This window comes from Hevea brasiliensis, chromosome 16, assembly GCF_030052815.1.
Source record: "Hevea brasiliensis isolate MT/VB/25A 57/8 chromosome 16, ASM3005281v1, whole genome shotgun sequence".
NCBI lineage: Eukaryota > Viridiplantae > Streptophyta > Magnoliopsida > Malpighiales > Euphorbiaceae > Hevea > Hevea brasiliensis.
Genome location: NC_079508.1, coordinates 9478718 through 9550806, shown reverse-complemented (window position 1 = coordinate 9550806; position 72089 = coordinate 9478718). Strand labels below are relative to the sequence as shown.

Here is a 72089-nt window from a genome sequence, read left to right as displayed (position 1 = left end):
TCCACATTTTTAAGGTTCATTCATGCATCACACTTGTATTTCACTTACTCTTACATGTTCAATCACTCATCTCATGCTATGGGCAGCTCATAAACACTTTACTTCAAGTAAATTCATCAAACCCTAACCATCCCTAGGCTTCCCAAATTGTAGGGATGAATATGCATAAGTTTTATTTTATTTTTCTTACACTTTTCCACTTATCTCATGCCAATAAACATGAATTAAGTAAAAGAGATAGGAGATTGGACACTAACCTCTTTGAGCAGAATTTCTAGGTAACAAAACTTCAATCCTTTCTCTTCTTTTTGCTACAAATAGCTTCTCCAAGATGTGACAATGATTTTTAGTGAAGTGAGTTAAGGGTTTTGTGGAGAGGAAGCGTAGGAAAATCAAGCTTTAAAAGAGAAAATGGAGAGAAAGCTTCTTGGCTATGGTGGACGGGAAATGAGGAAGAAGAGTGCAGTTTTTTCATTTCAATTTTCTGCCCATTTGACTCATTTTAAGTGGTTTATGGACATGTGTCACAATGTGATTGGGTGAGAGTGCTTAGTGACATAAGCATGAGGTCAAAATTGTAATTTTAATTCATTTTCTTTTCTTTTCTTTGCTACTCATTTTCAATTCAATTTTTAACAATATTTATTCATATTTTAGGTCATAATAATTATTTACTTAACTGGACAAGTTGGTAAAAAATCATCTCTAAAGACGAAATGACCAAAATGCCCTCCGTTTGGCTTATTGAGCCAAAATTATTTGTACCGATTGAAAAATTTTTCTAAGCCTTTTCTTGGCATTCTAATGCCATAGAAATCTCAATGACCCTTTTTTAGAGTCCCAAAATTATTTTATGAATTTTCCCCTGGGTCTAGGGCTCCTAGTTGTGAGAACCGCAACTTCCCACTGGGTTACCCATCGCTAGGGAAACGGCTCATTTAACTTAGTTGTATTTTATTTCTAAAATTTTTCCTAAATTTTTCTTATTAATATTTTAGTTAATTATGGTTCCTCACTTTAGTTTAAATATTTTTCCGGATGTTCTAGCTGTCCGGACCGACGCTGGTCACTGGAACAATAGAATGTACGGAGTTGCTACAGGGAGGGTGTTACAACTCTTCCCTTCTAATTTAAATTTCATCCTTGAAATTTACCTGATGCAATCAGTTGAGGGAACTGTTGCCTCATCATCTCTTCACTTTCCCAAGTGGCCTCCTCGGTGTTGTGGTGCCTCCAAAGCACTTTCACCAGTGGAATCTGCTTATTCCTCAACTCTTTCACTTCCCAAGCCAAGATCCATATGGGTTCTTCTTCATATGTCAAATCCAGTTGTACTTCAATTTCTTCTATGGAGATGACATGTGAAGGATTTGAACAGTATCTTCTTAGCATAGATACGTGGAACACATTGTGAATCTTGTCCAGCATTGGTGGTAAATGTCACACTCTACTCCTCGTAAGATGTAACATGCTACTATAGTACACCTAATGAATTACCGTACTTTACCTACCGGTAACTCATTAAATATACTACAAGAGATTTTAAAACAATTTTCGTTCATTTTTAAATTGGTGGGTAAATTTTTTTCAGATATTAAAAACCTTTATTTAAAGTCCAATCATAAATCAAATTTTCAGATATTTAAAATCTCTGCAATTTTTACAAAAATTTCGGCAGAGTGTCGTCTGTATTTTGAGAAAGCAGTTCTTCAAAACTTGAAAATAAAGACACTCCCAATATATTTCTCAATCCTAACTCCATTATTCAATCTCATTTCACAAATCCGCATAAGTAACTCAATACACAGTTGTCACACCTCACCCCTCTGTAAGGCATGACATGATCCCGTAGAATACCTAATGAACTACTGAACTTCACCTACCGATAATTCATAAGTACACTACAAGGGATTTTAAAACAATTTTCTTATATTTTGGAAGTGGTGAGCATTTTGGGAGGAATTAAAAACCATTTATTCAAAGTTTAAATACTAGTAAAAATTTTGTTCATTTTAAATTTTGCCGCAAATTTTATAAAAATTTTAACAGAGTGCCTCAATTTAATAGCAGCTCACTCTGCTGCTTTCTCCTTGCTTTTATCTGCGACAGCAAAATAAGCTATCGCTGAGTATAAAAATACTCAGTGGTGCACAATAAAAAATTAAAATACGATACATAAATTATTCATTGCCAAAACATAATTTAAATATTCCTCAATCACATTTCACAATTATCAAAACTCAGAATAATACAATTTAGTCAAATAATTTAATAAACACAGTGTTGCCAAAATCATACACAACTTAAGCCATGACACAAAATTTCCAATCAATGCCGTGTTGTACACCACGACAAAGCAATCTACAACCTCACTAATCGAAATCAATGAGGGAGGTGGCTAGCTAGCTAATGAGTACTCATCCGATCTCAACCTCAACTGGTAAGCCAGAGAGGGAGGAAAATAAACGATCTCAACCCCATAAATGGATGAGGAATAATGTGATACTGTCGTGCTAAGTGTGAACACAAAATCAATTCAAAACAATTTATTTAAATAATTTATGAGAAATCTGATCAATTTCCAAAGTCATATTTACGATTATAAAATGGCAACATAGTACATAATTAATCACAGAAGTCAAATTTTTGAGAATAAAATATTTAAACAAGAATTATTGTGCACAGACCTGACGTGAGTCGCCTCTAGGCCTTGACTCAGTCTCTCCGAGTTTCCAAGTCTTTTTCAGCTGAAACACACAGTTTCATAGTGTTTCAGTACCATAACTTAGCATAAATCCAAAAATAAATTTTACTTCACTTTTACCTAGCTTTAACGTGCTAAATTCGACGTTCTCGAAGTTTTTGTGTTTCGGATTACTATTCACTATACTATTCAAGTCAAATTGTTGACTTTCTAAGGCTTAATAGGTATGGGAACTCCAACTTCACCCACATATCACATTTTGGTCATTAAATTTGTTGGTTTTGGTCATTTTCTCAAAGCTTAAGTCCTTTAGGCAAAATTGTCAAATTTTCAGTTTTAGTGTCCCTAGTTGCACTGTTCCATTGGTAAATTTACTATTGGAATTTGGCAAAACTTCCTTCATAGAAAATGTTCCTTATTATCTTAAGTTTATTCTCATTTTTGAATCACCCCAATTGGAGTTTTGTAGCTCAATTTATGGCCATTTGAACTATGGCTGCCGGATTGGAAACAACCCAGATTTTCTGGGCAATTTTGGTGCTGGCAGTTTTGGGTCACCAACTTGGGGTGGCCAAATGACTTGGTTGCTGGCAGAATTTGGGTTTGTGTTCTTCATGAAAGTTTTAGGTATATATCTCATCTAACCACTGGTAAAATTTCAGATCATTTTGACTTGCCTAGCTCGAGTTATGATAAATGAACAAACACTGTTCATTTGGTCAGTTTGTACAGGGCAGCCTGCAATTTTTCAACTTTGGTCAATTTATTCACTAGGTTTTGGTCACTTTTTGGGCATGCTTCCTAAATGAAAATTGTGTCATTTAGTGTCTATTTTCATCCCCAATTGGTCCCATACTAATTGGACTTCTAAAATTTCATTTTTGGTCCTTCAAAGTTGACTTGGTCATGCTGCCAGCAGCATGACCACACTCCCTACACTTTCTGCCATAAAGTGCTTCGTATGGAGGCATCCCAATGCTTGACTGATAATTGTTATTGTAGGCAAATTCAATTAAAGGCAAGTGTGTGTCCCAACTCCCTTCAAACTCAATCACACAAACCCGAAGCATATCCTCCAAAATCTGAATGATCCTTTCAGATTGGCCGTCTATCTGTGGATGGAATTCTGTACTAAAGTTCAATCTAGTTTCTAGGGCTTTTTGGAGACTACCCCAGAATCTAGAAGTGAACCTTGGGTCTCTGTCCAACACAATAGACACTGGCACTCCATGTAACCTCACAACATCATCAATGTACAGTTTCTTTCCAGGCTGTAATCCATTCTCACTGGCAAAAAGTGTGCAGACTTGGTGAATCTATCAACAATAACCCAAACTGCATCATGATTCTTTTGTGTACGTGGAAGTCCTGTCACGAAATCCATAGTGATTCTTTCCCATTTTCACTCGGGAATTAGCAATGGCTGTAGCAACCCTGCAGGCACTTGGTGTTCTGCTTTTACTTGCTGACAAGTTAGGCATTTGGCAACATATTCTGCAATGTCTTTCTTCATTCCTCTCCACCAATAGTGCTCTTTCACACTTCTATACATTTTGGTTCCACCATGGTGCATTGCAAAAGGTGAATCATGTGCTTCCTTTAAAATGGTTTGCCTCAGTTCAACATTCTCAAGAATGCACATTCTGCCCTTATATAACAACAAGCCCTCATCATTTACTGATAATTCTATTTTTTTGCCATCCTGAGCCTGTTCCATCAACTTCACATACTTATCATCCTTCTGTGCAACTGCTTTAATTTGTTCTGTCAGCATTGGCTTCACTTGCCAAGTAGCTACCATCTGCCCATCTTCATTAATCTCCAAATTAGCATGCAATGCCCTTAATTCATGCACCATGGACAAAGGAGAAACCCTCAAACCAGCCATAGTCTTGCGACTTAAAGTATCAACTACAACATTTGCCGTTCTAGACTGATAGTCTATCAAGCAATCATAATCTTTTATCAGCTCTAACCATCTCTTTTGCCTCAAATTTAACTCCTTCTGTATGCCCAAGTATTTTAAACTTTTATGATCTGTGTATATATAACATCTCTCTCCATACAAGTAATGTCTCCAGATCTTCAATGCAAAGACAATGGCTGCTAGCTCCAAGTCATGTGTAGGATAATTTCTCTCATGTGGTTTAAGCTAGCATGAAGCATAAGTAATGACATTCTTATCTTGCATCAACACACAGCCTAGTCTGTTATGAGAAGCATCACTGTATATGGTATACTCCTTACCCAAAGTGGGCAAGGTTAAGACTAGAGCTTCAGTTAAACGCCTCTTTAACTCATTAAAACTTTCCTGGCACTGATCAGTCCACTAAAATTTTACATCCTTTCTAATTAGCTTGATCAGTGGAGATGCTAGCATGGAGAATCCCTTCACAAACCTTTGGTAATACCCGGCTAAACCAAGGAAACTCTGAACTTCCGTGACATTTCCAGGTGGCTTTCAATTAAGAATGGCTTCTACTTTGCTAGGATCCACCTGGATACCCTCTGCAGATACAATATGCCCCAAAAATGTAATCTCCTTTAGTCAAAACTCACATTTCAATAATTTGGCATACAACTGCTTCTCCCTCAAAGTCTCTGCAATACTATCCTCAAGTGCTTGTCGTGTTCCTCTGCATTCTTTGAGTACACCAAAATATCATCAATGAACACCACAACAAATTGGTCCAAATATGGCCTGAAGATAGTGTTCATCATGCCCATAAAAGCAGCTGGAGCATTAGTCAACCCGAATGGCATTACCAAGAACTCATAGTGGCCATACCGAGTCCTAAAGGCAGTTTTAGGAATACTTTGCTCCTGCACCCTCAACTGGTAGTAGCCTGATCTCAAGTCAATTTTGGAGAATACAGTTGCATCCTTCAACTAATCAAACAAATCATCGATCCGTGGCAGAGGATATCTATTCTTTATGGTCACTTTATTTAACTGTCTGTAGTCTATGCATAGACGGAGAGTACCATCCTTCTTCTTCACAAATAATACTGGTGCTCCCCAAGGTGACACGCTAGGGCGGATGAAACCCTTATCTAACAATTCCTACAATTGCACCTTTAACTCTTTCAACTCAGCAGGTGCCATCCTATAAGGAGTGATGGAGATTGGCTCCGCACCAGGCATAGTCTCAATTTCAAACTGCACCTCTCTTTCTGGAGGCAATCCCAGTAATTTTTCCGGAAAGACATCCAAAAAATCCCATACCGTAGGAATATCTTTAAGATCTAGAGTCCCCACCTGGGTGTCTATCACATGAGCTAGATAAGCTTCACATCCCTTTCTAATCATCTTTCTAGCAAGTGTAGCTAAAATGATGTTGGATGGCAATAACTACCTCTCCCTGTGTATCACTATGTCTGCATATTCGGGAAGACCAAAAGTGACTGTCTTCAGTCTACAGTCGATCATTGTATGATGTCTGGCTAACCAATCCTTGCCCAAGATGATATCATAATCTCGGAAGGACATGTTAATTAAGTCTGACAAGAATGTATGTCCTTGGATCACCAGAGGACAATCCTTATACAATTTGTTCACCCTAACCTCTTGTCCTAAAGGACTAGTCACTAGCACATCATAATCCAACTTCACACAAGGAATCGCAACAGAGCATGCAATACTGGTACTAGCATAAGAATGTGTAGAACCAGGGTCAAACAGCACATATACATCTCTATCAAAAATGGAGAAAGTACCAGCCACAACATCTGATGTCTCAGCTTCATCCCTCTGGCGCATGGTGTACACCCTGACTGGTGCACCACTGCCCTCTGGTTGGCTCACAGGCCCTCCGCCCGCTGTGTTACCTCTACCCCTGCCTCTACCTCTACTAATTGTCTGTTGTCCTCTGGAAGCAAAACCTTGAACAGATCCCTCAGTGGTAGTAGGCGGCCCAGATCTGCGAGCACTAGTGCAATCTCTAGCAAAATGCCCACTTCCACCACAGTTGTAACAGGCTCCTATGGCCTTATAACATACTCCTCCATGAGTCCTGCCGCAAATCTCACAAGCACGGGTAGGAAAGGAACCCCTAGATGTCTGCTGTCCGGATCTAGGTGGTCTCTGCCCTGAGAATCTTCCCTTACTAGATCCTCTGTTACTTAGTCCCCCAAAGCTCTTCCTCTTACCCGAATTTTTACTTGGACTCTAACCTGTAAGCTTACTGCTCTTCTCTTTTTCTGTGATTACCTTCTCAGATGCCCCTTCCAGTTCTATCCTTTCCAATTTAAGGGCCTGTGATATCAACCCAGAGAAGTTGTCATGTCGAAACCCAACCACTTGCAATCTCAAACTAGGCCTCAAACCATTTGCATCTGTCTCTACTGGTAGTGAGTAGGCTTCCAGCATAGTGGCTGAGGCAAGAAAAGTCTCTCTCATACTCGACTACAGTCTTGTTCCCCTGCTTCAAACTGAGAAACTCCTGTAGCTTCATATCCACATAGGTAAAAGGAACATACTTTTGTCTAAACTCCCTTAGAAAGTCATCCCATGTCAGCACTAGCGGCTCATCCAAACTGTGGGGAATGGTCTTCCACCACTCATATGCATCTCCATGCAGTAAGGAAATTGAATATTCAAACTTTAACTCATTTGTGCAGTGCAATTTCTTGAAGACCCTCTCCATCCGTTCTAACCATTGCTCAACTTCTAATGGGTCCACTGTACCCTTGAACTCTGTTGCCCCATACTTTATTAACTTGTCATATTGTCTGGCTGAGGATGGTGGTTGCACTGGAGGTGCTTGCACAGGAGCTTGGACTGGTATATTGCCAGCCATTTGCTAAAATAGTGCAGCCATCCGCTTAACCGAGCAGAAATCGCATGGGTGGGATGGGTGCAATGATCCATCGCATTCGAGGAGTGGGTTTCCCCACTCACCTCAGCTGCTACTTATTACTCTACTGTGTGATCCCCCTCTTCCATATTGAATCACAAGGAATTCTACTCCCTGAATAACCAACACAAGGAGATTTCCCTCCATTAGTCCATATTTATGATGTAATGCACTATATGTATCAATAATGACAATTGAGCAGTTGTATTTATCAAAAATTTTCAAACATGCAATTTCAAAACTTGTATAAAAACCAAAGCTTTGATACCACTAAAACATGTCACACCTTATCCCTTGTAAGGCATGACATGTTCTCGTAGCATACTTAATGAATCACCGAACTCCACCTACCGATAACCCATTAGTTATGCTATAAAGGATTTTAAAACAAACCATAGTTTTTTATCTTATCAATTCTTTTACGGAAAACTGTATGAGAATAGTTAAAATTTCATGTAAACATTCATTGGAAATAATGATAGACTAAATATTGCAAAAGTTACATTTTCATAAGTCTCAAAGTAAAATACAAAATAGTTACAAACTCAAAATTTGATAGCAATGCAATGCTTTTAAATACAAACTACTCAATGTCCGTACATCCATGCATATAGGTGCAAAATACATCAAAAGGAAATTACAGGGGTATAACTACAATATATACCCACAAATAATACCAAAATGCTGCTTCCAAGTCTCTCACTCGTGACCTTCTCCTTTCCTTACTGCGGCGACATAAAGAAGCTATCGCTGAGTATATCACTCAGTGGTGCACAACTAATAACTTTAAAACTTAAGGTAAAACACAATTTGTCAAAGCATAATAAATCACATTTTTCTTAAGCATGAAAACTTCACAATAGTTCTAAGTTCATAAGAGCCATTTATTGGAATAACATTTCAAATGAGAAATCATACTTTATAAATCACAATTCACAAAGCATTAGTGTTGCCAGCATCAACACACAGTTCAGGCCATGAAACAAAATTTCACGATCAGTGCCGTGTTATACACCACGACAAAGCAATCTCAACCTCATTAACTGTTGTTAATGAGGGAAGGGCTAGTTAGCTAATGAGTACTTATGTAGTCTTACCCCACTAACCATTATTAATGGGAGACATAATCAATATCAATTATAAAACCCCAAGTAGCCGTTACTACGGGGGAGTTCCGAAGGGATTATCATGCTAACTGTGGTTTCAAAATAACTTTCAAGAGTTTCTAAATCAATAATCACGTTTGCAAAACAATAACATATTCAAATCATCATAAAACCCATAAAAGGGGTGGCAACACACAAATTCCTCAAATACAAGAGAAAAATATACCTCATTCAAAATAAACTCATTTCAAATCACACTCATTCAAATCAATTTACGAAGCTAACAATATTATTATTATTAACAATATTATTAAAACATTTAACAATATTATTATTAAAATAACACTAAAAGTAAAATATTTTATACAAAAAAAAATAGGTTGTTACACTATCTAGGAAAATAAAGAATTCAATTAGAATTAAGAATCAATGTGAAAATAGGAAAGTTTGGTATAGATTTGTGCACTATGTCATATGAACTCTCTTGGGTTATATATAATAGAATTGTGTTAAATAATTTATGGGAAATTGTAGAAAAGTACCATATGGTTTCACCTATTCTTCAATTCAAGGCCTGTTTCACTTTGTGATAAAGTGGTACCCTGAGATTTTACACTATTAGCAAACGATAACTGTTCATCTTCTTTCTATCAAAAGGTACTGACATGGATCTAGTAGTCGAATTGGTCGAAATCTAGCTAGAAAGTGGCGAAAACCCACTTTTCTCTCTTCTTGCCAACACCGAAAATGAACACTAAATCCGGCATGGTTACTCCCATCTGAAAAGTACTTTTCACCAGGAGTCCATAGCAATTGGAATCACTTCGATCAGACGTTGAGATCGTCGGATATTAGTATTCAATGTTTCAAACCCATTTTTCTTCCTCTTTGCAAAATACTTTTCACCAGGAGTCCATAGTAACTGGAATCACTTCGATTAGACGTCGGGATCGCCAGATATTAGTATTCAAAGTTTCAAAACCACTTTCTTCCTCTTTGCAAAACCACCACAATAGTTGCCTAAGGCTACTGTTTCTTGGATGCTGGAGGTCGTCGAAAGTTGTTGGGTTTAGTTGAAGTTTCGTCAATCGGTTCTTGTCTTACCGGAATGGTGAAAGGAGGAGGAGGGCAGAGTAGAAATGGAGAAAAGATGGAGGAAACATTTAGTGAAAATGCCATAAGGGTGTTCAATATGGACGTTTCTTCATGATCGTGATGTGATTTTTTATTTTTTTTTTAAATATAATAATATTTTATTACAAATATCCCAACTACCCACCAATGAAATAACCCTAAAAATTTAAAATAAATATTATAATAATTTTACTAATATAATATAAATCTTTATGAATATTTTATTATAAAACTGATAATTAAATTAAACTATAACTATACTTTAAAATAATACAATTATTATCTTTATTAAAAAAACTCATAAAATAGCTTAATAACATAAATATTTTTTATTTTTTAAAAAAAGTTTACATTTTAATGAAAATAAAGTTAAACCCAATCAATTAATAATGACACAATTTAAATAATATTCCCCAACCTAACACATTTAAAAAAAAAAAACTACATTTAAGTAAATCCTTTAAAATGTTTGTAAATAAATCAATAACATTTAACAATATTATTATTAAAATAACACTAAAAGTAAAATATTTTATACAAAAAAAAAATTAGGTTGTTACACTATCTAAGAAAATAAAGAATCCAATTAGAATTAAGAATCCATGTGAAAATAGGAAAGTTTGGTATAGATTTGTGCACTATGTCATATGAACTCTCTTGGGTTCTATATAATAGAATTGTGTTAAATAATTTATGGGAAATTGTAGAAAAGTACCATATGGTTTCACCTATTCTTCACTTCAGGGCCTGTTTCACTTTATGATAAAGTGGTATCCTGAGATTTTACACTATTAGCACATGATAACTTTTCATCTTCTTTCTATCAAAAGGTACTAATATGGAAGAGAAAGCTACCGTCATGGAATATAAAAAATGGAGAAATTACAAAAAAATATCTTGTGGTTTCACCAATTTTCATTTTAGGGCTTTAGATTTACTTTGGGATAAAGTGGCACCCTGTGGTAATGCTTTGATAGAAAACCACAACATTTTGCTTGACGTTGTCAAATTTTACTTATATGGCATTAAAATAATATTTTTAATTATTTTTAATAAAAAAAATGAAAAAGAAAATAATTCACACACTGCCAAGATATTTCATATAAGAAAGAGACTTTATTCACTTTGGACATTGTGATTCAAAAAGTGAAGGTATGCTAATGTGAAGTTTTACATAAAGAACCTGACTTTCGTAATCACTATAAAAAGATTTCTAAACCTGAAGTTTACACCTTCACTTTCGGAATCACTATCAAGAATCATTGATGTGGCATAAACTCTTAAGTGAGTTACTAGAATAGTAATACTGAGAATTTGGATAGGAGTAACAATTTTGCTGTTAGAGTGGTTAGATTGAACCTGTGCTTTTGGTTGGCTAGTCACGTGTTCATCCCTTCTATAAGGTAGTTGATACCTTTCTTCACTTTGGGCATGACTTCTGTCAACACTACCTTGAGAAGTTTATGACTGAAGTTATCCCCCAAACTCCCTGGCACTTTTGGATACCGTGTCAGATTCTTCTAGTCTAGAGACTTGGTCATCAGAAAATACTAGAACTGGCAAATTAAGTTCTTCAAAGAGAACATATATAAACTTTTCCATAGTATTCCGAAAGTGTAGAATCTTATATTCTGGTTGTTTTTTATAGTTAAATAATTTACTGAGTTTGCTAATGGTGCAAAACCTTAGGGTACTACTTTGTCACAAATGAACCGTAGATCCTGAAGTGAAAATGAACGAAATCACATGATACTTTTTTTTTTATTTCCACTTTTTTTATTACACCTCAGCAAATTTCTATTCCATGTTAGCACCTTTGATGGAGATAAGACAAAAAGTCATCGTTTTATTAATGGTGCAAAATCTCAAGGTACCACTTTGTCACAAAGTGAATTACAGATTTTAAAGTGAAAATGAGTGGAACTATAGGATATTTTTTTCTTAATTTCCCCAATAAATTATGTATAATATATTTTATATATTACTTGTAATATGTAATAATGGACAGGCTTTGCCGAGTCTAATTCATAGGCCCTTTTTTTTTCATAGGCTTGTTACGAGCATTGGGTTATGTTAATTCAAGTCTTACACAATCTAATAACAGTTCGGAGGATGACTAGTTAAAAAAAAAAGGTTGGGAGATGAGTGGATGGCATATATATTAAAATTAAAATTAAAATATAATATTGAAAAATAAAAAAAATGAAAATTTTGTTAAATATAAAGTTAAACTATAGTTATTATATAATATAAATTAAATTAAAAAATATTAATAAATCGTGCATTGCATTTTGCATAGCAATTTGCTAATCAATTAATAAAAGGATAAATTAATATTTAGTCTTTTGATTATATTAAAATTAATAATTTTTTTTATATTTTAAAAAATACATTATTTAGTCTCTCAAATTTGATCTTGTTGTCATTCTATTGACTTCATCTATTTTTATCAATTTAACTATCATTAAGATATTAAAAAGGTAATTAATGGTAAACGTATTAATAATGATAAAAACTAAACAAAAAAAAAATTTATAATAGTTAAAATTCATAGACAAAAATGTATATAATCAATTGTAAAAGTTAAGAAAAATAGATACAAAGATAAAAGTGTATAATAGAATTATCACTTAGGAATCAATTAATGTGTTTTTTAAAAGGAAAAATTATAAAAAAGTACCTTGTGGTTTCATCTATTTTTTACTTCAAGGTTCATGGTTCATTTTGTGACATAGTGGTACCTTGAAGTTTCGCTCTGTTAATAAACCACGACTATCCATCTTTCTCCATCAAAACTTGCTAATGTGGCATTAAAGATTTAATTAAAAATGATTTTTCATTATAATTATGGGTCTCACTTTTTCCTATCTTTCTACTTGTTTTCCCTCCTCCTCCTCTTTCTTCTTTTTCTTCTTTCTAACCATCTTCTCATGAGAATGACTACACAAGCATTGTTGTCTCACCAAAATTGTGTGTTTCCTTATAAAATTATTATGGGACAAACTAGTCTTAAGGTATTAGGTATAAGTTCAACTACGATGATTTCTATAGTTTTGTTCATTGAAGATTACTTTATGATATCCTAAAGCCTGACCTTGTTCTTAGATATCTTTACACAACGTGCCTATTTGGAAAGTTTTTTTCACTAAGGCAGATAAGAATCATGCTAGTAGTTTCCTCAATAGACTTAGGTTACAAAACTGCTTTAAAGGGGTTTTATGCTTTAAGACCTTGAATAACTCTAACAAAGAAAATGATCCGTTAAAGAGGATAAAAATATTGCTTTCAATATTAATGAATATAGTATTGCTCCTAATGCCGGTATTGCACTTCCAAGGTTACTAGTTGTCTGTAAATCGTTTGAAGAGGCATCTGACTATGTCTTTAAGATTGCCAGCATCAACCTTCAAGGAACATTATCTGCAAATCTTTCTGTATGCAATTCTCAACAAAAATATAAAGCAAAAAGAGTTAAGAGATGAGCAAGACATCCGCCCTTTATTCCCTTGCCACCCACTAGAGAGAGAAGAAAGGAGAGGTTTCCTATTATCTCCCTCTATAAGTGGTCATATCTCTTTTGCAAAAAAGGTAAGTTGTAAGTGGAAGGAATGGGATGAGAATATAGTTGATGTTTTACCCTTTCATTAAAGGATTAAAATTCCCTCTCGCAATCACTCTCTCCCATCCTAATAAGAATTCCACCAGAAATAGGATAAATGCCAAATGAAATACCAGGTTCAACTTTTAAAGATGAACTTCACGAAGGATTACTCCAAAATTCAAATTTCTACAGTTGCCTGGTAAGTGATTTGTGAAATGAAAATTTATGTTGTTTAACAAATACACCAAGGGAAAAAAAAAATCAAAGCCTCATGATTGGCAATGCAAGTGAAGGTTTAATGTCTCAAGCCTAATGTCATTTATTTTTCAATTATTCACCCTACTATACAACCATACCATTACAAAATCCATGAATAATGTTGTTGTCTTATAGACCCTCCAAAAGTTAACTTTAAGGTTGCTGTCTAAGGAAACTTTGACATATTCAAACTAAAATACCAACATTATACTTCTACCATCATCCTCATAATTAATTGTAGAGTTGAGTGCTTGCAATCACTCAATCAACTTAGCTTTCCTTTCGTTATATGTCAACTTTTGCAAACTCTACCTTCTGTGTTCCTTAGGCGGTTGCTTATTTATTTCTTGGCAGTGAGATCAACACAAATTGTAGCATGAACCTTCTTATACATCTCCTGCATGCCATCTGACTTAATTCCCTTCTTGATGTATTCACTAAAATGAAGTTGGTATTTCTTTGGCCTATCCTCCATCAATGTCCTCGTGTATGCAACAACATGACCACTATAGATATACTTGCAGTGAACTTCAGTATCAAGTTGTTTGTCATCCTTTCAAAAGCTAGCAAACCTTTTATTACTGTGATGAATATTCAAACCACCATCTAGAGCTCCCTTAAGAGCACCAAAAACATGTTTCTAGCTGTGGTTCTAACCAGCCCAACATTAAGTAAAACACGGAATGGCCTCCTCGTCTCTGTTGTTCAACTGATTAGTCCTCCCCATAGCCTCCACATTGCCCTCATATTTCTCATCCATTTTTTGCCTTTCTCTTTTGTCTTGGCTAAGACAAGTTGATATACCGAAAGAAGATTATTGCATTCAGGTCTTTCAGAGTTGTTAAATTCCAAGTGTAAAAATAAAATCAATAGTTTTGCATCATTTTATGTTGTTTGCTATCACATCCTTTAGGTCAAAGAAGATTAATTCAAGATTAGTTAAAAAGTGTGACTTTAACATTTAATTTACATTTTTTTATCTACATCACCGTATAATTGATGGAGAAAAATGAAAAGCTGTGATTTCAAATGGAGTGAAACCTCATTATCACATTGTCACAAAATAAAATGAGTTGAACCAATAGTAATTTTTTTTGTATATTTTCCCTTTTTTTATATGAAAACTATATCATAAATTTTGCTGCAATATAGGATTAAATAATAATATTTCCTTAACCAAGCCCTTGCTACTTGCGTTCGGGGTTACAGGCCCTGGTAGGCTTTTTAAGTTTGAAGACGAATCCCTTACTGTTCCTTCCAAGCAATGGCTTTTTGGGGAACGGAAGTGAAAGCTGGAAAGCCATTCACCCTTAAACCTGATGATGCAAGAGGAAGACTCCATATTTCACAGGTAACACTTCGCCGCGTACCTTTCATTCTACGAGTTCTTTGTTGTCCCTTTTGTAGTCTATTTCTTCTAATTATTTACTAAGAAATTTTCGATGTTTTCCATCTGGGGTTTTACTATTTTGTTTTAATAATTACAATTATTTTTTTGAATTTAGCAATTTAAGCTGATTTTTATTTTCTTTTTCTGGGTGGGTGTTTCTTTTTAGAAACATTTCTTGGTGGGTTTTATTCGCTATTGATGATTTGTTTAATGGTTGGCTCAGGCAACGTTAGGGATTGGCACTGGGACGAAGAAGAGTGTGGTTCAGTGCAATGTGGGGAAAAGAAGTCCTGTTTTTCTTTGCTCTTTGTTTCCTGAACAGTCCGAGTCATGCCAATTGAATCTGGAATTCGAGGAGGCTGATGAGGTTGTGTTCTCAGTTATTGGCCCCATAAGCGTTCACCTCACTGGTTACTATCTGGGTGGGAGTAGGCTCTACAATCCTGATGATGCGTCGTATCCTTGTTTGTTTAGTTCTGTTTATTGCACACACACACATACACACACTTTAGGCTACAAAAGAGGCAAAACCACACGCCACACATCTATGAAGATAAGCAACGCTGCAAGTGTCATGGATAAGCCGCTGATGGATGCAATGGCACTTGCAAAATAACAAGGCCTAATTTTGTATATTGGTTTATGCAGTATATAGTGACCTGTAATGCATCAATACACACGTTCAGCGAAGGTTATGCAGTGTCGTGACACTGGCCCAACACGTATTTTGGACACATCAAACTGTGTCCAATTCAAAGAAATGAAAAGAAACCACCTAAACGGTCACAAGATTAAGAATAAAAAATTGCATTGGGGACTAGAGGAAGAGGAGAGGTATTGGCAATGGATTTAGTTTCTATTATTTTTTTTTTTAAAATATGAGAATCTGGTTATGAAATTTTAAAGTAATAATTGTGTATTAATTTTGTTATGAATTAAACTGAAAGTTCTTAAATTTGACATTATTTCCATGTCTGTGCAACATAGATAGGAACCTGACTCTCTACTTTCTGACTTTTTTATTTTTGGTTTTTCCTTTCACCTAATTTATTAAGGTGGCTGTTCTTGTATTTCAGATTTAATATTTGTTTTGCTCCTATATAAAAGTTGTTCTTTTTCTTTTACTTTTTCCTTATATTTATTTATTTGAATTTTGCCACCTGGATTTTCTTTGTTTCTCCTTGACTATAATATTTAGAGAATCCTATGGAGAGGATATTGCAGATACAGAGACAGAAAGATCTACTGATGGTAGTGATGAGGGTGAGTATGAAGATAGTTTTATTGATGATGCTGATCCAGAGGTCATCCCATCTTCTCCTGTATCTATTGATGGAGGTATGGTTTTAAACTTTACATCTTTATTGATCAGTACTTTTTTTTTTTTTTTTAAATCTTTAGTGGACAGGCATATCTTTCCATGGCTTGCTTGTTTGCATAAAGCATGTTAAAGTGTTTGTTATCTTTCAAGCAGATGTTTAGCAACATTAATATTCAACATAGTCCTTTGACTGATTTAGTTTGTTTAGAATTAAGTCACTGCCAATTTTAAATGCATTTGTGTCAGTGGAAACAAACAACAATTTTTCTTTAATTAAATGAAATTTAATATTTTCAAAAGTACTTGAAAATTTTAGTCAGATCATCTACTGAAATCTGAGACACAGATATAAGTCAACTACTGCATAAAGCAACTGCTTGAATGTCTTATAATTCTGTATGCAGGTATAGTTAGGGCATGTTTTAGTTCTCTGAGAATTTGATTTGAATGCAATTCTTAGAATAGGATTCTGTTTTCTTGCAAGGAAGCCAAGATTTTTTTATTATATTTTTTATTTTTGAATAATTTGAATCTATATTGAAATGGGATCTACTTTTAGGCAGTGTTATTAAGGCGAAAGGCGGCATTAAGGCGATAAGATATTCTATGGCCTTAGGCGAGAGGCGAGAGGTGAGGCGAGAGCCTTTTTGAAACAAAGCCCTGTAACCCAAATTGCCTAAATTATATATATATAAAGCCTCATTTTATTTATACTAAAATATATTATGCAGAAAAAGAAATTTTAAATGTAACACTATAATTTCCAAGATTATATAAAAGATTAACATGCTCTCTAAAAATAGAATCACAGTGAATGTAATAAGTATAAAGAGGGACAACAATAATTTGAACTCATGTCAAAGAAATCAACCAATAATTTTCAAACACTGTTGCAATACCTATGCATAGAGAAAGCATATCATAATACCCATCTAACAAAATTTGAAACAACAAATTAAAAAAAATCTAATAAAAATTAAATGAAACAAAAATTAAAAAAAAAAGTGTTGTGTGATTGACAGAATAAGAGAAGAAGAAGAGAGGAGGAGGAGAGAGAGAATAAAAAATTTAAAAAGAAAAAAATAAAAAATAAATTTCTATTTTAAAAGAGGGCGTGACTGAGATGAGAGAAGAAGAGAAGAATAGAGAAGGAGGGAAGAGAAGAATAGAAGAAGGGGATAGGAGAGAGAGGAAAGAGGAAGAAGAAGAGAGAAAGAGAGGAAGAAACACCTGTTAGGCATTGGGTCTTCTCCAAACGGCATGAAATGAAAACAACAGGTTAGGGTTTTTTTTTTTTTTTTTTTTTTTTTTTTTTTTTATTGTTTAAAGAAAAATTAAAAAAAAAATTGAAGTTTAATGTTATTTATAGAGGCGATGCCTTCCTCGCCTCACGCCTCTCGCCTATGGATCTTCCTCGCCTCTCGCCTCTGGGTCTCAGGCGCTTACCTTTTGCAAGCTGACTCGCCTTAGCTAGCTTCGCCCGACGCCTTCTCATGTCTTTAAAAACACTGCTTTTAGGTTTATTTTTAAGATTATCTTTAAATTCCATTTAGTTTTTCTAAAATAAACTTGGAATTCCAAGATGAGCCAAACATGCCCCTAGGCTGGGCTAGCATGTTTCAATGTTCATATTTGTTATATATATATATATATATATATATATATATATATAAATAAAGTGAAATTGCATTGTGAATTCAAGGTGTAGCGCAAATGAATCCAAGCTAAATTAATGTATCTTTTTATTGTGTGTGTTTGTGTGCGCGCACACATAAAGTGACATTGCATTGTGAATTCAAGATGCAGCACTAATGAATCCAAACTAAATTAATTTATCTTTTTATTGTGTGTGGGTGTGTGTGTACGCATAAAGTGAAATTGCATTGTGAATTCAAGATGTAGCACAAATGAATCCAAGCTAAATTAATGTATCTTTTTATTGTGTGTGTGTGTGTGTGTGTGTTCAAGATGTAGCACGAAGAGTGTGTGTGTGTACACGTAAAGTGAAAGTGCATTGTGAATTCAAGATGTAGCACAAATGAATCCAAGCTAAATTAATGTATCTTTTTGTTGTGTGAGTGATGTGTGTGTGTGTGCGTGTTCAAGATGTAGCACAAATGATGTGTGTGTGTGTGTTTGTGTGCGCGCGCACATAAAGTGACATTGCATTGTGAATTCAAGATGCAGCACTAATGAATCCAAGCTAAATTAATGTATCTTTTTATTGTGTGGGTGTGTGTGTGCGCGCGCGTGTGTGTGTACACATAAAGTGAAATTGCATTGTGAATTCAAGATGTAGCACAAATGAAACCAAGCTAAATTAATGTATCTTTTTATTGTAATCATATTAGAATGCATCTTCTCAATTTATGACACTTCCTTGTAGAATTGGAATCATAGACTCAACCTCGTGTGTGTGTGTGAACTCATAGAGTGAAATTGCAGTTTGAATTCAAGATGTAGCACAAATGAATCCAAGCTAAATTAATGTATCTTTTTATCGTAATCATATTAGAATGCATCTTCTCAATTTATGACACTTCCTTTTTGAATTGGAATCATAGACTCAACCTCATCAGTAAATTATCTTCTGCTGCTTCTGTTGAATTATCTCATGTTCTCTGATTGCTGTTCAACAGCACTTTTTGCATATTAGGAAACCTTAGAGTGATAATCCTTCTTCCTAAAAGATTGATATTTGTTCATACATTTTTTACGGGGTTATGCAACTTTTTTCTTTTTTTTTTATACTTAAAATTTTGGACCTTGATGTTATCAGTGGGTGAGGAGATGTTGCATAAGAGGAAACTTAAGAATGAGAAGGCTAAAAATAGACGACTTAGGAAAAAGTACCTGCCCTGTCAGTCTGACGATGACTACACTTCACAGCAACATACTTTTGCCAATGGTGGCACTTCTATGCCTGCATTGTACAGTGAAACTGATGACAGGATGACAATTTCTTCCTTCTATAAATCTGCTGAAAGGAATAAAAGTCCGGAAGCAAGTGAAAAGGCTGAGAAAGAAAGAGGTCAGAAAATTAACGAGATGAAGGATGATGGCAATTATGCCACAATGGCAGAACGAAAAGCAAATGCTGTTGTAGATAGTGAGTTGAAAAGGTGCAGTATAAATAGATATTGTTGCATTGAACTTATCTCATTTATAAATTTTGTTAATTGTGATGTGACCTGTGGTTTATGTTGTAAATAAAACACGCTGAAGCTTTTCTTTCCCAATTATTTAACTAAAGAAATTCATATGTAAAAACTTTTTGAAAGTGTTATCCTAAATCCATCTTCATTTATGTTTATGGCAATTTTGAAATAGTGTAATAAATTGGCTTAATAAAGTCAAGTAAGGCTACAGTTGTTTCTTGCAAAATAACTTGTCTATGGAGAAAATGGTTTATTTTTTTGTTGTTTGGTTGCAATACTAAAAAAATAGGAAATTACTTTCTGGCATTTGGAGTAATATTGGAGAATATTATTTTTCTTTTAGCATATAAGAGTAGGAAAATATTAGACTTGTGACAGCAAAAACCGTAATTTCAGGGTTTCCTTTCGAGAGGAAGAATAAGAGAGAAAGAAGAAAGTAGTTGCAGAGAATTGAATAAATAAAGTAGAAAACAATGAAATGGGAAGAGAAAATTAGAGAAAGAAGAATCAGAATTGTATTGATTTCAAAATGGAATCTTCTATACAGTTATAATCTGCTTTTAGACTCCTCTCGCTCTAGTAATTGCCTTTGTGTTCCTAACAACCTGTACAATTCTTTCAACTAACTAACTACTTATTTTTCCTCCAAAAATCACACATGTCGACCCTACTTTCCTAGCAGACTCCTTAGTCAACTAAAGCCATCTTTGACTCTTTTACTTTTTAAATCTCAACCATCAATGTCTTTTTTTTTTTACTCCATTCTCCTCTGTTTCAGCTTCTTCCTTTGTCTGTGACAACCTGCAACTTCATATTTTTCTACTTATAGTATAATATGAGAAAAATAATAAATTGTGGTTGTCACTAGTTATTGGCTGTGTGCAACCATGGATGATTGGCGGTGCTTAGTAGACTAATGATGAGTATGCGTCTTGATTGTTCTTGTCTAGGTTTGTTCTTTTTGATGTGTTTGTGAAAGTGAAAAATGACTTACTTTTCTCTTTGACATGGAAAATAATTTTCATTTACCTATTTTTGTAAGCACCTCAAATACCAGTATACATGGAGAATGATTTTCGCAAAAATAGTTTATGTGAAACAATTGGAGCCTAATTTGATTGAATTTTTTTTCATCAATGTGCTATTGAGAAACTCCGCCTAAGTAGTTTGCGCTTAGGTGACAACCATTCCCAAACCCGGATAAAGGAGGACGGTTGCGGTAGGTGACAACCAGCGTAAAAATTTCGTCACACCTTTATGATGTGGATTCAAATGATATAAAAGTTGGGGCGTCCTCTACTAACGACGAGATACATTGGAGCCCGGGTGTAGTGAGAAATATGCAAAGGTGTAGGGTGTTCACCGAAAGCGACGCGCCATGCCAGCGCTCGGGTGTGGTGTTAAGTGAGCAAGGGTTCCCACATCATGGACGGGTGTGAGTAAAGAAGTTAGTCTATAGAACAGATAGTAGAACAGATAGTGGAACAGAACACAAGATAGACATAGAAAACAATAGAAGATATCATAGAAGGAGATCAATTAGGAAAGAGCAGGATAGGAGGAGGATCAGGGTTGGTACTTGGAATGTTGGATCACTTATAGGAAAATTAATGGAGCTTGTGGATACCTTGGAAAGGAGAAGGGTGAATATTGCTTGCATTCAGGAGACTAAATGGGTAGGAGAGAAAAGTAAGAAAGTGGGTAATTCAGGGTACAAACTGTGGTTTACCGGAAAGGAGAGAAACAATAATGGAGTGGGCATAATCATAGACAGGACATTGAAAGACGCAGTAATAGCTGTGAAAAGAGTAGGAGATAGAATTATACTAGTAAAGCTAGTACTAGAAAGAGAAACAATAAATATAGTTAGTGCTTATGCCCCACAAATAGGACTAGACAGTCAGAGTAAACAAAGGTTTTGGGAAGATATGGATGATTTAATGTAAAGCATACCGAATGAAGAGAATGTTTTCATTGGTGGAGATTTGAATGGACATGTAGGAAGTGATAGACAGGGTTATGAGAATGTCCATGGAGGTTTTGGTTTTGGCAGTCGAAATGAGGAGGGAAAAAGCATCATAGATTTTGCTATGGCATACGACCTAATACTAGCAAATACCTACTTTATAAAAAGTGGGTCACATTTAGTGACTTTCAAAAGTGGGCAACATAGAAGCGAAATCGACTTCCTCTTAACCAGGAAGACATATAGAGCTCTATGTAAGGATTGCAAGGTCATTCCAGGAGAGGCTTTAACAAGTCAACATCGGTTGGTGGTATTAGATGTCAAGTTTAGGAACAATTTAAGTAAGGTCAGAAAAAATAGTGTAGCTCGAACGAAGTGGTGGAAGTTCAAAAGAGTAAAGCAAGTGAAGTTAAAAAATGAGCTTCTTGAGTTTGAAGTATGGAAGCTGGATATGGAAGCCAATGATATGTGGATACAGATGGCATCAAAGATTAGAGAAGTAGCTAGAAAAGTATTTGGAGAGTCTAAAGAGCATGGACCACCCTCAAAAGAGAGATGGTGGTGGAATGAGGAAGTACAAAAGGCAGTGAAGAGAAAAAGGGAATGGTATAAGAAATTACCTAAATGTGATAATAATGAGACATATGAATAGTACAAGATAGCAAAGAAAGAGGCAAAAAAGGCAGTTAGTCAAGCAAGAGCACAGACCTTTGAAAAGTTATATGAGAAACTTGGAACTAAAGAAGGGGAGAAAGATATTTATAGATTAGCAAGGAGGAGAGAAAGGAAATGTCAAGATCTCAATCAAGTTAGGTGTATTAAAGATAAAGAAGAAAAAGTGTTGGTGAAAGATGATGACATTAAAGAAAGATGGAGAAATTATTTTAATGATCTCTTTAATAATAGTCAAAATGGTAATAGCGTGAATATAGATTATAGAACAATAGAAAAGAATGTGCATTATACTAGAAGGATTAGATTTTTAGAAGTAAAGGAAGCACTTAAGAGAATGAAAGTGGGTAAAGCCTGTGGACCTGATGAAATACCAATTGAAGTGTGGAAGTGTTTGGGAGATATGGGAGTGACATGGTTAACTAAATTATTTAATAAGATTTTAAACTCAAAGAAAATACCTAATGAATGGAGGAAGAGTATTTTAGTATCTATTTTTAAAAATAAGGGAGACATATAGAGTTGCTCAAACTATAGAGGAATTAAACTCATGAGCTATATTATGAAATTGTGGGAGAGAGTTGTGGAGCATCGACTACGTCAAGATACTTCTATCTCTCTCAATCAATTTGGTTTCATGCCCGGTCGTTCAACTATGGAAGCGATCTTTCTCATTAGAAGCTTGATGGAGAAATATAGAGATGTGAAGAAAGATCTACACATGGTTTTTATTGATTTGGAGAAGGCTTATGATAGTGTTCCAAGAGATATCTTATGGAATGTGTTAGCACAAAAGAGGATATCTATTAGGTACATACAAGTGTTGAAGGATATGTATGAAGGAGCAACTACTATTGTGCGCACAGTGGGAGGGGACACAAGAGATTTTCCGATCTCAATTGTATTACACCAAGGATCAGCCATAAGCTCTTACCTTTTTACATTAGTTTTAGATGAATTGACGAAACATATACAAGAGAGTATTCCTTGGTGCATGATGTTTGCGGATGATATTGTTCTGATAGATGAGACACGAGAAGGAGTCAATAGAAAGCTAGAACTTTGGAGAAGTACTCTAGAGTCAAAGGGTTTTAAGTTAAGTAGAACGAAGACAGAATACATGCATTGTAAGTTCAGTGAAGGCCAAACTGGTGATAGGGAAGGAGTTAGTTTGAATGGAGTGGTACTGTCCCAAAGTAATTACTTTAAATATCTAGGTTCAGTCCTTCAAGTAGATGGGGGATGTGAGGAGGATGTTAGTCATAGGAGTAAAGCCAGATAGTTGAAATAGAGACGTGGCACGGGAGTTTTATGTGATCGTAAGATCCCCAATAAGTTGAAAGGAAAATTTTACTGTACAGCCATACGACCGGCTATGTTATATGGTAGTAAGTGTTGGACACTGAAAGAGTCGTATGCGTCTAAGATAATAGTTGCAGAGATGAGAATGTTAAGGTGGATGAGTGGCCATACTAGACTAGATAAAGTCCGTAATGAGAGTATTAGAGAAAAGGTAGGAGTGATGCCAATTGAAGATAAGTTGAGAGAAGGGAGATTAAGGTGGTTTGGTCATGTGAAGCGTAGACATACGGAGGCTCTAGTTAGACAAGTAGAGCACATTAGGTTAGAGGATAGAAAGAAAAAAGGGGTAGACCTAAATTGATTTGGAGGAGAGTAGTACAACATGACCTAGAAGCATTACACATTTCTGAAGATTTAACCCAAAATTGTTTAGAGTGGAGAAAGCGAATCCATATAGCCGACCTCAAATTTGGGATAAAGGCTTAGTTGAGTTGAGTTGAGTTAATGTGCTATTGAGAACTATGGAACAAGGATAGGGATTATATTGTGATTTTTATTCTAATGCACTTAATGAAAATTTCCCATTCATATTAGCTAGCATTTATTTCTTGCTGTTAACTATATTTGCATTTGACTTGGTCGATTCACTTGTGCAGGCAGCCTGATCAACATGAATCTATCCTACCTTCTGCTCATGTGGGCTCTGAGAATGGTGTAAAGCCAAAGAAGAAAAGGAAGAAGCAATCCAAAGAGGAGAAACAGCTTATAACTGGAATTGAAGATGATTTTTTCTTTGGCACAATCCTTAAATGGGATAAAGCCCAGCAAAATGAGACAAAAGCTGACAAATCAAGTCAAGATATAGCCGTAACAAATGAAGAAGACCAGAGGACGAAAAATGATAAGTGTGTTTGTCTCATCTTATAAATGCTTCTTTACAGACCAATAGGTTGGAATAATCTTTAATGTTAATGGTCACAATATTTTTTTGGACTAAGAGCTATAAAGGAAATTAGGCTAGTCATAAAATTCTCTTATAAGATTCACAGAAACCCTGTTGAGGTTGTGGGTCATATTCAGAGAAGGTCGTATTCAGAGAAGGTAAGGTGAAGCCTGCTGTTGTACAGAATGAGATTGTTAGCCTAGGATGGTTCTAATTATAGGGGCTGATTATAATTTTGGGTTTCTTCTATTCCTAGTATAAAGAGAAACTCTAATGAAAAGGCACTTGTAAGTTGTAACCTTTTCCTTCATAATTAAAAGTTGCAGATGCTGAACTATATAAAATTCCTCATGTCTTATTTTGCTCTCTTTCTGTGTTTGTGTTCTAATCTCAATGCATGAATGCTATGTGGTTTTTTTTCACCAAACCCTTGTCAATTTTAACAATTAGCTACCTTACAAGTTGATAGAAAAATGGGCACAGCAAAATTTTCCCATGCCATTTTTCCTTGGGAGCTATAACATTTTATTCTCAATCAAATGCCTTTCAAGACAAGAAGCCATAATGCCAATACTATCAAATTTGTTACCTTTAACAAAGGCCTCTATCCACTAACTCCTAGTAAAGATCTCACTGTCTTTGTCTCTCTACCTTCTTCTTCATAAACCAACCCATCATTAGCAACCTAATGAAAAAAATGTAGTGATGACATCTTTCTTTGCTCCAAATCCACCATCTGTAACTCATTACATGTTATTGTCATGCAGGGGAGATATCATGTTGCATTTCTCACCACCTTCCTTTGAATTGGATCATGGAATTCCTGCGGAATCTGGGAAAAAGAAGAAAAAACAGGCAAAGGAGGAAAAAGGTCTTGAAGCTGGGAGTCCTTTCCATGCCAATGTCAATGAAGATGATAAGGCTAAGGGTGAAAATATAGAGCAACACATCTTGTTGGAAAATGACGAAAATCAGAAGAAAGAAAATGATGAGTTAGTATTGTTGGTTGTTTAGCTGCTTGTTCTATTTTGTAAGAGATATTTTTGTCATCTTTGTCTCTCTACTTTCTTCATAAACCAACTCGTCTCTCAATAATGTTTATTTCACTAGGAAGATTAGCCTACTAATGAAAATATAGTGATCACATCTTTCCGAATCCATCTTCTCATTACATGCTATTGTCATGCAGAGGAATCTTGCTACCTTCCATTCAATTGGTTCATGGAATTGCTGCAAAATCCAGTAAGAAAAAGAACAAACAGGCAAAGGAGGAGAAAGGTCTGCAAGCTGAGAATCCTTCCTATGGCAATGTTAATAGAGATGATAAGACTCAGCCAAATGAGGCTAAGGGTGAAAACATAGAACAAGAAGTCTTTTTGAAAAATGAAGAAAATCAGAAGAAAGAAAATGATGAGTTAGTATCATTAGTTGTTTACCTGCTTGTTGAAAACTAAGATATATGTTTGTCATCTTAGTTTCTACCATCTTCATAAACCAACATATCTATCTCATCGATGTTTATTTCACTAGGATGATTAGACAACTCCAAATCCACCTTCTCATTGCATGTTATTGTCATGCAGGGGAATCTCACCACCTTGCATTGAATTGGTTCACGGAATTGCTGCAAAGTTTAGTAAGAAAAAGAAAAAACATGCAAAGGAGGAAAAAGGTCTTCAAGCTGAGATTCCTTTCTATGGCATTGTTCATAGAGATGATAAGACTCTGCCAGATGAGGCTAAGGGTGAAAACATAGAGCAAGATGTCTTGTTGAAAAATGAAGAACATGAGAAGCAAGAAAATGATGAGTTAGTATTATTGGTTTTTGCTGCTTGTTTTATGTGAACTAAAACATATATTTGTAATATTCAGCATTTTTTGCTCTTCTTTTTACACCTTTTAAGCAGGGAATGCCTTTTATTTTTAATTTTTTTTTATTCTTATTTTCTTCATCTTATATTTTCAATAGGAGTAAGGCTGTCTTGCGAGGGAATTCCCAATTGCCTTCCACTCAGGTGGGCCCTGAAAATGGTTTAAAGCCAAAGAGAAAAAGAAAAGATAAAACCCTTGAAGTTGATAGTGGTAAGGATACCAATGTCATCAAAGAGGATCAATCCAGCCAAGAAGAGTTGAAGTCTAATCACATTGAATGCGATGGGTCTCTGCAAAATAAGGAAAATCAGAGGCAAGCCAATATTGTGTGAGCATACTTGTATTGTTTGGAACCTTTCTGATAGTTTTTATGAATCCTTATAATATTGGCATTGGAATTAAGTGTATGCAACCTTGTTATGTGTATTAGAAGATTTGAACTAGGTCCTCAATTTCATGGTTTAATATAATAGTATAACAAAAGAATATGGGAATTATAAGCTCCAACAATTCCATAGAGCATGATTTTTTTCCCCTGCTGGAGATTTCATTTGGTTGTATAAGATAATAGGGTAAGAAACGAATATGGGTATTACATTTAACAGCTGATTGGAATGATAAAGAGCATGACTCATAGTTCAGTTCCTCTACATTTGTTTTCCTATTGATGATCTTGGAAATGAATTTGATTCTGGTAATGCATGCATTAGAAATGACCAAGTATACTATGGATCTGTATTTTTTTTTTTTTTCGTAGTAGTGTGCAGAATTTGCTGTCTGATGTGTATAGGGTGTTTGACAATAACCAATCTGCTAATGAAAATCACTCTCGGAAGAGAAAGAAGAAGAGAAAGGGTAGAACTCTGGATGATGGGGAGGCTTTGAATATGGACAAAGCAAAGGACAGATCTGTCATGGACATTGATGGCAACAATGGTGATGAGAAGCAATCTCAGCTTAGGTCTCCTTTCCAAATGGATTAGTCACAAAGGAGTTGGAAACGGGAAAAAAGATGGCAAAATAGCTGCACCTGGGAAAAGGTAGCTTTCTCCTATAATGTTTCTTTGTACAGTTATATAACGTTCAAAAGTGGCTTAAGGTCTTAACTATAGAACAAAGAGCAGCACCTTTGATAATTTATAAAATAATAAAATTATTTTTTATCCTAATTTTAACTGTTGTAGCCAACTGGATACACTTGCAACCAAGATCTCAATTTGGGATAAAATTTGTAAAATTAAAAACTCAGGATGTAATTGAAAATCATGAAAAGGATTGGCTTTTTGTGGTTTTTGACCTTTATAAAACATTCTCTAATTGGCATGTGTTAACATGTGTTCATGCACAGACATGAACACGTCACACCAAAAAAGAGAACAAGAATTCTGCCATTAAGAATTTGCAGTCTCACCACTTTTTCACTGGTCAGTTTTCTCATGAACTAAAGACATCAAATAGAAGAAGCATAGAATAGAGAGATAATGATAAACAGACCTCATTAGCTTGATTACCTATAATTAGGGGTGTGTGATTCTGGTTCGGTTCAAAGTCTGTTTAAGAACTGGAACCGAACTGAAATTTCGGTACGGTTCCAGTTTGGTTCTTCATTGTTTCGGATCCGATTCGGTACGGTTCTTGGTTCTTTAGTTCCAGTTTAGTCCTCAGTTCTTAAAACAATTTTATGTAATTATTTCCTTAAAAAATTATACTTGAATTAGCATTTAAGTTTTGAATTGGTTAGTAATACATAATATATCATATAATATATCTTTTTGTTATTTTTAAATTATATAATATTTGTTCATATAATATTTAATTATATAATTGAGGATTAAATAAATTATATAATATGATAGTATATCATATAATATATCTTTTAACTATTTATTAATTATAAAATATTTAACTATAAGATATAAATATAATTAAGAATTAACATATATATAGTATAATAATATATTTATAATTAAGAATTATAAGATAATTTAATATATTTATGACTAAAATTATTAAAAAAATATAGAAAAATAAAATATAATATTAGATTGTATTTAGTTCATAATTATATATACATATATAAATATATATAATTATATTGAAAGTATATAATACATCTAAAAAAACATATGTATAAATTCGGTTATCAACTCCGCCTAAGTAGTTTGCGCTTAGCCGGTCCCAAGCCCGGATAAAGGAGGAAGGTTGCGGTAGGTGACAACCAGCGTAAAAATTTCGTCACACCCTATGATATGGATTCAAATGATATAAACGTTGGGGCGTCCTCTACTAACGACGCGCTACATCGGAGCCCGGGTGTAGTGATAAATATGCAAGGGTGTAGGGCGTTCACCGAAAGCGACGCGCCATGCCATGCCGGCGCCCGGGTGTGGTGTTAAGTGAGTAAGGGTTCCCACATCATGGACGGGTGTGGGTAAAGAAGTTAGTCCATAAGACAGATAATAAAACAAATAGTGGAACAGAACACAAGATAGACATAGAAAATATTAGAAGATATCATAGAAGGAGACCAATTAGGAAGGAGCAGGATAGGAGGAGGATCAGGGTTGGTACTTGGAATGTTGGATCACTTACAGGAAAATTAATGGAGCTTGTGGATACCTTGGAAAGGAGAAGGGTGAATATTGCTTGCATTCAGGAGACTAAATGGGTAGGAGAGAAAAGTAAGGAAGTGGGTAATTCAGGGTACAAATTGTGGTTTACCGGAAAGGAGAGAAACAAGAACGGAGTGGGTATAATCATAGACAGGACATTGAAAGACGCAGTAGTAGCTGTGAAAAGAGTAGCAGATAGAATTATACTAGTAAAGCTAGTACTAGACGGAGAAACAATAAATATAGTTAGTGCTTATGCCCTACAAATAGGACTAGATAGTGAGAGTAAACAAAGGTTTTGGGAAGATATGGATGATTTAATGCAAAGCATACCGAATGAAGAGAATGTTTTCATTGGTGGAGATTTGAATGGACATGTAGGAAGTGATAGGCAAGGTTATGAGAATGTTCATGGAGGTTTTGGTTTTGGCAGTCGAAATGAGGAGGGAAAAAGCATCCTGGATTTTGCTATGGCATACGACCTAATACTAGCAAATACCTACTTTATAAAAAGAGAGTCACATTTAGTGACTTTCAAAAGTGGGCAACATAGAAGCCAAATCGACTTCCTCTTAACCAGGAAGACAAATAGAGCTCTATGCAAGGATTGCAAGGTCATTCCAGGAGAGGCTTTAACAAGTCAACATAGGTTGGTGGTCTTGGATGTCAAGTTTAGGAACAATTCAAGTAAGGTCAGAAGAAATAGTGTAGCTCGAACAAAGTGGTGGGAGTTCAAAGGAGTAAAGCAAGTGAAGTTCAAAAATGAGCTTCTTGAGTCCGAAGTATGGAAGCTAGATATGGAGGCCAATGATATGTGGATACAGATGGCATCAAAGATTAGAGAAGTAGCTAGAAAAGTACTTGGGGAGTCTAAAGGACATGGACCACCCTCAAAAGAGAGATGGTGGTGGAATGAGGAAGTACAAAAGGCAGTGAAGAGAAAAAGGGAATGGTATAAGAAATTACCTAAATGTGATAATAATGAGGCATATGAACAGTACAAGATAGCAAAGAAAGAGGCAAAAAAGGCAGTTAGCCAAGCAAGAGCACAGGCCTTTGAAAAGTTATATGAGAAACTTGAAACTTGAAACTAAAGAAGGGGAGAAAGATATTTATAGATTAGCAAGGAGTAGAGAAGGAAATGTCAAGATCTCAATCAAGTTAGGTGCATTAAGGATAAAGAAGGAAAAGTATTGGTGAAAGATGAGGACATTAAAGAAAGATGGAGAAATTATTTTAATGATCTCTTTAATAATAGTCAAAATGGAAATAGCGTGAATATAGATTATAGAACAATAGAAAAGAATGTAAATTATACTAGAAGGATTAGATCTTTAGAAGTAAAGGAAGCACTTAAGAGAATGAAAGTAGGTAAAGCCTGTGGACCCGATGAAATACCAATTGAAGTGTGGAAGTATTTGGGAGATATGGGAGTGGCATGGTTAACTAAATTATTTAATAAGATTCTAAACTCAAAGAAAATGCCTGATGAATGGAGGAAGAGTATTTTAGTACCTATTTTTAAAAATAAGGGAGACATACAGAGTTGCTTAAACTATAGGGGAATTAAACTCATGAGCCATGCTATGAAGTTGTGGGAGAGAGTTGTGGAGCATCGACTACGTCATGATACTTCTATCTCTCTCAATCAATTTGGTTTCATGCCTGGTCGTTCAACTATGGAAGCGATCTTTCTCATTAGAAGCTTGATGGAGAAATATAGAGATGGGAAGAAAGATCTACACATGATTTTTATTGATTTGGAGAAGGCTTATGATAGTGTTCCAAGAGAGGTCTTATGGAATGCGTTAGAACAAAAGAGGGTATCTATTAGGTATATACAAGTATTGAAAGATATGTATGAAGGAGCAACTACTATTGTGCGCACAGTGGGAGGGGACACAAGAGATTTTCCGATCTCAATTGGATTACACCAAGGATCAGCCATAAGCCCTTACCTTTTTACATAAGTTTTATATGAACTGAAACATATACAAGAGAGTATTCCTTGGTGCATGATGTTTTGCGGATGATATTGTTACGATAGATGAGACACGAGAAGGAGTCAATAGGAAGCTAGAACTTTGGAGAAGTACTCTAGAGACAAATGGTTTTTAGTTTCCTAGAACGACGACCGAAGACATGCATTGCAAGTTCGGTGAAGGCCAAACGGTGATAGGGAAGGAGTTAGTTTGAATGGAGTGGCACTGTCCCAAAGTAATCACTTTAAATATCTAGGCTCGATCCTTCAAGTAGATGGGGATGTGAGGAGGATGTTAGTCATAGGATTAAAGCGGATGGTTGAAGTGGAGACGTGTCACGGAGTTTTATGTGATCGTAAGATTCCTAATAAATTAAAAGGAAAATTTTACCGTCTGACCATACGACCGGCTATGCTATATGGTAGTGAGTGTTGGGCACTGAAAGAGTCGTATGCATCTAAGATAAGAGTTGCAGAGATGAGAATGTTAAGGTGGATGAGTGGCCATACTAGACTAGATAAAGTCCGTAATGAAAGTATTAGAGAAAAGGTAGGAGTGGTGCCAATTGAAGATAAGTTGAGAGAAGGGAGATTGAGGTGGTTTGGTCATGTGAAGCGTAGACATACGGAGGCTCCAGTTAGACAAGTAGAGCACATTAGGCTAGAGGATAGAAAGAAAAAAAGGGGTAGACCTAAATTGACTTGGAGGAGAGTAGTACAGCATGACTTAGAAGCATTACACATTTCTGAGGATTTAACCCAAAATCGTTCAGAGTGGAAAAAGCGAATCCATATAGCCGACCCCAAATTTTTGGGATAAAGGCTTAGTTGAGTTGAGTTGAGTTGAGTTTATAAATTCGGTTATCGGTTTAGTACGGTTTCGGTTCGGTTTTGGCTTGGTCCTTGGTGAAGAATTAGAACCGAATCAAAGTATAAAAAAATTTTGGTTTGGTATGGTTTCTGTCGCTTTAGTGCGGTTCTTTGGTTCCCCCAATAATGTGCATGGACCTAACTATAATAGACAATAGTCATTGTTAGGATGTGATTTTTTAATGGTCTTTTACGGACTCAAAGCCTATCCCTGACATAAACCCATTATTATAGGAGATTCGTTTGTCTAATTCCCTTGTCGTTACAGAAGAAGAACTTGTTAAATGTTCTTTATGACAATCAAAATTCCAAAATAGTACAATTTACATTGCCTTAATCAAAAAATTGCAAGAAAAATGAATTTCATAATTTCTTATTAAATAAAAATAATCCCAAAATCTAATTTTCCTTGATTTCATCGTTTCCTTTATCGATTATTTTTGTCTCAACTCAATCTTGATTCTTGGAGAAAAATTGGTTTCATGGTTAATTGGTTGCATCTAAAAAAGATGGACTTTGTGGTTCTAAAATGGGGGGAAAATCATATTTTTATAATATAAAAAGTTTTCATAAACTATTGTAATAAAATCATAAAAAAGTATTATTTTTGTTAGTTTTTACAAGCTACAAAGTCTCGCATGATGTTGCGGGCATTATTTTTTTTCTTTTATTTGTTATATTAACTATAATATAGTTAATACATTAAAAAAATTTATATTAAAAATGTATTCCATTCTATTTTATAATAATATAAAATAATTACATGTTACGAAAAAAACTGTTATCTATTAGTAATTATTAAAATTATTTGATTAATTCAATTAAAATAAAATTTTAATCATGCAATGTATTGCACATTAGTTATGTGTGTATTTATTATTTACTTATTATAATATCTTGAATAAAGTATAATTTGATCATAAAAATATTTAATTATAGAGTGTAGTTATAAAAGAAGAGAATAATATTATTGTAACCCATATAAAAGTGCCTAACTATATTTTTATGGAAATATAGTTAATAAATAACAATAATGTATATGCAATGCTCTAAAATAATTTTTATTATTAAAAATAAATCAAATGTATTGTAAATTATATCAGATTTTAAGATCAAAGCAAATTTATGTTTTTTATTTATAAAACAAATTTACACATTTAATATAATGAAAAACTCTGTAATTATTTTTTATTTTTTTATGACGATATTATTATGATTATTATTATTAGAAAAGAATAATAGCGTCAATTAAAAAAGTAGTGGTTATAGCAAAAAAAAAAAAGAAGTGTAAGAAATATTGTTAAAATAGATTAACAATTTCTCATTATTATACTGTGAGAAAATAGAACAGAAGAAGAATATTGAGAATGATTAAAGAGCTTGATTATTCCCTCAAGTCAATGGTGTCAATTTATAATCTGTATAGGAAATACAATCCTAATTAAATACGTAATTATAGCTACGATTCTAGCACCTAAATATATTTACACAATTACTATAGATACACATATCCTAACTATTTATGGTACATATCTTAACACTCCCCCTCAAGCTAGAGCGTACAAATCATATGCTCCAAGTTTGTTACAAATATATTCAATCCGAGAGCCTCTGAGAGATTTTGTCAGGATGCTAATTGGTTATTTGAGTTAACAAAGCTAGTGGCAATACACCCAGATTCAATCTTTTGTCTGATGAAATGACAATCCACCTCTATATATTTCGTTCTCTCATGAAACACTGGATTAGAGACAATGTGAAGTGCAGTTTGATTGTCACAGATTAGCTGTATTTGTTTAAGTTTCCCATACTTCGACTCTTAGAGAAGTTGTTTCAACCATATAAGTTCATAAGTTGCCAAAGCCATAGTTCGATATTCTCTGCACTTGACCTAGCAACCACATCTTGCTTCTTACTTTTCCAAGAAATCGAATTGCCTCCAATCATAATGCAATATCTTGAAGTAGACCATCTGTCTGAAGGAGAACCTGCCCAATCTGCATCTAAGTAACCAATAATCTGTGAATGACCCGTCTTCATATAATAGGCTTTGTCCTGGAGCTTCTTTAATATATCTGAGTATCCTAATAATTGCATCCCAATGACTACTACATGGTGCTTGAAGGAACTGACTTACTACACTTACAGCAAATGAGATGTCTGGGCGTGTGATTGTAAGATAATTGAGTTTTCCAACCAATCTCCAGTATCTACTAGGATCCTCCAATGGCTCCCTTTGTCCAGGAACAAGTTTGACATTTGGATCCATAGGAGTATCTGCGTGTCTACAGTTTAACATGCTCGTCTCTGTCAGTATATCCAAAGCATATTTCTTTTGAGAAATGGTGATACCTGTCTTGGATTGTGCTACTTCAATCTCCAAGAAATACTTTAGCTTCCCAAGATCCTTTTCAGACTGGACAAATGTTGTTTGAGTTTTGAGATTCCAACATGATCATTTCCTATAATAAGAATGTCATCAACATTAACGAGATAAATGCACTTATCATGGCCATTATGGTGGAAAAATATTGAATGGACAGTTTCACTCCGAGACATTCCAAATTGTTGGACTACAGTATTGAACCGTCCAAACCATGCTCTCAGAAATTGTTTCAAGCCATATAAAGAACGCCGTAGGCGACACACCAAACCAGACTCCTCCTGAGCAACAAACCCTGGTGGTTGCTCCATATAAACTTCCTTAGCTAGCTTGCCATGTAAAAAGGCATTTTTGATATCTAGTTGATGAAGTGGCCAATGATGGATGGCAGTTAAGGAAATAAGAAGGCGAACAAAGACAATCTTAGCCACAGGAGAGAAGGTATCATTGTAATCGAGGCCAAAGATCTGAGTATAGCCTTTTGCAACAAGGCGAGCTTTAAGTCTATCAATCTGGCCATCAGGCCTCACCTTGACTGTATAAATCCATCGACAACCAACAGTAGACTTACCCTTCGGTAGTGGCACCAAATCCCAAGTGCTAGTGTTATAGAGAGCAGTCATCTCTTCAACCATTACATTACAACATCCTGGATGTTCCAAAGCTTCTTTAATAGTCTTAGGTACAGATACATTAGACAAAGTGGTGACAAAAGCATAGTAGGAAGGAGACAAACGATGATAACTCACAAAATTATAAATAGAATGAGGATTTGGAGACAAACGAATACCTTTTCGGATGGCAATGGAAGGAGTAGCATCGTCTGTTGAAGGCGAGACTGGAATAGGTGAAGATGAAGGAAGGCGAGAGTCACCAGGAGCCGGTGTTGTACCTGTATCAAGCAAAGGAGCATCAATGGCGTTAGTGGAAGGATAAGAACGACGTGAGTAGACGTGTAGATGTGGTAGACTGATTGGTGGTGGAGGAAGAGTAGGAACTGGGAAGGTGGTGGGAATAAAAACCTTAGATGCGGTGTTAAAAGAAAAATAGGGAGATGTTTCAAAGAATGTTACATCAGCTGACACAGTATTTATTTGTAAGTAAATTGTAGCATTTGTAACCTTTTTGAAGTCTAGAATATCCCAAAAAGACACATTTTATTGATTTGGGTTGAAGTTTGTCTTTGTCAGGAGTGTGATCATGAACAAAATAAATACAATCAAATACATGCAGAGACAACTGATGGGTATCTTGGTCGGGAAACAAAATGGAATGAGGACTCTGATTCTGCAAAACAGAAGAAGACATTCAGTTAATTAAGTAACAAGCAGTAAGAATAGCATCTCCCAAAAAACGAAGAGGAACATTATGGTGAATGAGTAAAGTGCGGGCAATCTCAACTAGATGACGATTCTTTTATTCGGCAACCCTATTTTGTTGAGGGGTATAAGCACATGAAGTTTGGTGAGTGATATCTTGAGAAGATAAGAAATGAGTAAAGGGAGTAGACAAATATTCTTTTGCATTGTCACTGCGAAGTATTTTAATAGAAATACCAAATTGATTACGTATGTCAGTAGAGATTTTTTGAAATATAGAAAATAATTCAGAACAAGTCTTCATTAAAAATAACCAAGTGCAACGAGAATAATCATTAACAAAAGAAACAAAATAATGAAATTCCAAAGTTGTACTGACACGACTTGGACCCCAAATGTCTGAATGGACAATTTCAAATATGAACTTAGCCCTATTATTGACTCGCTTGGGAAAGGAAACACGGCTTTGTTTCCCAAGTTGATAGGACTCACATTTAAAAGAAGATAAACTAGAAAGACTAGGAATTAATTTTTGCAATTTGGCAAGACTCGGATGACCTAGACGATTGTGAAGTAGATCAATGGAAGTGGTAGAGGCAAGAGCAACTGGAGAATTTGAAGTAGAAAGATGGTACAACCCTTGTGACTCACATTCTACTCTAATCATCTTTCCCGTATTCCGGTCCTGCACAACAACAGAGTCAGCTGTAAAGGTGACGGAACCATTGAGATTTTTAGTCAATTACTATTGGAGATTAAATTATATGGGCATTCTGGAGTGAACAAAACTGTGCTTAAAAGAATAGATGGAAAGATTTTTACTTCTTCTATGCCCTTAACTAAAGTTTGTGAACCATTAGCCAAAGTAACTTTAGATAAAACCGGAGGAGAAACTAGAGATGAGAAAAGACTTTTGTTACTAGATATATGATCAAAAGCACCAGAGTCTAGGATCCATGGACCAGTGAGCGAAGACTGTGTTAGACAAGTAACCAGAATGAGCATTGCTAGAAGATTGTTGTTTGGCTGTTTGATATTGCAAATACTCCTTGTAATCAGCTCCAGTTACTAGGATAGAATCTGACACCTGATCCTTTCCATCAGGTAATGGAAGAATACCATTTTTACCAGATTGAGCCATATGAGCAGTTGATCGGCCTACATTATTTGACTAAATGGGGCATTGTGGTCGACCATGAAGGGCTCAACAACTGTCTCGAGTGTGATTACTCTTATCACAATAAGTGCAATGAAGCCTTTTACCCTTGCCTCTTTGATAAGTACCGTCTCGGTTGATTTTCACTTTGTGCAGCCATGCCTGAAGATTCAATTTTGGAGAAATTATTCTTATTGAGTAAGATACGTAGAAGCCTGGCAGACACATCCTCTAGAGTGGGAATAATCAGACTAATTAATATCTGGTCTCTAACAGAATCAAGGTCAGGTCTTAGCCCAATCAATGCCAAAACCATGAAGAACCTGTCCTGCTGTTGCTCAGAAATATTATCAGTACATGGCATGATAGAATTAAATTCGTCTTCCGGTGATTCTATCTGTCCCAAATAACTAGACATATCTTGTTGATTTTGCTGTAGATGAACCATATTTGATACTACCTTATAAATATACTGCACATCGTTTGTATATAAGGTTTTCGCCTTAGTCCAGACTTTGCAACAGGTTTTACAAGACTGAAAAATATTAAGTAATTTTGGGTCTAGAGAATGCCATAAGAGACTACATAATTGAGCATCAATCTTAGTCCAATTAGCTCTATTTGTTAAAGCTATATCTATGGCATTTTTAACCAAGTGGTCATCATACTCCTGCCCCATAAATCATAATTCCACTGATGCAGCCCAAGACATATAATTTTGACTTTCTGCTAATTTAACAGTAGTAATAATTGGTGAATTACCAATGGAAAAAAATATGGGTTTGAGAATCTCAGAACCTGTGTTGGAGGCTGTATTGGAGGACTCCTCAATCTCAAACATGTTGGCAAGAGAAGCATACTAAAATGTTGCTCAGAAATACGTCAGAAAAGCCTACTGTATGAAGAGGTAGTGACCAAAAAGTGAGAAACAGATGACGGGACCAGCGTGGTTGAGGTCGCCTAAGGCCGGCGAGTCGACGAGAAGAAGCGCGTGTACCGGAGTCTTTCGGTCAGTGGAGAGGCCGATCCTGTGCTTGATAATCCACTAGGTTAGGCTGTGACAGCCACGGACTCCCAGAAAGTGATCGGAAAAAGAGGAAAAGTTCCTCCCTATGAGAACTTTGTTTTAGATTTCAAATCAGACCCACCGAGGGCTTTGATATCATGTGAGAAAATAGAACAGAAGAAGAATATTGAGAATGATTGAAGAGTTTGATTATTCCTTCAAGCCAATGGTGTTAATTTATAATCTGTACAGGACAACTAAATAGGAAATACAATCCTAATTAAATACGTAATTATAGCCACAATTTTTAGCACCTAAATATATTCACACAATCACTACATATACACATATCCTATCTATTTATGGTACATATCTTAACATATACTTCTAATGAGATGAAATCCGATATTTCATTGATGTAATGTTGGTGTGTAAATAAAAATTCATTTTGTCATAAAATACAGTCATTTTAAAATTGGTTTAATAAATATAATAATAATTAACACAGATTCAATAAATAAATATATAAATATTCAAAAACCTTTAAAATGACAATAACGGAAAAAGTGATTTGAATTTATATATGAATACTTAAGCGGTCTAAAATTTAAACAAATAAATAAAATTTAAAAATTAAATTAATAAAATAGAACGCTTAATAAAAAATTTGAAGGGACTCAGGTATTGTTTGTAATTTAGAAAATTCAACTAATAGAAAAAATAGTGCAGGGGAGCATGTCAAAAGATTCTAATATATATATCAAGAAAAAATTAAAAGCAAAATCTTTATATTTAGTAATAAAATAAAAAATTTTAAAACAAAGATTCCAAACATAAAGAACAACAACAAATTATCATAAACATGCTATGTTTTGAATAATATTGTAGTCAACTATATTATCATTTTCTTTTTTAAAAAAAAAGGTTACAAGAAAATAATTTTAAGTGCAGCCAAAGGCCTTGATTCTCATAGTTAATCAAGAAATATAAAATAATCATCTCTATTAAATTTTAATTGCAAATTAATTTACATGGATTTGTTTTTATTCGTTTTACTTAATTTAAGGTATCATTTTTTTTTTTGTAAGATTTACATTATATTTCCCATAAATGAAAAAACTTAAACTTTGAAAATAACAATAATATTTTTAAAACCATGTCTATAAAAATATTTTTTTAAGACCATTAATCATTACATTTTTTTGGCAAATGACATACTTCATCATTTAAAAATAAATAAATAAATAAATATTATGTGCTTGATGTTATAGTAAAACTAGCCTCCTAACTTCTTCTACTCTGTGCATCCTGTAACGTGCCAAATTAAGCACTCTCTGGGTTACTTTGCTGGGCAAAGGATAACGAGAGGGTGGTTAATGGTAGAAGTTAAAAAGGGACAAAATAGTCTTTTTGTTGTGCTTAAGAACAGGAAAAGTGTCTCCTGTTTTAGTATATAGTGATATTGAAGATAAAGAATAAAGAATGATTGGACCCTTTGCAAATTGTATTAGTTAATGGTAAAAATATTGACTTTATTTTGTGAAAATAATGTTTTTGAATTGATTTTTATTATTGTTCTAGCATGTGTATACTAAGTGCATTGTGTGTTATGTTTACCTATATATTATTTGTTATATGTGCATGGCTAGACAATATTTGTGTAGTAAGTCCCTAAGATGTGTTGCCCACTTGGTTGGCTTATGCTTGGTTCTACATCTTGTATCATCCAGTCATTTATCTGCATACATACATCACCTTTTGAATTTTTTTTAAAGGTTTTTTTAATAAGAGGATAATTATCCTAGGCCTTGATTGTACTGCATTTTTTTTTTTTTTTGAAATTTTGGTCCAACCGAGTTAATCATGTAAAAAATCATGTTGGTTTTAGATGAGTGTCTGTTACACTGGCAATTTAAAGAAAGACCAGACAAGCATTTGACTCAAATGTTGATTGCTCCACTAAAGCTTTGCCTGGGTGGTATCTCATTAGATGAAATCTTCATGTGCAAATTATTGTCTTTCTAGTTTATAATTATGATATCTTTTTTTTTCTCTTTAAAATTTGTTGTAACAGGTGGAAAAGATTTCTTAGGGGCCTGGAATGCTGGTGTTGATGGTAAGCAAGTTGAGGACCTATTCACGTAGTTCTAGCACTTTGGGGGAATTGTTTTGATATGCTCTGTTTATGTATGATTCTCAGGTATGTGAGTTGGTGACAAGAAGACTTGCTTTCCTGCTGCCAGTGGGGTATGCAACAGAATACATTTTGTACTTTCCCTGGTATTTCTCTCTTGAGCGCTGACGAAAAGTCAAGCACAAATTTAGCAAATGAAAATTGTGCACTGTTGGATGAGTGGAACCCATTTTTCTCAGCTTTCTTTAGGCTGCTGTTTGGTTGTCTCTCGTTTGATGTGTTCTGTCTGACGTGGTAATAGAAGTGAATGGTAAAAATGTATCACCTGATTCATGGTTGGAATATGATTTTGAGTTGCTTAAAGTTCATTAAGCGTTTTGCCTTGCAAAGTGCTTCCTTTGGGTAGCATTTTGGAGGAAACTGAGCTAAGGTTCCTTTCTGTCAAAGAAAGCATTTTGTATGCTTTTTGTCATCTGACTTAGAACTAACCAAATATACCAAAATGTTTTAGTGTTTTGATTTCAATAGAAAATTTGACTGCGTTACGGTTCACCAAATATAATTTTGGTTTATAAGAAAGCTGAAAGAACAAAAATGTTTAATTTTGTTATTAAGAAACTTATAAACATAAAAACACTTTATATGAGTAGCTTCTCACATTATATGACATAAAAACATTGAATTTAAGTTCAATGCTGCTTTACATGTATATAATTTGGAGGTGATGAGAAACATTACATAAATTAACTTATAAAAAAGGGAGGAAAATAAAGAGAATTGTTTATGATAAAATATAAGGTGGGTTAATAGTTAGTTTCATTGTGAGGTCTCCACCTTTGAAGTGTTGGTTCTCCTCATCAAACGAATTTGGAAACCATTCACTAAACGAGCAGAGGGAAAGAATGACAATCGATCTTCTTTAACCTGCGTCCACCTAATCAAACACACCAAAAATTCAAGTACTTCAACTCTGTTTTTTTTCTTAAATAATAAAAATTGCCAATATAAATATTCATAGAGAGAGAGAGGGAGAGGACCTGTATGTAGTGAGGAAGTAGTGGAGAAAGAGAGCAATTTGGAGGCGAGCTAACTCTGCTCCTGGACAAAACCTACCACCTCCTCCAAAGGGAGAATAGAATGGGCTATTTCTCCAACTTCTTTTTTCCTTCATTAATTACCGCATAATTTCTTTAATTAAATAAATTTTATAATATAAAAATTAAATTTTTTTTAAAAAAATAGTAGCTACCTGATATTGAGGATCCATCCATCTCCATGGGTCGAACTTTAAAGCTTCTTTGTATAAATTTTCATCCAAATGAACGGCCGAAAGAAATGGAATCACTGCCCTTCCTTTTGGTATCATATAATCTGCCAATATACAACAATAATATTTATTATTATGTTTAAATTTTTTATATTAATCTATCAACCCAATTGTTTTTAATTGAACTAATTATTAAAATAAAACTAAATGTTAAAATTTGAACATCAAATTGATAAGATTAAAACTTTCATTAAAATTGATAATGCTATCAAAGATTTACTTTATTTTTTTTTTGTATTATTTAAACCAAAAACAAGAATACTTGTTTTTATATTTAGGGGGAAAAAAGAGTATAAAAAAGTACCCTGGTATATCACATCTTCTTTTGCTACCCTCATTAACCAGATCGCAATGCCCCCAATTCGAAGTGTTTCATCAATAACCTGTTTGGCAATAATCACAAAGATAAAAAAAATAAAATAAAATAAAATAAATAAATGTTTGTTGAATAATCTGTTTTATCATATTATTATTATTATTATTATTATTATTATTATTATTATTATTTACATGTTTACTTATACAATCATATATATTTTTTTTCTAGTTGGTTTTTATTAAAATATAGTTTCAAAATTTTATGATTCTGAGACGTAGGAAATGTGCCGAGCAGAATAGCTGCGTCATGCTTTAATAAGGATGTTAAGCTAACTCGATAGCAGGAAATGATGGAAAGGTTGAAGCCCTAGTGGCAAGAAGAACAAGGCAACAGATGGAAGGGCTCCAAACTTTTTTTCGGTCTAAGGCCTACTCGCCCTACCGAAGTACCAAAGGCTTTCGAGGTTTACACCTCCCTATTGCACGACCCAAAAAAGGCTTTCAGTAGCGTCCTTAGAGCCGCTATTGGCTGGATTTCATACAACTGAATATCATATACCGCTATAATACTCACGAAATTAAAAGCCCATTTCCATTCACGATGCATTTTTCCATATGAGCTCTCTTGTATACACACAATAATTGTCTATTACATAAATATGCATTAGGGTCCACACTGTTAAGTGTCAATTTTATCCATCTTATTCAACATGCATGCCAAACGGGACACGTCAAACGTTGACATTTTATTTTTATTGGGCAACTCTGGTCAATAATTTTTAAATTAATATTTAATATTTTTATTTATACCATTTAATAACATAATATTTATAATAATATTTAAAAATTAAAAAAATAATTCATATAAAATTATTACTAAAAGAGCATTTTAACTCTAGTCAACAAGATGATATCACTATTTTTATATTAAATAATTAATCTAATATTCATTTTTACTTAATACTTCTATTTTAAATTATAATATAAACGATTAATTACTAATAGCTAATATATAATAGTTAATGACTAGTAGAAAAGCTGATAACTATTAAAATAATTAACAGCTATTAGAACATTTAATATCATCTAAAAGGCCCTAAGAATTACAAACCAGTTAATTAATTTATCAAATATTTTCTTTAACCTAACCATTAATATTGGTTAATTATTATTATTATTATTATTATTATAAAGTAAATATAAATATATGCATTTTTATTATTATATTTTGTTCTTCTAAAATTAATTATAATTTATATGAAAACTATTATAAAAATACAGATTAACCATATTTACGTTCAAAAATAATGTTATATATATATATATTACACTTCAATCAGACCGACTAATTATCAATTTTATAAACTCCTATGATTACTTGTGTTCCATTTTTCTTATGAGGTCTTTTATGACTTATAAATTCAATTAGTCGTAACTTTAAAGATCTCTCATGACAAAAATTTTGCTCTCATATATATTTTCTAATCGGATAAATTAAATCAAACGAATCATATTGATTTATCAATTTGATTAATTGAGTTAAATAAGTTATGTCAAATTATTTTTTTTTTTCACTCAAGTTACAAATCGGAACTAATTTATAGTCCATTTAACCAATCTAACTAGTGAACCAACAGACATATCAAAAGATATATTTTATATGTAAAAACCCCACTCTTGTATGTCTTAACTTGTGTGTCTTAATCAAATTAGGGAAGAATGACTCCCCTAAACAGTAGTTTTATCTTCTGTAGCAATAAGAAATAAGCAAAAGGAAGAAACTCGTAGGTAGCGAAAGACTTACACACTGAGTGAAGGACATAGTTTGGTAATCTTGCCAAGTAAGCAGTTCATTCCCCACAGAGTTCTTGCATAACTTATCCTGCTCATCCTGTTCAAGTGGCAGATTATCAAATGACAAATCTTGGTTAAAAACATGTATGGGCCTAATTGCACAAACAATACAAATTTTATTGTAAAATTATGTTTTAACCTAATGGTTTTAATTCTAGTAATTGCATTAAATTATTTAAATTAATTTTAATTTTATTCAAATGGTGAAATTAAATTTGGAAATGTAAAGTTTGACTTTATTTCATAGATCATATAAACTTGGAGCACGCAATTATTTTACTTTTATGGGTACTTTCATAAAAATCACTAAATTTTAATTTTTTTTTTTCAAAAAACTCACTGAATTGTAATTTGATTTCATAAAAGTTACTGTAATAAAATATTGAAAGTTTTGAGGTAAATCTAGTAACCTGACAACTATTTTACAAATAAAATTGCCTAACTAATGGTTACTGCTGAAAAAAAAAAAGAAAAAATGGGAGGAATTAGACAGTGAGAGGGTAGCTAAATGTGTTTTATGCATCTTATTTTCTTTTTTTTTTTTTATAAGAAACTAATAAAATAAGACAATTTTATTTGTAAAATAGTTAATAGGTCGGCAGATTAACATGGAAACGTTTAATTTCTTGTCACAGTGATTTTTATGAAATTAAATTAAAATTCAGTGAGTTTTATGAAAAAATCTAAAGTTCAATAATTTTTTTATAAAAATACTCATAAGTTGAATGACCATGTGTGATGTTTACTCGATAAAATTACAATTGGATCTCATGATCTGGGCCTTGGGCTAGTAATTGTTGAGTTCGCAAAGATATGCCGACAGTCTTCTTCAAAGAGGAGAGTTCACTGACTTGTCTTTGATAGTCTGTGAGTAAGAGTGTCATTCATATACTGAGTTCTAGGTCCATAGCATCCCTTCTGGATTCATGAAGAAAGGACGGTGGAGAATAAATAGTGAATAAGCTTGTGTGGCTCCTTTGAGAGATCTTTTTTCAAGACAATTTTCTTTTATGATCTTTCTAAGGTCGTTATGCCAATCTGCTAGTGACTGGAACTATTCAAGGAAATGCCATAGTTGAGACCTCTGGTTTATCATGTCACATAAGAAGTTGTCTAGCACCACAATAGGGCTTTCTACTGCAATGGCATAAAGGGTTACCATACACCACAGAAACCATTTTTCTTTAGGAAGTAGTTCTTCTTGAGGATTCAAGCTGAATACTGTCAGGAAGGAAGTGTCTGGCTGGAAATGAGTATAGTTATCTCTTCTTTAGCGAAGGACATTTGATAGATTCTAGAAATGGAACAAATGGTTTTTTGCATAATCAACAATTTGAGCCAAAGTCATGTTTGGAGTGCATCCTAGGGGAAATATTTCCATTGCAGGGATGAGAATTTTGGGTAATGTAGAACTAGTGGATGATGATGAGCTTTCCATGAGGATGAGTGGGATGGACTGGCTGGAGATGATAAGAGAACAATCTTTTGGTTTTGTGAGGAGATCAGGGATGAGGTTGTGTTTTCCTTTTATATGCTGAACTGTGTAATTGTATTTATCAAATCAGCTTTTGAGGCTCAAAAGTTGTGGTTCAGGTAGAATCTTGTTCTTGAAATCTAGCACTTTAGGAAAGGATGAATTGTCCATCAAGATTAGGAAACAGTGGCCTATAAGATGGAATTCAAATTTCTTTATTCCATATTTGATGGCCAAGATCTCCTTATGAATAGTGTGATAGTGCTTTTTCTGATTCTTTGAATTGTCCGCTAGCATGATCATAGATATGCTTTTTTCCATCTATTTCCTCGAGGAGTACAACACCTCAGTACTCATCACCTACATCAGTTTGGAGAATTCTTTTGCCTGTACTTGGAATCTTGAGAGGTGGCGAATTTTGAGCGATTTGCTTTAAAGTCTTTCCTACCATAGTCTACTCCATGTTCCAAGCTGGGGCCTGTTTTTTTTAACATCTTTGACAATTTGCTAGAGTAGTTGGAAATATGAGGAATAAAGTCCCTTAAGTAGTTTATGATACCAAGGAATTGTTGAATCTGTTTTGCGGTAAGACCCTCATCTGCGAAGTTGAGCAGTTCTTTGGCAATATGTGGATCAGACTAGTATTTTCCATCTTTAAATTTTATTCCAAGAAATTTAATGTCGGTTTGGCCCAAATGAATTTTCTTCTTTGATAGTATTATCCCATAATTTTGAACCAAAGCATGAAACTGGGCTAAAAGTTATTTATGGACCGCAGTATCTTTTGAGAAGAATAGAATGTCATCAATATAAATCAGGGTTGAGTGTAGGATGGGCTCAAAGATTTGGAACATAGCCTTTTGAAATAGCGAGGGTGCTACTTTAAGGCCGAATAGAATAACAGTCTATTGATATTAAGGTTTGGAATGAAAAGCGCTATTTTATATCTATCTACTGGTTCTATACCCAGTTGCCAGAATCCCACCTTTAAATCAAATTTTGAAAATATATGAGCATCTTTGAGATGAGTGAATAATGAGTCAATCTTTGGAAAAGGAAACTTATCATCTCGCAAGAAATAATTCAGAGGCTTATAATCAATTACAAGCCTTTTTTTGCTACAAATCTTCTCTGCTCTTTTCTCTACATAAAAGGCTTAATACACCCATTCTGAATCAGTTGGCTCAATAAGACCTTGTTGTAGAAGTTGTTGGCATTCTTGTTGGGCAAGAGCAAGGTCTGATGGTCTCATTCCCGGATGGGTAGCTTTTATAGGATTGATATCTTCATTAAGCATAAGCATAAAGGGAAGCCTAATAAAGAAATTTGATTCTTCTACAGAGCTGTTGGATGTTGAAAATCAGCATGAGAGTTATCACAGGTGGGCATAAACAAGTTTATGCATTCTTGGAAATCTTCTAGTGCCTCATAAAGAGAGAATAACTGTGGAACTGTAGTGTATGGCGTGAATGATCTTTTAAATTTTAAGCCATTAAGGGGGATTTATAGCTTTTGTGCCTGTTGGTATACATCAAATCCAATCAGCAAGCCCTTTCCATGGAGATCCGTCCTGATGACTTTTGTCCAGATTATGTAATTTGGAAAGAACTGAATTCCAATGGATTTTTTGGTGATGAGATCAGTTTTAAAGACTTTTCCATCGGCAACCCTAAAATATTCCATATGAGAGACCCAATCTTCTTCTAAGGATAGAAGGATTCATCATACTCCTATGTGCACCAGTGTCCAAAAGACCAATAATTGAAATTGGTCTTTCATACCTAGATGGTAGGACATAAAGTTGGACTAGAGGACTTGGAACAGCTAGTTGGAATGAGAAGCATTGTAATGTATTTATGCTGCTAAAATTATATCCTTCTTCTGAAGAAAAGTCTTCAAGACTCAGATCTTCATAATTTGTTGGGAGCTCTTCAAGAGCAAAGACAGTATCTTGATTTGGCTCGCTTTGTTCTGAGAATAATGATTTGATATCAACATCCTCTAAGTTGATGTGTGAACTTCGTTGTATTTGTTGGATCATACTTGCTGCTTTCTTCAAATTTTGGGGGTAATTTTTGACATAATGCCCCTTTTTCCCCAGATGTAGCATTTGTCAGACTTAGGTGATCTATTTCTGTTAGTTTTTCTTTTGAAAAACCAGAATTTACCTTTCTTTTGTTTGCCGCCTTTGCCATATTTAAATTTCTTCTGGTGAAACTTCTTTTTATTCTTACAAATGCAATTTGTCTCCTTACATTTGATCTGCAAATGGGATTTATTGCAAATTCTTCCAAGCTTTTTGGAATTAGTCACAAACATCTCCCAATAGCGCTTCTGATCATAGAGCTTTTCTAATGCAACCAATGAGAATTGATGAATTTCTCCTAAGGTTACATCTTACAGGTCTCTTCCCTTCATTCTCTCATTAATTTCTAGGATTAGTTCTTCTGGCAAGGAGGAGATGTAAGTGGTTTTGAGATTAACATCATCTCTTCTAGCAAGCATGTGAAGGAGATAAGCCATCCTCTGTTAATGGTGATCAATATCTGTTTGCTTTAAATTTGCATCACTTTCTTTCATGAAATTCTCTTCAATAATTAGTAAGAATGTTTCCTGCATTTCCAAGAAATTCCATGTGGATGATACCAAAAACCTCTACTATATTATTGATAGTGTAGAAGTAAGCCTACCTGTATTCTCTCAATGATACCCATCAGGAACGAAGAGTTCTTGTAAATCTTGCCTCCAATTCTAGGATAATAACAGGCATAATGGTTCCCTCTTTTGTCCTTTGTGTGTCAATCCATGTTCCAAACTGAATTATTCTGTTTCTCCATTTCAGGACTCTCAGGACCCCAGAGGAGAAGATGAGATGAATATGACTTTGGCATTAGCAGACAAGTGAAAAGACCCCATTAAAGGACAATCCTAGCAAAAGAATCTTTTTGGAAAAAGTATTGTGTTTGATGACTCAAATTATTACAATTTGAGCCCCAGTCACGAGCCATCTAGTTAAGGCACAGTAACTAAGAGTTGATAAAGTTTATGTGTCAGAGTATCCAATGCTGATTGTTTGTATTATCCTAGTGGGTTATGATTATCCAGTGTGTTGTCACTTTACTTTTTCTTTTTAAAAAGGTTTGTGTGTCAAAGCATCCAATGCTCACTGTTTGTATTATCCTAGTGTGCTGTCACTTTCTCTTTATTAAAGTGATTCTCTTGAATCACGGGTGCTCTGTAAGATCTCCAACTCCTCTCCTATATAAGGAGCTCCTTTTATGGTAAAATCCTCAGAATGAAAATAATATCAGCTCTTTTGTAAACTTTTGCATGGCCTCCTAAATCTCCCTCCCCCCTAAAAATCAGAAATTATATTATCATCATATTTCTCTCTACAGAGACATAAGTATACTCTACACTTGCCTCCTTAAGAGGATCCTGTGTATCAGAAAGTGTTAGTCATGAGATCCATTGCTACGATCCCCATAGCTAGATCTTAATAGGATAATGCAAAAGGGCATCACTTGAGATTTGTTGGTCACCATAGATGGTGTTATTTGATCTTGCACCGCATGAGCATTATTATATTAAGCTTTAATTAAGGGGCTTCCAACCAGCTGAATGAATGATTCAATTATTGAATTCTTAAAATTATAATATAGAATATTAGGGATTTAAATACTAACAAGGTTTTATTCTTATTAAAAATGCTCAAAGTTAAAAAATAAAAAATAAAAAATAAAAAAATAAACAAGTAGATGAATAAGAGGGTACCTACCAGCAGTTGTTGCATAGCTGTGGGACACTGAGTCAAGAAATAAACGGCAAAAAGCATAGTTTTAGCAGTAGTTTCATTCCCAGCAAAAAGAAGATTTATAATGAAGTCAGCTACAGCTTCATCTGCCAAATTCTCTTCATTCAATATCCTTCCTAACACACCATTTCCTGCGCATTCACTTTGCCTCTGATTCTCTATTGTCCTTTTTATCTTGCTTACTATTTTTTCTCTTGCCTGCCAAACATACAACTTCAATTAATAACAATCTTTTCAAATTAACTTTAATTTTATAATTTAATTTTAACTTTCAAAATTCTCATAAAAATATCTAATTTTTTAATTTTATTTCAAAAAATTTTTTCTAACTTATAATAAAAAATTATAATTTTATCTTCAATGATTAAATTAATCAATATAAAAAAAGTCAATTTCAACTAAAAAGTCCTCTCTCCCTTTCTCGTCTCAAGGGAGAGTGAATTTATTTTATTATAACACATCTAGTTTTTATTCGTGGATCAGTTAAGACTTATTTTTCGTTTAATACTAATTTTTTTTTTCTTCGATTTGGTTGAGGGGCTATCCCCTAACTGGATTTTGAGTATATAAGGAGTCTTGGATTATATTATTTACGATCTTTCAACTTAAAATTATAATATAAAACTCATTTAACTTTTAAAATTTACTTAATAAAATTTCATTGATTTTTAATTATCTATTTCTTGATTAAATGCTAACATGTATAAATTTAATGTAATACTTAATTAACATTTTTTTTTATTCTCTTCACTTTTATTAATTATAATACCATTATACTTTTATTTTGTCATTTATAACACTATTATCTAAGTAGCTTTCATTTATAACACTATTATCTAAGTAACTGTGTGCTGGTCTCCAAGACTCCTTGGTGGTTTTGAGACGTTTGCAGGGGACAACATTATGGACTTTTAGCCTCTCTTGGGCCGTGAAAAGTAAAGATAAAAAAAAATTAACTAGTAATTATTTATTAACAAAATTATTTATTTTTCATCAAATTTTTTTATTAAATGTATTGATAAAATTATTTATTAATTTATATTTTTCTATTTATGATAACTAATTTAACTTTTATTTTATTCTTGTTCTTCACTCACTCTCTCTCTCTCTCTCTCTCTCATCTTACCCGGTCTTCGCCAGCAACCAGAGCCCCGAACTCTGTTAATATCAAAATCAAGATTCTGACAAAATTTTCAAAGCAGCATGGAGTGATGGCCCTTTTGTCATCACCTTCTAAGGTATGCAAAACCACCACCTCTCTTCCTTGCTTTCTACATCAATGTTGCTTCCGCTTTACCTACCCTTTTCGTTAATGAAATGCTTGTAAAATTGGGAAGATGGAAGCCAAAATGTGGGTTCTTCATAGTCTTTAGAAGTTGATGATGCGACCCAAGAAAAATTGGGAAGGCTGAGTAGAACTAGGGTTAAGAAAATGAACAAATTAAGAAAATGAACAAATTGGCCCTTAAGAGGGCCAAGGATTAGAGAGAAAGGGACATGATATCATTTTGATTAATCTTTCTTTATTAATTATAAAACTCAATAGAAGAAACTTTTTATTTTTTTTTGTTAATATTTGATAACAGTAGTTTAACATACGGCCATGAACCAAGCTGCGCCAGTGAAGGTGGCTCTTGGGTTGATTGGACCGTGCTTGGTTGGCTGTCAAATAGCATTTCAAAGAGTTCTTAGCTGCCATCAGTGGCTCTTCCTCCACTTTCCTTGCCTTTCCTGGTGTTAATTTGTGATTGTTTTTGAAGGCGGTAAAGTGTACGGATTTAACGTTTCAGACTATTTGATAAAAGGCAAAGCAAGTGTTTGTAATCTATTGCATACCATTTGTTTGATTATTTTCTAAAATAAGTGCGTTTTTTTCTGGGGAGAGATTGATGGACGTCTTTGATGGGGTTCAAGTTTAGTGGTAAACCAAGCTCAGTTTGGTACAGGCAGTTGGTGAATGGGGAGGTTAATGGTAGCGGTGGTAACGGTGGAGACTGGTGGTTGTTGGACGCAAGGTTGGCAATAGAATATTGCAACATATTTATCAACACGCAGCACTAAGATAAAGATCAACCCAAAGGGGCCTTGCTCATGCTTTGATCACTCTAACTAAGATGCAGGTGATTATTTGATGATAAATAAAGTAGGCAACATACCTTCATGGCGGTATAATAAGTGCAACCAGGCAAATTGATAGGAATAGATAAACAGCCATCGGCAAAATCTGAGAATAATTGAGCCATCTCGTTAATTTCTGACTCGGTTGATACACCCAATAGTTGATTAACCATTAGATTGATTGCTATCTGCAGAGAGAATCAAAACAAAGGTTAATTGACTATATAATCATCGTCCAGAACTATAAGATCATGAACACAAATTCAAGCAACCTGGAATAAGACTTGCCTTTCTGCATACATCTTGGAGAAGAATGACGTGGTTGTCATGGAAGTTGAGAGTTTGAAGGATAACCAATTGAATATCGTCTAAGAAATGAAGCTTGAGCTTGTCTAAACGCATGATATTAGATGCAATCCCATGAAGTTTCCTTTGTTGGTCTCCTTGTAGAGTGATGACCCCATTTTTTCCAACCAAATCACGAAATGATTTTGGATAATTGGATTCAAACAATTTGCCTTCATTTTGCATTATAAATCGATTGAAATTTGGGTCTGCTGATACCACAACCCATTTCCCAAACAAACTGCAAGAGAATATTTTGCCAAATTTATTCACCTGTTGGTAAACAAATTCAGGAGGATAAGAACCTGCCACTGCTTTATACCACTGGAAGCTATCACCAATTAAAGGCCAACCTCTCCTTCCTGGTGGCAATTTGTATTTTCTAGTTGGGTTTTTTTTCCTAGCAAAAACAATGAATAACAGTGTTGGGATCACAATTGCCCATGTTATTATTGAAAAAATTTCTCTCATCTTCTTCAGGGAACCTTGAGGAAACTCACATAAAAGACTTGACGATGAGATACTCATCGAGGCTGTCACAATTATTCATCTATATATTATATGCCTTCGAGAAACGTGATAGTATTAACTATATGTTATAGAATTGACAAACAAGAAACATTGACCTAAGTTTCGAGCAATAATTAGAGCCACGTCTACCATCTTTTGTATTTACATATTTCATAGTTTTGCATACAATTAGGATATGTATTTCTCATTCGCAGTCGCTAGTAGATAATGAGAGAATTAAAATATTCTTTATTTTTAATAAAAGTGATTAAATCACTAACATAAGTTAGATTCGATGGAGGGTCGGTTTGGAATCAGAATTAGATTGATTTAATCCGGGTTGAAATTGGACTGAAGTGAGTTAAATCCATCTTTGACTTGAATTGCAATTGAATAAGACTGGAATCAATTAATTTGAAATCGGGCCAAAACTAGACTTTTTTTTTTTCAAGTAAAAAAACTAAAGAACTTGAAAAAGAATATTAACGGTTGAATTTGATTAAAATCAGATTGAATCTAATTGAATCTAAATCAAAATTAAGATTGAAATTAAAATTGAAACTAAAACTATTTGAGAACCTTAAGGGATTGGTTTAGGTTTATAGGTTGGATAAACCAAAACAATCAATTCTAAATTGATTCTTAATGGAATTGCCGATAACAAAGCCTGACATTTGTTTTCAATTGAAATTTGTCTTAAAATTAAGTGAGAGAAATGAAATCAAAATTAAAATAAATTTTTAATGAGATGAGCCTCTAAATCAATAATATTTTATGTACTATCTTTGTATGTCTTTTGTTGGTCTACTTTTAGGTTTAAAAACAATAAGACTTATTATGAAATTTTTCGAACTTTTATCGACTCAAATCCTATATCGATCGCGTCTCATTGGGTCAGGTCTTGACAATTGCATTATGGGTTAGGTTAATTTTCTTTCTTTTTATTGGTCTAATAATTTCATTTGTATCCAGAAATAATTGGTTTCTAGGTTTCTATATTTTTTTTTCGTTTTGATGCGAGAGAGATTCTAAGAGAAGGTGGAGGAATTCTTTGGTTGTGAGTATGATTTTTTTTTTTTTTGAATTCATTAATTAATTTAGTTAAGTGAAAGTAGGATTTTGAATCTAACACCGTTAAGTAATATGTCTTAAATTACCGAAACAAACTAAACTAGGCTGTGTTTCTTTTTCTCTTTAGTGCTATGCCACTGATGTTGCTACACTTTATGACCTTGGTGGTGCAAAAGTACGAAAACTCTCGTGGTGGGCGTGAAGTTGAGGCGAATGCCCATTTGGCCAGCAGAATAAGTTTGACCAAATTGCTAACTTTAAGAATGCTTTTGAAAAGGAGACAGTATTACGTACACCCGAAGTTGAGAGCTCGAGATCACACCATGATTTGTTTTTGCGTAATATTTAAAACTTTATAATTTCACATTTTAAAATATTATTTATTTTATTTTAGATTTATATTTATGTAAGAGTAGATTGTTGTATTCTATTAAAATTAACTATTTAATTTTATTTTTAAAAAAATTCAATTAAATTATCTCTCTATTTTATAAAATTAAACTCTTTAACCATTCTGTAAAATAAAATGTTAGCTAATTTATTTTAATTTTAAATATTTATATTATTTAATTACTGTAATTTTAATTATTTATAATATTTTGTCTTTTGGACTAAAATTAAAATAAATTGACTAATATTTTCTTTGATAGAAATCTAACAAAGGAAATAAAAAGTGATTTTGCAAAATATAAAAGCATTTTAATGAGATTTTAAAAAAATTAAATAATTAATTTTAATAAAATATAAAGACCTATAATAATTTTCTTTTATGTAAGCGTACTTATGATTACTAATTTTTTAAATGTGCTTTGCATGTTATTTATAATCATTATACATATTCATAATTTTTTTATATATAAGTTTTTCTTATACGATATGATATTGTTATAGTATATTAAATTTTCAATAACCTATTAAATTTAATATTTTATTTATTTAGATACATTTATACAGTTTAGGGTTGCACCATCCTCTGGATTATTATTAATAATTTACGTTTGCTTTTATAGATAAATATTAAAAAAGGTAAATTTATATAAAAATAAATATTAAAAATTAAATTATAGTCTATATTTTATATAGATTATTTTGCAATAAGTTATTAATTAATAAATTAATTTAAAATAATTATATTAATATTAAAATGTTTAATATATAAATAAAATATTATATTATTTCTAGTATTTAAACAAAAATAACACGTTAATTTGTTTAATAAGATGATATTCATGCACATAAAGAGTACTATCTCATTTGCAAGACTAATTTTTTCACCCATAAATCTAAATAGGCTTTTTTGAATTCCTTTCATAAGGATAATAGCAAATGCAGCCTTTTTCTCAATCTTTATTAAAGGTTTAAAAAAAAGAAAAAAAAAAAACCTATTTCCTTATCTTGATCATGCTAAATTAATTTAATTAAAAAAAGTTATTTCTATTTAGCCATTTAGTGATGTAAGTTTAGACTATATTAAAAACACTTAAAGAATGATTAGTTGGAATACTTAAAATTTTCAATTGTGATTTATTGTTAGCAAACAAGGCTACAGCAGAAAGTACTTTATCCTATTTTAAAAAGCATCAATTTATGCCTTAGATTTATCAATGTATTAAGACTTTTATGATATTTTTCTATATTTTTATGATAATTTAAATTAAAAAAAAACCATTTAAGTGCCAAGAATAACATCAATGAAATTCGTCCTTTATTACAGGCTTACCAGCAGAAGAAATAATTATTTATTATTATAATTAGATTAATTTTCTTTTAAAATATATTAATAAAATAAAATTTTAATAGAAAAAGAATTCTTCTTTTCTTGTTTCAACGATTTTTAATGCTTAATTATTTTTTTAAGTTTTAATATAATAAATAATATAAAGAGAATCCTTCCTATTTCAAAATTAGGTTATCAATAGAAAAAATAGTTATTAACTATTATAAATAAATTAAAATTCTTTTAAAATATATTTATTATAAACTTAAAATAGAAGATTAGTAGAAAAAGAATTTCTTTCATGTTTTAACGATTTTTTAACTTACATAATATTTAGAAAATTTATTTTTTTTTAATTTTTCTTGTTTGATGATTTTATAGCTTAATTAATTTTTAAAATTTTTAAATATCATAAATAATAAAATGATATTTTTTTATTTTAAAATTAATTTTAATTTTCAGTAGCCAATCTTTTAGTTATTTATTATTATCCTTAATTTAAAATTACATTTATTATTCCTAAATGTGTCCTACACTGTGAGAAAAATTCTATAGAGATTATCTAAAAAATTACATTTGAAAATTTAATATTACATGAGATTATCTAAAAAATAAATAATTAATATTAATATTTAAAATAAAACAATCATTTATTGTCATTATAATAAACTAACGTGGCTATTTTTATCAATTTTAATATCCCTCTTTGTACATTTATATATACTAGTTTTTTTTTTATAAACGTGCATTACACGTTTTTTGTACTCATTGTATATACTTATGATTTAATATCTTCATATATAATTTATTATTATTATTATACAATTTTTCATTTTTCATGACATGTATGTTATGTGTATCTTATTATTTTTAAATTTAAGTTAATGAAAATAAAAATATATTAATGAAAATAAGAAATTATAAATTTTTGAGTGAATATACTAAGAGGTGAAATTTATTATGAAAAATTTATTATTATAATATAATTTCATAATTATAAGTGTTTTATAAATATATAAATTTAACTATTTATTATTTTACTTGTTCATATATTTTTGTGTTTAAATTTTTTCAATAATGAAGTGTTGAATTTATCAAGATTAATTAATTTTTAGTATTTTATAATTGTTTTATAATATATATATATTTAGTATGAAAAATTTAAACTTTTCTAATATTATTTAAGATTATATATATATAATAGTAAAATAAATTCAATTTACTATAATTTCATATAATGTTGACTTTTTTTTAATTCTAGTTATTTTTAGTTTTGTTTGATATAATTAACCATGCACACCCATATGAAACGATATCAATATTATTAGTTTTTATTTGATATATAATATTTTTACATAATTTTATATTTTTTTAATATAAAAAAATTAAAAAAATTGATAAATATATTATTTTAAAATAATAAATTAATAACTTAAATTTTCTTTTTATATAAAAAATAAAAAATATGATAATAAAATAAAAAATACTGATGTCATTATATTATTATTTTAATTGAAATGATTATAATAAAACACATATAAATAATTATTTGGTTTATACTAAAACACTTGGTCAAACTAATTTATAAGGATCAAATTAAAACTCCTCTTCCACAGTTTTTTTTTCTCTTAAAAATATATTAAGAGTTAGAAAATATGTACTTTATTTAATTTATAAATATATTACAAACTATGAATTTATAATAATATAGGAATCGAAAATAAAAATATAATAAAATAAATATATCTGACCCAAGGGCAGACTACTTTTCTTTTACATAAGAATTATTATTTTATTATTTTTTTATGTAAATTATTAAAATATTGTTACGATAGAGACAAAATTCTATTAAGATTTATTAAAAATTATTTATATAAAATAAAAATATTTTTTTATTTTATAAATAATATAAATAATAAAAAGCTTAACGCGTCTCCTTCATACATTATAAATTATAGATAAAATTTATTTGGAATATTGAGGACTATGTGGGCAAAGTTGCCTTTGGAATGAATTGAAGGGCAGATGATTGAGTCAAAACTCAAAAGGCAGTCTCCAAGAATCATGGCCCTCATATTCTGCCGCAATATTCTATTATCACAATCTTTGAATCACTAAGCCACCAAATACCAGCCAGGCATCAAGTTATTTACAAGCAACCATGCCTCAATTCACTCCAAAATAGTTATATTCCATCACGTTTTTTATAAATTAACGAATAAAATCTTTTTATGTTAATATAATTATAAATACAAAAATTATTTTGTTAATTTAAAATTATAAATAAATATATAATTTATTATTCTTAAATTATAATAATATAAATATTTTATTTATTATTCTATAACAATTTCAATAAGAGAAATTATATTAAAACTATTCTATGTATGCTATTTTATATGAAATCACAGTGATAATATATAATTGCTCTCTCAATTACAAGTCAATGGATTAAAAATAGGCTTGCCAATCAATTTTTATTTCTTAATATGCACAAATATATAATTATCTTTATATATTATTAAGGCAATATTAAAAAAATATTAAATACTTTCGTGATTTAATAGTTAAGTTTCAATAAATTAATATTGTGGGCTTTGTTTCATTAAATTGCTGCTTAATTTTCTTAATATGTTGACGATAAACTATTTTCCTATGATCTCGATTAATCATATCAAACACGAGCTCTTACGCTCGTATCAGTCAAAGGATATTTTTAATAATTCTTCTACAAACTCACATACTATGATATGGATCAACAAAATTAATTCAATTGCTATTTTACACTTCATGTTATAATCCAGTTAGAACCATGTCGCCTATTGGCTCCATGATATGTACACAATAAATACGGCTTCTTCCAAGCATGGAAAGGATCTCAAGTCTCCAGTAAATTCATCTTTTGCCTAGCTTTCAATTTATTGGCTTATTGGAGTGGTATCTAGGGGCGGATCCAGCATATACCCAGCATATAATTTTAGAGGAGATAAACATACAAATTTTATGATACAAAAAATGAAAGAGGAAAAGGGCTAGAATATAAATAGAAGAGATAATATTTTTTTTTATTTTATAATTAACTAATACACCATGATATATGAGTAAACATAAATAATAAGTATAATATATAAGTAACTATTAATTTATTAAACCTAAATAAATATAAACATGAGTAATGGACCTTAATAGTGTTTTTGCGCTAAATTGATTTTACTCAATTTGAGAGTATCAAAAGCACGCATGCCCTTTCTTCATATGTGAATTCGATTGTAGGTGTGCCAAGGATGCTAAGATCCCAATTGTGATTGTAATTGCACCGGTCTGACTTTTAATTGAAATTGTTAGATTTATGACTCAAAATCCTAGTTGATTTGGAAGACCTTTTCCTAATTTGAGTAGGAAATATTTCTGAATAGGATATAGGTATATTTTCTATATAGAGTAGAACTCCTATTTTAGTGTTATTCCTAAATTGAGTGAGATTCCTAATTACATTAGGATTGGAGTGACTAATACTATAAATAGAAGTATTGTGGAAATGTTATTTGGCTTTGCCCATTGACAGGGGCTTTCGCCCATTGCAGAGAGTGACCTTGCCAATTGCTGAGGATTTGGCTTTGCCCATCAATGAGGAGCTCCTGCCCATTACAATCTCAGGGAGGGAAAGAGGCATGCTCGTGGATGTAACCTTATGTAGAGAGAGTAAACCATGTAAATATTGATATTTTATGTGTTTGCTTTATTTTTTTTGTAGTTTATATGTTTCCGCAATGCACAATAGAAATGATTGACGAAAAATAAAGGATTAAATTTTCCCTTAGGTTCTTTAACTATACTAGGATGCGCTTCGTTAAGATCTCTATTTATGCCAACTTTGAGAAATTTGAGAACTGGAATTGATTGTTGTGAAATTAAAAGATTTTTTTTTTTGCATTAAAAAGTAAAGTTGTGCTTGAAAGTTAAAGGTTGTTCATTACAAAAAATGTAAAATTGCATTGAAAAAGTAAATATGTGTAGAAATTGTAAATTAAGCACTTTAACTAAAAAATAAACTGATTGCTTGAGAAATTGTAAAGGTGTGCAAGAAAATGTAAATGTGAGCTCTCATAAAATTAAAAAACTGGTTTGCTTGGAAAAGTAAATATTCACAAAAGAATTGTAAATTGACATTGAAATTAAAAAACTGATTCGCAGGAATTGAAATATGAATAGAAAATTATAAATTTCATTGAAAGCTGAAGAACTTGACTGTAGGAATTGAAATCTTTACAGAAAAAATAAATTACTTACTTGAAATGAAAATAAAGAGACTAGATTGAAATTGATACTAAATTGAAAAATAAGAAAGGCTACCGAAATGTAAAGGAAAAGGTTGAACTAAAGTAATTGAACTAAGGCATGGTGCTTGCCAGGTTATGTTGATTGATTGATTGGTTGTTAGTTTTTGTTGGTGTCCTGAAATGAACACTTGATGCTCTATTTATAGACTTAGTTGCTTGGTGACCAAGTTCTACATCAAGTAAAACTTGGTGAACAAATATTCTACATGATGCTGTAATGCACCACATTAGCTTTTTGCACCTTAATTTAATTGTTGCACAAAGTATCAATGAAAATCATTGATCTCCTGAGATACTTGCTCATCAACTTGTAACCACCCCCACCCACTACTTGCACCATTTTCTCTACTATTGTACTTTGATAACCACCTACTATAACCTTATCCTCCCGAAACCTTGATCTTGTGAAACTAACAGATAATGCCCCATTATCCTGTAACTACTTCCTCGATAATGCCCCATTATCCTGTAACTACTTCCTCAATTTAGGTAAACACCTTAACTGCTTCGGCTCTAGAATAATTATTGTACTCTACCTTGGGTCTTCTACCAACTTAAATAATGGGCTGGGACATTTTAATTAGTCAATTTAATTTTATATTTCAAACCCATTAATTAATTTGTGTGCAAAATAATAAAATTAAATTGTGATGCAAACAAATAGTTAGAGTGAACGGAGGCAAGGCTTTCTTTTTTAAAGGGGCAATAAAAATAACAAGATATATGTTCATTGAAATTTTTGTGGGGCAATGGGGACTAGTGCCTCCATTGCCCTCAGTGGTAGTCTTTTAACATAGGTTAGGCATTTTCTTCTTAGGTTTTCTTTTTTTTTTTTTTTTTTTTTTCCTGTGTTTTTTGGTAACTTTCAGCCTCGCCACATCAAGAATCATAGAATGTTTATTACAAATTGATGCGATGAATGTAGACATCTATTTACTCAAATCATGTGATGGAAAGAATTCTTACAAGTGAGCAAAAATGATCTTATGATGAATCTTTCACATCTATAATAAACAACTATAACTCATCAACAATTATATTATCTGCATATGATGGAAAGAGGGTTATAGCTGAAAGCGAGATTTGTGTAGTGGGAATTTCAAATTTTAATTTAGCCTAGGTTTCATACATCTCATGCCAAAACAAATTTTAAGTAAACTATTATAAAAAACACAAATGTTATAACACTTGTAATCACCACAATTCATCAAACCCATTTTGCAATTTAGGAAACTAAAAGGAAATACCTAAACTAAGTTTAGGATTACTTATCCAAGAGGTGTTGAATCACATTCAATCATCTAATTTGGGCAGTTAGGCCTCCAAACATAGACCCTCTAGTTTGTCCACACAAACTTCATGATCAAGATGATTCCACACTTGAACCGATCTACCCTTATAGAGCTTCTCCCTTGGGTCGACCAAGCAAGCTCAAAGGGTTTTTGTCCTTGTGTTTTCTTTTAGGTAATTGAAGAAACAATTTCTTTAATTTGCTAATTCAAGAGTGACAATATCAAATATCTTTTGAAAATCTTAGAAAAAAAAGAAAGCTTTTGGCTATGGAGGTTGAGAGAAAGCTTAACGAGTAAGATGAGGAAATCTCTAAAAAGATGCCATTTTGATGTGGGTTGGTAGCTTTTATACTTTAGGGATATGGAAATCCCTAAAGTGGATAGAAATCTCTAACTTTTAGAGATTTTTAATCCTTAAAGCATTCGATTGAAAAGGAATCTCTTCATTTATGGAGATAAAGTTGTCACTTGTCAAAAAAGCTTTACCATTGTCTCCTTTTCATCAAGTCAATTAATTGATATGTCAACATGAGATGATGACATATGACATCACATATCACCTCATGTCAATTCATGTCAAGAGACATTAAAACCCACTCATGCCTTCTTTCTCTCAACAACATGCCCCATGCAATTTTTTCCTTGGTTTGGCATGCACCATGCTAAATGACACTAGGTAGCAACACGCACCATGCAACTTTTACATTGGTGCATCATGTCTGACGCTGACCGACACTGGGTAGCAACTCTCCCCATCCTATGCAAATTTTGGCCTACTTGTGTTTTCTTCCTTTTTACTCAATTCTTTGAATCTAGTTTTAAGTCATGCTAGGCATTTCTATAATCTTATTGCAAAACTAAATTGATTAATTTAATCAATTAACTAAACTATTTAATTAATCAATTAAATTATTCAAGTTATGTTCATTATAGTTCTTATGTGTGTGACTTCTTAGGTTCATAAATAATTGGCAATGAGAATAATATTAACTCTTTAATATCAATGGAACTCCTTCCATACCTAGAGTGCAATTTCCAATCCACTCTTGGTTCTCATGAATCATGAGTGACACCTAGCATAGTGTGTCATGACTATCCAACTAGTGATGAAATAAATTCACCCCATACTTAGAACCTTGATTATACATACCATGTACTAATATTTATTTATTACAAAGTCTTGATTCTAGTTAGGTCCATGGTGCATGTTAAACACCAATTGCTTTGGATCTTATATCCTCATCTAAATTCTAATTCTTTATTAATGAAACTTTCCATCAGAAACTCTTTTTTGACTAAGTCAGGAACTTTGTTTATCAAGAATAATTTAGATAGCATAGGACTTTATCCATATTTACTTAAAGTAATAGATCCCATCTTGACTTAACACCTATCTCCATATATAACTAGTTGGAGCCAATACACACTCATATGATCAAGGGACTTTGTACAAGTATGTAAGTGGTATCAAACTCAAACCACTTGTAAATGAGATAACTGTGTTATCTTAGGTCAAGGGACTATATGCACTATTATAATCTCAATGAAAATACATTGACAAGAGTAAACTCCATATATATGTCATCTATATGCCACTGGTTCGACCTATTTATCTTATAAGTGCCCATTATATTTGTCTTGACATCATGATGTCAAATGGCATGAGACTTATCATTCGACTTTTATTAGTATCTCATACTAATCCGTGGAAACAAATAGAGATAATAGTCTAACCAAATAGATCATATCCAACAAAATATCCTTGACTATAAACCATCATTCATGGCACTTGTGCTAGACAGTTTCGTCACTCATATTCTAAACTCTTTGAGAATGGAACTTCCAATAAAATGCTAATGGGATTGTTCAAATTAACCATAAACATCTAAAGTTAAATTAAACATTATTGCCATTTGATGAGAGTTAGGTTTACAATGCACAACATGAAAGTATTATTCTAGGGTGTAGCACTAACAATCTCCACTTGCACTAGCCAATAACTGTAGCATACAATACTCATCTTCCAAAGATGATTGTCTAACTGTTGTCAATCTATGGCTTAAGTGAAAGAATTAGCCGAGTTACTAGCCGACGCTATCCTCTGCACTACTCCCAACTAATTTTTTTTTTCAATTAAATGATTTAGCCTTTCTTAATGTTTGGATTTCAAGTAAGACCTAGTCCCTATGCCTGCACTAAGGCACTATTGTCACAGTTGAGAGAGACATATGACACAATCAAAGGAACCATTTTGAGTTTCATCAGGAACTTTTGAGTCCAAACATCCTATTTGCAACAGAACAACACAAAACCTTTAGATAGACTTTCTATCCTTACCATTTGACTAAAAGTGAAAATCTGTAAACTCTGTTAGTTGTAAATTAATTTCTCCTTTATCAATATTAATATCCCAAATGCTTTTAAAGTATTTAGGGATAATCTTGACATATAACTAGTGTTCCAAACCTGAGTGTAATTGGCATTTGCTAGTCACTAATAGCATATGCAATATCCTACTTTGCATATAACTTAGCATACTCAGCTTTTTTCTTTGGTAGTGTTAGGAGACTTTCCTTAAGAAAGTTGGATATTCTTAAACAACAATCCTCTTAGAACCAAGCATGTTGAACCCTTACAACATCTTTTCTAATTATTGACTTATGGAAGAATCCTATCATTCTTATTTTTTTTATCATTATATTTACAAAAAGAACATAGGTTTCCTTCCTTAAGTTATTTAAGGAGAAAGATTTATACAACTAAATTTTATAGTCGCTAGTACACTAATTGCCATTTCCTATTAATGAAATGTCATCTATATACAAAGTTAGAAAAGAGTTACTCCCACTAAGCTTCTTGTACATTCAAAACCCCTTGAAGTTTTGATTAAGACCATGAATGGATCTCTTAAGCTTATACTTATGGGAACCTTTCTAAGATTATATCTTCCTTTATTTTTCCATTAAGCAAGATAGTTTTGACAACTAATTGCCAAAATTTACAATCATAGTGTAATTATATTGTCATTAAAATCTAAATGAATTCAAGCATAGCCTTAAGGAGGTTTTCTCATAGTCAAACCCTTTTCCTTTAAATGAAACTCTTTTCACAATTAGCTTTGCCTTGTAGGTCTTTTCTTATCCATTAGAACTTATCCATTTCTTGAGAAACCTTTTACCTCCCACTAGGTACCATACCCATAAGAAGGTTTACAATAACACAGATATGGCTCTTAATGATTGAATCCTTTTTGGATCTCATGACTTTTACCATTAATGAGAAATATATGTCCAATATAATTTTTTCATTAATTTTATAATCATCTCTATGACCAATTTCTACGTGAATGAACAATTTTTATACATTTTCATATAGAATTCTACACCTATTTAAAGATGAGACATATAAATTAACTTTGAGATACTGATATGAAAACATAACTAATAGGTATAAGCTCATTACTGGAAGGATTTACATCCTTTTAATTTGTTGTTTAATGACCTTTTGTCTAATTTTATCTTCCTTTCTTCATTTTCTTGCAGAAATCCTTTTCTTAAGAAAAATGACCCTACTTATAACAACTCTTTGCTTAACAAGAAGATATAAATAATATCCTAAACTTTCTATAGCATACCCAACAAATTTATCCTTTATCAGATTTCTCTTTTAACAACTCAAACCTTAACAACCTTAAGACTTCCTGTTTAATCACAACATATCTTATATGATGTAAATGAAACTTATATAGATTATAATCTACTTTGAAGATTTTAAGTTATTGATATAGATCATAATCTACTTTGAAGATTTGAAGTTGTTTATAATTCTTATAGTTCCTCACATTTTTTATTATGTCCAACATAGTAAGATTTCTTCTTTTAGACACTCCATACAATTATGGTGTTCTAAGGGATTCAATTGAGATACAATATCTTATTCCAATAGGAACTCATCGAATTTAGTACTTGAGTAGTCTCAATCTTAATCAGATTAAAGACTTCAATCACTATAAAAAGGGGATAAATCCTAGCATTTTAGGCAATTGTGAAATATGCCCCGTATTAAGAAACTATAAATCCTAGCATTTGAATAGAGGCGATTGTAAAATATGCCCCTTATTAAGAAACTATAAATCTTAGCATTTGAATAGAGGCGATTGTAAAATATGCCCCTTATTAAGAAATGATCTCCTTATACCTACGTTTAGTAAAGGCGAAATAAAAACCGCCTCTATATAGATACAATTAAAAGAGGCATGATTTGCATATATAACTACTCTAGAGACAGTCTATAGAGGTGAAAGAGAAATTGCTACTATCTCTTATACTTCATGGGGGAAAGTTTTACATGCAAAGGCTCCATCAATTATTATAAGAGAAACCTAATAGCAGTATACCATCTCAACCTACTGTTATCCTTTTAAATCCCATTACAGAACAATAAAATCAATTGTATCTTTTTCATATTTGGGTTTGATTTTTGATAAGGTAATTTCATTATTCTATATTTGATTTTTGTTCTCCTTTTTTTAACTATTTCTTTAAGGTTTATGGTTGATTATTGTTATTTGATTGAAACCAGATTAGGGTTTTAATTTTATGTTAATCCTAATTCTTATGTTCAAAATTCAAGTTTTTTTTTTCAATTTTTTTTCTTTTCTATTCATATATTATTGATGAGTACTTATTTTGATCTCAATTTGATACTCTGCATCATTTTTATTCTTTATTTTGATAGCATAATTGTATTGCTTCCATTCCTATACTGTTGGGTGAGATTGGGAGATTTTGTGTACATCATGATCTGATTATAACCTTGTTCATTTTTTTTTTAATTTATTTAAGATAGTGCTCTATTTCTATATTGATTCATTATGAAGTTTCCAAAATGATTTTTAAATTATGCATTAAATCCATATAGTTCAAGAAATGGTTTAGATTGCCCAAATTAGTGTTAGTTATCATCAAAGTTTTTGGTACTTCATTCATGTCCTTCTCTAGCACATCTTAGAATTTGTGATTTCTTGTTATGGCTATTTTGATTGGTTATCCAAAGGAAATCTATGCTTTAAGGAAGTGAAGGGATTATATTTAGCAATTGGGATAGGATAAAAAAAATACAAGCTTTGAAAAATGTGCAGGGAAAGAGAGACAAAAGGTTGTAGCAATTATTTAGAAGGGATAAAGTTTAGATGGAATATAAAAGACATTGATGTATAAGGCACTCTTGCACAATTGCTAATAGGTTATAACAACTATTCAGAATTTGTGTTTAGATGGAATATAGATATTGGCATATAGGACACTCTGAAAAGCATAAATTCCTACCATTTTCATTATTTATAAGAATTTAATTATAAATATTTTAGCTTTAGAATCCTGTCATGAATGGCTTATTTCTTTTATTAAATAAGTCCTATAATGCCATGAGAATTAACTCCTAATGTTATATTAAAGTAAAATATGAATCTAAAAAAAATTATTTGAAATATTTTGGAGCACTAAAGTATAATTTGTTGAACCCATGTGCATATTATCATGTGATAATATTTAAATTATATGCCTTTTTATTTAAATCCTTACCTACCAAAATTGACACATGGAGCTTCATTGAAATTGCATATTATATGCTGGCACCTTTATATGATTTTGGAATTTGAATGCCATAGGTATTATGATATCAAATCATAACTCTCTCTAAATGGATGAAGTGACTAAAAGGTAAATTATATTAAAGAATTTAGATCAAATAAATAAAACAAAGCATAGGTAGGGCTACCATTTTTTTTTCTTTTCTTTTAGTTTACTAGTCATATGATTTGTGATTGCATTTTAGTAATTATTAAAATTTTTAAAAGTTATTTGAGGAAAATAAAAGAAAATGTATAGAATCAAGCTAGAAATGCCATACTTTGAAGGCCAGGTTCTACAGGTATAAGGATCAATTTAAAATATTTCACTCAGGAAGTTCTCTCTTCTAATTGATTTGATATACTATTAGTTTGTTAAAATTAGTCTAGTGTGCATTTAAAAAATCAAAATTTAATTCTAAAAAAAGACAAGTGACATGTAGCCCTTTATTATAGAAATAATAAAAATGTTGTTTTTCTTTTTTACTTATCAGTAACATGTTGGCTGCTAACTTGACATTCACTTGAATGGATTCTCTCTCACTCATATACACAAATAACATATATCGAGTTTGAGTGTTATTTTTTTTAAATCCATGCTTATTTAGATCTTGTGTCTTTTGTTCTTCTTTTTTGATTTTATTTGACAACAATTTATGGCCTGGACTCCTTTTTTTTTTTTTTTTTTTTTTTTTTTTTTTTTTTTTAAATTGTATAAATGGTTACTTGGTTGTATTTTTTTTTTTTTTATCTTTTTCTCTATTTTTCATTCATTTTGTACATGCAAAGATGCCGAAATTCTTAAAAAGAGTTGACCTAAATTAAGGTTGAAAAATGCTATAATGAACAGAAAAAATGTGTAAAAATTTTATTTGTTATTATATAGAGATTAAAGGAGGGTTCTTATTTCTAGGCTTCTTCATGTGAACAATATGAGATCCACAACATTATAAGGTTAGGATCTTGGCATTGTGCAGTACTATAATTGATGATTGTCTAATAAAATTTTTCATGATCAAGATAGTCATAGTGAGCATAACTAGTGAAGACATCAAACACCATTGAAACTGTATATTATTAAATTAGTAGAACATTAATTGCAATTGTGTAATTTATTTGTGATGTATAGAGTCAAACTCCAACTCAATCAGGATTCAAGTGAGATTAAGTTTGGAAAATCAGAGCTGCTGTTTAAAGTTCCTAACCCTTCCTTGGAATCAATCAAGGTGAAGGTTTCATATTTATATAGTGTGTTTTTTAGAGTTGTTTAATTTTTTTTTTCAGTATTAGGCAAAAATTATTGAATTGATTTCTTTATTTTCATTGATTGAGTAGAAATCATTGGATTGATTTTGGTTATTAATTTGTGGCTATGAATTTTAAATCACTAGACTGAGTTGCACTTTAGATTTATTATAGATCTCTCTCTCTCTCTCTCTCTCTCATGTGTTGCTTTCTATATATCTTTTCTTTTGCTAATTGGTGACTATGAAGCATGCCGCACACACTGTTGAATTTATAAATTAATCACCAAATATGAGAATAACCATTCACTATGCTTATTGAGTTGTTAGTTGATGTTTTCCCTAAAGGTTATTCATTGCCTAAATCTCGTTATGAAGATAAAAAAAATCATACAAGCTTTAGGCCTTGATCATGAGAAGGTTTATGCTTGTGAAAATGATTGTATATTGTTTTGGGGTGAAAAAGAGAAGCAAGAACTATGTGATGCTTATAGGTCCTCTCGATGGGTTACAAAGAAGGGAAATGAAGAACAAAATTCAAATGATGATAGAGAATATGGGTGTTTTAGTGGGAAAAGGAAGCCAGCTAAGGTTTTACGTTATTTTCCATTAATACCTAGGCTTTAGAGATTATTTACGTCAACAAAAAATTCGAATGACATAAGATGGCATGAGGAGGGATGCTTAAAAGATGGGTTTTTGAGACATCCTGCTGATGGAAAAGCATGAAAGATTTTCAATACTAGATGTCTAGATTTTTCCTTTGATTTTCGAAATGTGAGGCTTGGTCTTTCTAGTGATGGTTTTAATCCATTCAGGACAATGAGCATAACTTATAGCACATGGCCTATTATATTAGTTCCTTATAACATGCCTCCTTGGTCATGTTTGAAGCAATTCTCATTCATCTTATCAATGATCATTTTAGGTGAGAAGAGTCCTAGAAATGATATTGATGTGTATTTAGAACCTTTAATTGAGGACTTAAAACAGTTATGGGAAAGTGTGGAAACCTATGATGCTTCCTCTAGAAGGACTTTCTTTGTGAAGGCTACTTTAATGTGGACAATAAATGATTTTCCTACCTATAGAATGTTGTCTGGTTGGAGCACCAAAGGAGGTTTTGCATGTCCTTATTGTGTTGAATTCACATGTTCAAGATGGTTGTACAAAGGTGGAAAACATTGTTATATGGGTCATAGGAGTTAGTTACCTAAAAGGCATGAATTTTGATACTAAAAAGATTTCTTCAATGGTACTGAGGAGTTATGACCAACACCTACACCAGCTAAAGGTTGTGATGTGTTAAAATAATTAGATAATATTTAATTCACATTGGGGAAAGGATCTTAGGTTAAAAGATGAAAGAAGAAAAAAACTAGAATGAAAAGACATAGAGGAGATAATATTCATGAATTGGGTTCTGAAATGCTAGAGAACACATATGAAGTTTTTAATTATGCAAAGGTTTGGTGGAAAACAAAAAGCGTTTTCTTTAGTTTACCATATTGGGAACACAATCTATTGCACCATAATCTTGATGTGATGCATATAGAAAAAAATGTTTGTGATAATAACATTGGCACTATATTGAATATCCATGGCAAGTCAAAAGACAATCTAAAGGCTCACATTGACTTGGTGGATATGGGTATTAGAAGTGAGTTGCACCCATAAATAAGTGAAAATGGTAAGAACAGATTGCCTTTAACACATTTACAATGATAAAAAGAGAGAAAGACATTCTTTATGAAGTATTTAAGAATGTGAAACTGCCTGATGGTTATGCTTCAAACATTTTGAGGTGTGTAAATATTAAGGAACGAAAGATAAGTGGCCTAAAATGTCATGACTCTTACATCCTAATTGAGTACATCCTTCCATTAGCATTAAGGGCTTGCGGTCCATCAAAATAAGTGACTTCAATTGTGATTGAAGTAGGTGCATTTTTCAAAGAAATATGCTCAAAGGTGTTAGATGTGGATGAGCTTAAAAAAAAGCAAGATCACATTATTTTAATTGTGAAACCGCTTACCCGTTTACAGTGTAGCGGAGTAAGATATACTACACAGTGTGCCGGAGCACCATATCTTATTTCATTACAATTTACTTTTTCTTAATTTATTTATTTATTAGTCACAAAGTGAAATTTATGCCATTTAATTTATTTATTGAAATTATGAATTAATTTAAGGTTCCGAAAATTTTTCAGAAAATTCGGCGGAGTGCCGGCTAAAAATGGAGAAAACAGTTCTTCAGAACCTGTGAAAAATACTTCCAATAATTTCCAATCATTCTCAAACTCCATTTGTATCACATCAATTTACAATAATTTCTTAACAATTCCTCCATTTGTCATTCATTCATTCCACATCATCATCATGCTCAAATCATAAAAAAATTCTCATATGTTATTTATAATAACAAGTTACAAATACTTACATTAATACAAAATTATTTTACATTTGTTTCAAATATATACGATAAGATAAGAGTTTAATTACAAAACTTATAAAAATTACAAAATACAAAATGGGACCTAATGTCCTACCAATGCACTGTAGCCTGTGAGGTGACACGGACACTAAGCAGAACTATGAATGGCCTTACCCAGTTTGTGATCTACTGGGCTCTCTGTCCAAATCTTCAGTATCTATGCATTGCAAAAGCGACGCGCTAAGCATAAAGCTTAGTGGTGCCAATAATACAAGAAAATATAATATGCAAATAAAAGTAAAAATTTCCTAGTTATTGGGTTCATAAGAAATGAATATTTACTAACTTATTGTTTAGTTGAAGACTAATTACATTTTATGATATTAACTTCTTCATGCATTTTGTTAATTGTTTTCTTGATGATTTTAAGCTTCTTTATATTTTATTGTAATCACTCTTGATCTTTATCTTGATATTTCATTTCCATATTTTCTTTAATAATCAGTTCAATTACAGTTATACTTTTCCATGCCCAAGTAACCTATACAAATTGACCGGACTGGATAAACGGGTAAACTAGCACTGGGTACCAAGTACCTCGGGCCGTCACACCATCGGTCACAATGTGTCTCCCTGTGTGCAAATATAATGGCTAATAAGCCATAAAAGCAATAAGGCATAAAGCCAAGTATAACATCATAATCAGTATAGCCATAGGCTATCATCATAGAATGGCAATGAAGCCATACATCATATGCAGTACTGCTATCAGAATCCTATTTGTTGACCCCGTGTAGCTCAAAATGAGCATTAATTTTGATGATAACAAAACTCAAATAGAATCTATCTAACCTAACCTTAAAGTGATGTGTAGATTCTTTGTCTTATGCATAAAGAACCTTTGAAGTTGTATCTAAGGAGAAAGGATACTCAAAGGTATTTCAAGACAAATCCAAAATGAGAAAAAGGCTATGGAAAGACTCAAAGCAAAGGTATGAAAAGCATGGTGTTAGAGTCTTAGGTCTTTTTGTGAAAAAGAATAGATGAGAATTTAGTCATATGGAGCTCAAAAATGAAAATTTATTTTCTGATTACTTTTTCTCATCATGACCTTGAACACAACTATTGAAACATTTTTTAAAGGTCTAAATCATTTTGCATTGCAAGTTGAGACATGCAGCTGTTGACTTAGTTTGCTAACTGGTTTGCTAAATTTTTTAGTTTGCTAATGAGTTTGCTAAAAACGTTAGTTTACTAACCAGTTTACTGACTGCTCCTAAAATTTTATTAGTTTGCTAATTTATCAGAGCTGCTCAACTTCGCACAAAAGGACAAAATAACGGCTATTTTGTCTTGGGCAGTGTGTATAACGTTCCAAAAGGGTTTCAAACGGTCTAAAATGATTTGGGACTATAAATACACATTCTTCACTTCATTTACACTTAATGAAAGCTTACATTTGAACTCCAACATTGATTTTTCATTTATTGCTTTCATTCAAGAGCTTTAAAGATTTTGAGCTTCCATTGGCAAATCAACTCATCTCTTCTTTATAGTTTGATTTGTATTGTGTAAGAGTGAGTGTTGAAACATTGAATTACATTCAAGAGAGGTTGTACAAGCACCTATTGAAGCTTGGGAGAGTTAGTGCTTGTGATTGCACTTGAGAAGGTTTCAAGCTACCTTGGTGTAAAAGCTTGGTGTTGAGAAATTGTAAAGGGCTTTTGGTCTCTTGCCTTCAAAAGAGCAAATAGTGAAAAGAAGACTCAAAGAGGGTTCTTTGAGAGAGTGGATGTAGGCTAGTTAAGCCGAACCACTATAAAAATCCTTGTGTTTGATTTCTCTAACCCTTACTTCCTTACTTTTGTGCAATTTTAAATTTTCCTCATATACATGATATTGAATGTTGGTTAAATAGATTGAGTTGATAAATTTGTTGACATTTTGAGTGACTTGAGAAATTGGTTGTATATTGTATGATAAATGCTTTGTTAGATATTGCCATATTAATTGATTGAGGCTTGAATTGAAACTTAGGAACACATTGTTGAAGCACATATTACTTTTATTTTACATAGAGAAACACCTAGTTGAACAAAGCCACAATTTTTCATTAGGCTAAAAGCAAGGGCCGAAAAATTGTTAAAGTCCAATTCACCCCCCTCTTGGACTATTTTGGGACAACACTATTGGCATGCCAACCTATCTAAACCAATCACATTAGGCCTACTAGGGCATATTACAAAGTCATTTCTTGAATATTTGTACTTTATGTGTAAGGTTACTATTCATTTCATTAGTCAATTAAAATGTTGAATTTTGCATTGACAATAGGTATATTGGTTTTAATATCCCCAACATACCACATTTTGCATTTTAAAGTTATTGGCATTGGTTGCCAATTCCATTTCAAAGCTTAGTGTTATTTATTCACAATTTTCAGATTTCAAGCACTAAGTTTACTGCTCCATTGGTCATTTGTACAGTAGGAATTTGGCAAAATTGTCTTCATGAAAGGTGTTCCTTATTGTGTCTAGTTACATTTTTTTTTGAATCACTCCATTTGGAGTTTTTTAGCTCAAGTTATGGCCTAAACACCATAACTGGCCGGATTAAAATTTTCCAGATTTTTCTGGGCAGAACTAATTCTGCAGGTTTTGTACACTGACTGCAGGTTAGTTTTTGAACATGTTATGATCAAAATTTGGGTTTGCTTTCTTCATGAAAGTTTTAGGTCTATGTCTCAGCTATCTACTGGTAAAATTTTAGGTGAATTGGACCTTTCTACACTGAGTTATGACCAAATGAATAAACACTGTTCATTTGGTCATTTTGGCCAGGCAAAATGCAAGTCACC

General features: G+C 32.6%; 2 protein-coding genes, 1 long non-coding RNA gene and 1 pseudogene across 10 annotated transcripts; 2 read left to right on the top strand and 2 right to left on the bottom strand.

The window, feature by feature from the left end:
- Window positions 1–13198: 13198 nt before the first annotated feature.
- On the bottom strand, window positions 13199–14633 carry LOC110659636 (60S ribosomal protein L5-like; annotated as a pseudogene).
- A 178-nt stretch (window positions 14634–14811) lies between these two features.
- On the top strand, window positions 14812–40111 carry LOC110659633 (peptidyl-prolyl cis-trans isomerase FKBP43). Of its 7 annotated transcripts, none has more exons than XM_021817617.2 (12): window positions 14812–15009; window positions 15272–15504; window positions 16247–16386; window positions 19149–19491; window positions 24124–24372; window positions 25178–25402; window positions 25600–25824; window positions 25994–26218; window positions 26380–26595; window positions 27073–27322; window positions 39684–39725; window positions 39810–40111. In XM_021817617.2, exons 1-10 carry the CDS (start codon window positions 14923–14925, stop codon window positions 27263–27265), a joined length of 2136 nt encoding a protein of 711 aa, XP_021673309.2. In that variant the 5' UTR covers window positions 14812–14922; the 3' UTR covers window positions 27266–27322; window positions 39684–39725; window positions 39810–40111. The 7 variants fall into 7 exon arrangements, with proteins under 7 accessions (XP_021673309.2, XP_021673307.2, XP_021673306.2 ...); XM_021817615.2 differs by having other exon boundaries at window positions 27043–27322; XM_021817614.2 differs by having other exon boundaries at window positions 27040–27322.
- Window positions 40112–40152: 41 nt separating this feature from the next.
- Window positions 40153–51640, bottom strand: LOC110659635 (cytochrome P450 720B2). Of its 2 annotated transcripts, XM_058138172.1 has the most exons (8): window positions 50933–51633; window positions 50687–50832; window positions 48495–48728; window positions 43193–43279; window positions 41375–41453; window positions 40993–41114; window positions 40781–40908; window positions 40153–40677 (listed from the first exon to the last, which is right to left on the bottom strand). In XM_058138172.1, exons 1-8 carry the CDS (start codon window positions 51519–51521, stop codon window positions 40560–40562), a joined length of 1503 nt encoding a protein of 500 aa, XP_057994155.1. In that variant the 5' UTR covers window positions 51522–51633; the 3' UTR covers window positions 40153–40559. The 2 variants fall into 2 exon arrangements, with proteins under 2 accessions (XP_057994155.1, XP_057994156.1); XM_058138173.1 differs by lacking the exon at window positions 48495–48728 and having other exon boundaries at window positions 50933–51640.
- On the top strand, window positions 49615–50358 carry LOC110659637 (uncharacterized). Its single transcript, XR_002495759.2, has 2 exons — window positions 49615–49768; window positions 50117–50358. It is a non-coding gene; the product is annotated as an uncharacterized LOC110659637 (long non-coding RNA).
- Window positions 51641–72089: the final 20449 nt, after the last annotated feature.

Excerpts from the sequence above, each read along its gene's own strand:
- LOC110659633 (XM_021817612.2), top strand. The coding sequence starts at position 14,923 with ATGGCTTTTTGGGGAACGGAAGTGAAAGCTGGAAAGCCATTCACCCTT. Across the intron at positions 16,387-19,148 it reads TCCTGTATCTATTGATGGAG|TGGGTGAGGAGATGTTGCAT; the intron begins GTATGGTTTTAA and ends TGATGTTATCAG. Across the intron at positions 19,492-24,123 it reads GTAGATAGTGAGTTGAAAAG|GCAGCCTGATCAACATGAAT; the intron begins GTGCAGTATAAA and ends TCACTTGTGCAG.
- LOC110659635 (XM_058138172.1), bottom strand. The coding sequence starts at position 51,521 with ATGAGTATCTCATCGTCAAGTCTTTTATGTGAGTTTCCTCAAGGTTCC. Across the intron at positions 50,833-50,932 it reads AGATGTATGCAGAAAGGCAA|CAATCAATCTAATGGTTAAT; the intron begins GTCTTATTCCAG and ends CTCTGCAGATAG. Across the intron at positions 40,909-40,992 it reads GGATGGATCCTCAATATCAG|GAAAAAAGAAGTTGGAGAAA; the intron begins GTAGCTACTATT and ends TAATTAATGAAG.